We start from the raw sequence: 72,089 nt of genomic DNA, 5'->3' as shown, positions 1-72,089 counted from the left end.
CACAGGAAAGAAAAGCTTAAAATCGGAAGAAATATTGAATAAAAACCAAGAAGAAAAAACGAAATAGAAAGTAAAGTTTAGAGAAAGGAGTTAGAAAATTAGGCATAAAATATGGCTCGAAACACAAAGAAGCCGCCATGTAAAACAAAATGGCCACCGGGAGCTAGATGTCACAAAGGAAGAGGAGGAGAGAGAAGACACCTAGCTTACGTTCCAGCTTGTCTTCAAGTCTTGACATCTTGTTAACAGGAGGATCGATGAGAGCTCAGTGTCTCCTGCTACGTATACTGAAGGTATACCGGAAAGTAAAATTAACTCAGGATACATTCAGTATACGAACAGGAGGCATTGCTATGTTAACCATCTTTTTTGACGATACGGAGGAGCAAGATTCGTTGTGTTCTCGTTGGCAACGACTGTGTAACGTTGCTATCGGCTCACCCCCCTTTAAATGCGTGCCGCAGTCTAGACCCCGGATGTACCGCCCCTGGCGCTTCGATCACGGTCACGTGACGCTGAGGCAAATGCAGGAACTGAGCCTTCTATAAAGCCTTTTGCTACATTTGACGTCACAGATGAATTTATTTCGAATATTTACTGTGGAAATGTAACAATTCCTTCTCCTGTTTTTCAGCTTGCGTTTGGTAAACAATTATTTAACCTTCAACTGCCTTCGTTCATCCTGCAGTTTGGGTGTTTAGTAAAAAGTTAAACTTTTTACGCGATTTTAAAGCCGATTTAAATATTTTTTCGGGTTTATTACCGGTTTATACGCTAGAAATTAACGTTCTGTTTTGTTTTTAAATTCATTCATTCGTTACTTGCGTTATAAAGTAATGTTAAACTTTAATATGTTCAAAGGCTGCTACTGGTTTTTCTAGTTGATCTTGTGGCATTGAAGTATTAAATTCTTCGTGTTTACTGTAAATAATCCAGTTTTTTCCGCTTGTTAATGGCTTGATAACATATTAAGCTACCTTTAAAAACTTATATATCACTAACCTTTTTGCTTACACAAGTTTTTAAGACTAGTTTTTCTAACTCTCCCTAACAGATCTGATTATTCTGTTTTAAAAAAGGACACCTCTTACTCGCATACCATTTCTACAGTAAGGCTACTTTAAAAATTTGAGGTAAAGGCTTACAATTTAGCCTTTAATTATCTAGCAATGTAAAATAGCGCTTACTCATGAAAGCGTGAAAACAAATGACTCAGTTGATAAAGGCTACTCCGTTCTATCCCACAGGCTTAAGGATTAAGAGTAGAGGCTAAAAGGTGATGTTAGACTTGGGTGTGCTTGCGTATCGAATTGCAATGGGTTCCAGGAAGGAGGGGGTGACACGTGAGGTCAGAATTGATAGATTGAATTATGATATCATAATTTTTGTAACAAATTTTTCACCCTCCCGTTAGAAGATAATGCTATCTTTAGACATTCCTCCTCCCCCCCTGCGATAATATTGAATTCGGCCGGTTGTCGTGGTAACAGCAATCGATCTAAGCTAACTAGGAACCACTCCATAAGATACATTGTCTAGAATCGCTTCATCCAGTCCTCATAATAAACCGAGATTTAATGTAAAAATATGTCAAGTCAACTCCAAAGTATCGAAGGAGATTTTTTTTCGAATTAAAATTCTAATTTTCCTGATTAATTTTTGCTCGTATTTTTTTAATTTTTCGGTAGTTTATAATTAGCGTAAGCTTCTATGGAAAGTTTCGTGCTGTAAATAATGGGAGGATGAGTAAAACTTTGCAGTTTTAATCACTGTTTTAACGCTTCTACGTGTTATTGATCTGTTAGGAGTTACACTCTATGATTTTCTTGTTAGTTTGATCAATAAAATAAATTCTTTTTTCTGTCTAGATTTAAGGCTTGTATGTAAGAAATTATTTTCCTTTATCCCTTGTCTATTAAAGGCTTATTTTCGTGAATACATCTCTAAGAATTAACCTGTTTTACCGGTTAAATAAGACTAATATATATACCAGAAAAGGTTAGTATAAGAGCCTTTTCAATGCTATGTAATAGCCTTTTTACGATAAGGCTTTTATATTGCTATAAAATGACTATTACCGGAGCATTATGAACAGTAAGAAGAATTTTTCCTGACTAGATTTAAGGCTGAAGTGTGAGGAATTACTTTCCTTTATTCCTATAACAGGCAGGGCTATTCTCTTAAAGGCTATTTTTGTGTCTAAAGGAAAATAAACCTCTACCATAAGAGATGCTGTAAATATCAACCTATTTTACTTGTTAAAAAGGCAAATAAGTAAGGCTAATATATACAAAACAGGCTCGGATATAAACATTTTCATAGTATATAATAGCCTTAGTATGGTAAGGCTTTTTTTTGTATATTATAAAAAGGCTCTTACCAGAGTCAAAAATAATAGTTTTCTCCTATTTTTACGAGTAAAATATATAGGTCCTATTTCTTTATGTTTTTATTTAAGGCTAGAGTTATAAAAACTATTTTCCTTTATTTGTATGAAATCGCAAAATCTAAAATAGCCTGATATTCAGAGAGTTGCCTGTTTTACTTGTCTTGTTTTTACGTTTAAAAGGGGTTGTGAAGTTTCAACAACTATAGGAAAATTTTCAATCTTTAATTATAAAACGTTATAAGATAAAAAAGGCTACATAGAGGCTTTTTATCTTCAATTAAAAGGATCACGATTAAGGTTTTATAAAATATGAACCTTCGTTACAGTTATAATTAGTGATTTTGTTATTTAGTCTCTTGTTCTTTGGTTCAATGTAATAAAGTTTAAGGCTATATTTAAGGCTAGAGTTTGGAACGAACATATTTCTTAGTTGTCTAGAAATGTAGATATTATTAATTAATCGCTATTTAAGCTACTTTATGCCTTTTTGCTCTCATATTTAAATTGTAAAAATTGATTTAAGGCTCAATAAAAATAATTTTTAGTTGTTTTATGCTGGGGCCTGTTGCCTTTTTGGAGAACTAATCTGCATTTAATAAAATAATAAAGATATTAAGAGCCTTTTAAATTCATTTTACGAGTTTTTTCGGAGCCCTTTCAGCTGAAAAAGGCTAAATACAATTTTTGTTAAGCGTGATTAAAGCCTTTAAGAAATTTCTATGCCTTCCAGTTAACGTATTTTTAAAACTTATTCAGGCTCAAGCCTTGTGTAGCATAGTAAAGTGTAGCATAGTGATAGATTTTTAGATATTAAGGCCTATATATAAAGTTAGAACAGCTTTACAACCGAATAAGCCTGTAAATGTAACAATGATAAAACTTAATAAACCTTCCCGAAGGCTATATTATACAACTTTTACAACTGTATAGACCTATTTTTGGAAAAATTAATTCGGTTGTAATGATCATATCCACATTTAAGGCCACCTTTTTGATAGAAAAGAGTGCCTTAAATGTAGTAAAATTAAGGCTATTTTTTCTTATAAAGCCTTAATTTTTGTTCTATTGCTCGAAAATCCTGTTGATATATTAATAGAGCAGTAAAATTTAGGTCAAATCATGTTCATTGACCTGACCACTTTCGGTTTTTTCTCCCCTCCCTCCATCTCTCGCTCTCTCTTCTTTATTAAAAGCCTGAATGCCTGAATGCCAGCTGTATATGTGTTCGCCTTTGTTACTACATTTAACACATACGAAACTACGCGAAACTGGAGACTATAGACACCTGGAAAAGGCTCGTAAATCACTTGTCTACCATTGTCCCAATTTTTTGGTTCGAATATCTACCATCCACAGGTGATGCCATTTCCGGAAACCATAAAAAAATGGCTCCCTTCTCTATTGATGACGTGAGAAGAACCCTTTATTTAGACACAACCCTACTTAATAGGGATGTTCTAAATCTATAAATGGAACGATTCTCACCCCCATTGTTTTAAACACTAGAGTACGGAGATTGCTTTGTTTGGATTAAACCTGCGTAGATTTAAGACTGCGGTAAGTGTGTTTTTGAGCCTTTTTTGGAATTTTGATTCTCAGTCGAGTGTTTTGCGAGTGCTAGAGGGATGGGCCCATTGATGAATTGTCAAAAAAACTCAGTTTCAATTGGCCGTTCCTGGTGTTTTTCTGTGTTTTTAGACACAGAAAAACACCAGGATTATCATCAAAATTTGTTTTGATGGTAATTTAGGTGTATTTTTTGAATTTTTTTTTACTAAAAAACTGTAAAACTTTTTTTCAATTTCCTAGAATTTACTCTAAAAACGGCCAATTTAAAGCATTTTTTTTTTCCTTGTAAAACACACCTAAAACCCCCAAAATAGCCTGAAATTTTCAAAGAAATAAAAGGATAAAACGAAAATTTCTTTTAAAAAATCATTAAAATAGGTGCAGAATTGATTTTTTTAGAAGAAATTAGGCGCTTAGAATTCAAGATTATTGCCGAATTTAATAGAAATTCGTTAATTTATTCCGGTATGCAGCACACCATCGAAGAATATCGATGCTTCTACTCTTTCTAATGAGTTGTAAGCAATGTTTAAGCATTGTTATCAATGAAAAATGCTTGAAATCTTGTTTACTTTTTAGAATAATAGGGGGGAAGGCATCATAAGTTTGGTCTTTATTCTTCTTAAGTGCAGTGATGGATCATTGGAGCTAGTTTTATAGAGACTGTAAAAGTTTTATTGCATAGTTTAAGGTGTTAAGACGAGTTTATATGGCCTTTAAACAGAACTAGATAGATAAAAGATAAATTTCTTTAGATACTTTTTGGTTTTTTATAAATGAAAACTATCAAAAACACAGAGAAAATAACAAAAAAAATGGCGAAAATTTGACTTCACAATCGATTTTTAAACGCCGCTACAGGCCAAAAATGCTTGAATTTTTCTGTGTTTTCTTGTACATTAGCGTGTTTTATTAGTTTTTTTTATATTATTAATGCTAATTTTTAAAAATATCATCTAAAAATAGCAAAAATTTAAGCTCGATTGTCGATTTTACAGCACTGAAAACGATCGAAAAAAAGCCGAATTTTTTAAGAAAATTGTGTGTTTTTTCGGTTATTTGTGTTTTTAAATTGATTTTTTGATGTTTAATTTATTAATCTTACTAAAATTATAAAGAAATTCTCGAAAATCGACAAGAAAAATCGCTTATTACTCGATGTTATCCGTTGATTTATACGGAAGTTTACTGTTTATAAATGATGTTTATACCTTATTTAACAATTTAATTACTCAATTAACTTGTTTGATAATGAATTTGTAGTGTTTTCAACACTTAAATACCTTAAAATATAACACATTCTATGCGTAGGCCCGTTATAACAATGCAGACATTTATGCAGAACTGTAATTTAACTGTGTATAGTTTCTATCGCACTAATTTAATTAAAGGCATAATTTACGTATTTATACGTCAAATTAGGTTTAATTTTCGTTATAATTAATTAGGTATGACTTATTAATTGGAGATTACTTAAGAAAAGTTCGGTTAGAAGTGAAAATTAAAGGGATTTTCACTGTGGAGTATCGCGAAAAATACCAAAATTCTTCTGAAACTAGGCCCTAATTAAGCTCTATTTAATCTCTAAATTCTAAGCTTACTAAGCGCTAAATTCTAGACTAATTAAGCTTAAATCCTAGGCTAACTAAGCTCTAAATTCCAAGCGAACTAAGCGCTAAATTCTAGATTAATTAAGCTTAAATCCTAGGCTAACTAAGCTCTAAATTTCAAGTTAACTAAGCTCTAAATTCCAAGCCAACTAAGCTCTAAATTCCAAGCCAACTAAGCGCTAAATTCTAGACTAATTAAGCTTAAATCCTAGGCTAACTAAGCTCTAAATTCCAAGTTAACTAAGCTCTAAATTCCAAGCCAACTAAGCCTTAAATTTCAAGCCAACTAAGCTCTAAATTCTAGACTAATTAAGCTTAACTCCTAGGCTAACTAAGCTTTAAATTCCAAGTTAACTAAACTTTAAATTTCAAGCCAACTAAGCTCTAAATTCTAGACTAATTAAGCTTAAATCCTAGGCTAACTAAGCTCTAAAATTCAAGCCAACTAAGCTCTAAATTCTTGGCTAAATAAGCCGATAATACGCTCTAATTTATGAGTTCTAATCAAGTATTTAAGCTATAAACTAAGGTCTAAATTAGTTCCAACAGCTTTGAGCTGTAACTAAATTTTGTTCTAACTAAAACTAAGCTCTAAAACTACTTACATCTAAATATTTAGTGTATAAAATGGTCTCTACGGCTTAAATTAAGAGTTTTTCTCTTTAATTTCCTTGTTTTTAAAGCGAGTCTATGCTGTATTTGATAGCAAAGGTCAAGGGTTAAATGTCTTAATATCCTGTTGTGGTATCGTCTAACTTGTTTCTAAGAAGATGAGACGTTGATGTAAGGCTTTTTTCCTTCTAAAAGTTATTTATAATTTGATTCTAAAGCTTAGGATTAAGAGAAATTAGATTTTTTTTCATAGCTCTAGATGTAAGCCAAGTAGGCTAATGCTAGACTTAACAACTATCTTTAGATTCGTTTTTATGATTTAAATGCTTTAAAAAAAGCGAAGAAAATTAGCCTTATGCCTTCTACACAATATATAAGGCTCATATATAAGTGAAATTATATTCATTTTAATTTAAAATTAGCCTGAAAACGATACGCAAATAACGATTGGATGTTGGTAAACCTGTTAGTGTCTAGCAAGAATAAAGGAGAAAAAAGCTTTTGTAAGCCTTAAAAGATTGTTTTCTTTTTGCATAAATAACCTTATAAAAGATTAAATTTATACATTTTAACACGTTTAAGGCTTAAATTTAACTTAAAAAAGCTAAAAAATGTAACTAAACTTTATTAAAATTAAGTACCTTGTAAGGTAAGTTTAGAGGCTTAACAACGAAATAAAATGATCAAAATCATAAAATTTAACTCTTCTATATTAAAATTAGTTAACAGATGTGTTAAGGCTCAGCTTTATGCTTAAGCCTAAAGGCTAAATCAGTAAATAAATTAATAAAAAAACAGGTTAAACTAGAGCCTAAAAATTGGTGTAATTATCTGGGTTTTCTGGGCGATTTTTGCCGAAATTTGGCGCGGTTAAACGGTCGAATCGATTGGAAAATTCCATCCTTACCTTTGACCTTTGACCCTGGTACTTGTTGATCTAAAGGAGAAGAAATTCGACGAAAGGAAGTTTGTCGGAGCGTAAGCGAACGAGTTAACTAAAAGCCACTAGAGGGCACGGAACGAGGGGCACGTGACCCTCTTTCCTGTGTTTGCCTGCGAGTGACGTCACGAATTGAACAACGTGTTTGTTTTTTTAAGCACCCCCCAAACTATTTAGATAAGTAGAAGTGGTCCATCAATGTAGAAAAAATTCTGCCATAATTCTCGAACGTTTGCCTTAGTTGAAGGCAGCCTTAAATTAACGATAGGCATCTTGTGCCTACTTCTAAATATGCCTAGAGCCTGTAGGCATTACAATTCAGGCACTGGCATGCATCTGTGTAAGGAAAACGGCACTTGAGGTAATATTTTATGTGTTTTTTTCTTGGATAAAATTACATCTTGAAGTGATATTTTGATTGAAAATGGTCCAAAAACTCAAATTTTTGAGTTTTTCTGGATGAAAGAGGATCCAAAAATTTAATATTTGACATTTTTGGGCGTATTTTTAGTGGATTCTTTCTGGATAAAACCTTTTTCTTGGTAAAGCCTGTAACGAGAATGAAGTTTGTTTTTTTAAAGATTTTGCGCTTTATTTATTCTCAAAAATCTCTAAAAAATTTAACTTTTTAGAAGATTTTGATAAATTAGAATTAAAATTTAGTCTATTTACTTTAATATTACTTAATTTATTAGGATTTAATTGGATTTTCTATTGCTTAATCCACTTGTTCAAGTAGGCCAGGAATCTGATTAAGTATCAAAATTTGACTTTTTTAAAACATTAATTCGCTGATTCAAACCCTTCAAAACTGTTAAAATTGTTAAATTTTTTTATTTTACCCCTAAAATTTAATAAAAACTTTTATTTTTCTGTCTGATTCGTGCCTCAAAAGGTGCAAAAGGCCTCTAAACTTTGCTACCTTTACCCTCAAATCTCATTTAAATTCTACTTTTTTTCTATTGATCAACCCTATAAAAGGTGTCAAAATTTTAAAATTTGGCTACTTTCACACCTCCAATAACTAAATTTTCTTACTTATTAAGCTTTTCGGGGTGTCAAAACTTCGAAATTTTATTATAAAAACCCACCAAAACCTTATCAATCTCCCACTTTTCCTATTGATGCACGCCTTTCCACCCATCGAAAACTCTTTGGTATGGTTGTTTATCCCCGAAAATCGAAGCGAAATTAATGTTTTTCTACTCTTAAACCTACCAAAATTGATTTTTTTAAAGTCGTAACATTCTAAAATACCCCAAATTTCTGCTAAAATCGCGACTTTTTTAGACACTTCTGAACAATGAATACAGTGGGAACAGCCTAGATTTTTGCATTAAAAGTACTAAATTTTTGCATAATGCCGAAAATAATTAAGACTTTACAGTCGGGGGATGTAAAAGTAAATGAATTCTTCCATTTTAAGTGTAGGGAAGGACCCAACAACACTGGAAAGAGGGGTGAAGATAGGGAGGAAGGTAAGAGAAGTTCAACACACCTACCCGATTTGTTATTCTCCAATAGGCACGAGGACAGGCATAAGTGTTTTTTCAGCTCATTTCGGGTATCAGCATGAATTACAAAGAAGATTGATAATAGTTTTTAGAACACCCTCAAACACCCTCCCCCCTAAATGGCCTCATACTTCTTTGTTCTTTCTCCACCTCTAAACATGGATTAAGAAGTCAATTTCTGCTTAAAATTCCTAAAATTAAATCTAAACAAGGGTTTAGAAGAGGGTTTAGAGTTTCTAAACATCTCTAACTTAATCTAATTCGATTATTTAGAGGATGGATTTAGCACTAACTTCATGCTACTACAAGTGAGATTCTACCTTACTGTAAGGTTTTTTTTATGTATATATTTAATTAAAATTTATTCTAAATGTAATTTAGACTTAATTAGAGCTAATTTAGGTGATAAAATAAGGATCAAAGGCCTAGTATAGGAGAAACACTTGTTTTAGTAGTAAGATCAGTGGTTTAGAGGTAGAAATAAATGCAAAATTAATCTTAAAACTTGATAAAAGTTATTGTAAGTTGTAAATTAAGCTTTAGACACGTTTTAAATTTAAATTTCAATACATTAACAGGTCCTAATTAGCTCTAAATGATACAAGTTTTGTCTAATTTACAGGTTCTAAAGGCCTAACCTTATCACAAATTTCAGCATATATATTTAGTTTAGTCAATATTTCGTCGTCTGAAAGTATTAAATACACTTAAAATCTATAATTTAAGCCACTATTGTTAGTTCTAAATCTCTAAATTTAACTCTAAATCCTTAAAATAGATTAAGATTTGCATCTATGAATGGGACGTATTAGACTCTAAATATCTAAATTAAATTACATTTTTCGACTGTCAACTTACATAATTTAAATTAATTTAACAACTAAGAAGGCCTTCAGTCTAGTTTGGAGTCTTTAGATCATTCTAATTGGCTTTAAATTTGCAATTTAGATAAGGTATTTTTTTTTTTTTTTTATCGTTTCAAGGTTGTAACCATTAATTTAAACGTTGATTTATTCCTAAAATAAATAAATTAGCCTCGATTTTTTAGTTTTAAATCCAATTATAAATGCCTAAATTCAGTTCTAATTATTTTAAATTTAGAATTATCTCTAATTTTTAGCATTAAATAGAATTAAGTATTCTAATGGTGTATGAGTTTGGTTGCTTATATCTATGTTAATCGATACAAAAACATAAAAATTTATGATAAATTTTAATTCTAAATGCTCTAAATATTGTCTAAAGGATCTAAATTATTAAATATTTTAAAAATTTATATAATTTTTAAGCTCTTCTACGAGACGTACGCATCGATTTTTCATAGAACTATTGTAAAATTATGGTTTTGTATAGCTGCTATTTAAGATTTTATGGCTCATTTTATGATAAATAACTCATAATTTATACCATAAAATCAAATTAAATCATTGGTTTAAGCTTTATATTATCTCATTTAGCTATTTTTATACTATTTTTATGGGTCTAGTTGTAACAAAATTCAATACAACTATGGCCTTGTTATGCAAACTTGTTTACCTTTTTCAGTGCTCCAAACGTCAATCATTTATTCTGTTTTTCTGTAAATAAATTATGTTAAAATCAGTACAAAATGAAACTTTTTGGTGTTATCGAACTGTTTTCTAAAAAATTTAGAAGGCTCATTTAGTTATTTATGAGTCCATTGAACCTCTATCTATCTGTTATGAGTTCCTGTGTTTCCTTGTTTAGTCAATTGTTTATATCTTCAAAAATTGTCGTTAATTTTCGATTTTTTAAAATGATTTTAATGCTTAGAAGGCTGCTTGTGCCTGCCTGTGTTTATTATCTATAAGGATCGTCAGTTAGAAAGGCTCTATTGAGCTTAAAATACTTGCAGTTTGTAAAGTTTTGCATCCAGTTTCGTTGGATTCACACCTTCCTCGACGTGTCATAAATGTGAATTTTATATCTAAAAGGTTCTGTGAGCCTTTATGTGCCTACTCTGTGTAAGGATTTTTAAGTAAAAAGTCTCTGTTCAGCCTGGAATGCTTACAGTCTGTGAAGTCCTGCATCCACTTTCGAAGGCTTCACACTTTATTGGATGTGTCCTAAACGTAAATTATGGATTTTAAAAGCTCTACGAGCCTTTAAGAGCCTACTGTTTCTAAGGATTTTTAATTGAAATGGCTATATTTAGCCTTTAACATGATGATTTATGCAGAGTTTTGAATGTAATTCCAGTTCCTCACACTCTCCTGAACATTTTCAAGGATATTTGTTAGTTCTAGGATCATCTAGATACTAGGATATATTCTAGAATTAAGGATTTTTCTTAAAAATATACCAGAATTTAAGGAAAGTAATATGTCTTGTGGTTTTATTTACGTATTGAGACAACACTTGCCTCAACACTTTGCTGTGGGAAACCTTTTTCTAAAGACATTGGTAATTTTTATTCATTTCTAGATATGATCTAGAAGCTCCTAGATGTGTTTTAGAAACTTTACTTACCTCTTAACATGTTTTAAGACACTTAGTTACTCATAAATTCACTTTAACTGTTACTAAACATAATCTTCTTATTGTTCCTTGTCTAAAATCTTCCTTCTAAACATGTTCTAGATCTTTGTATCTAATCGTGATCTAGAATCTTGATTTAGAAACATTCATATTTTCGTAAGGTTAATATAGAAATTTCTATTGTTACCGAACATTTTCTAGAATGTTTACTTCTTCTTGAATGTAATCTAGGAACTTTACTTATTCCTAAACACGTGTCCAAGCTCCTTGATTGTAATGAACGTAGTCTAAAATTCTTACGTGTTCCTGAACTTGTTCTGGGATGTTTTATTGTTCTTGAGCATGGTCTAGGATGTTTACTTGTTCCTGTACCTGTTCTAGAGTGTTTACCTGTGGTCTGAGAGGTTTACTTGTTCTTGAACATGATCTAGGATCCTTACTTGTTCTTGAGAATGATCTAGAGTATTTACTTGTGGTCTAGGTCGTTTACCTGTTTCTGAGCTGGTCTAGGATTTTTACTTGTTCCTAAATATAATTTAGGATCTTATTCCGAAACATGATCTACCCTCCTTGATCTTGAATCATGATCTAAGGGCTTCAGTCACTGGTAAACATATTCTTAAACGTTTCAGGATTCTGTTTGCTCCTAAATATACCAAGAACATTTTAATTTATTTCAGAACACAATTAAGGCTATCCACTAGCCATAAATCCAAAATTCAGGCTTACGATATTATTATATATATATTTAGGCCACCCGCTGAGTTAAAATTGCAGCTATTTTCCTCCTTGAGGCACCTGAAAAATAGAAGAAAAAGTACTAGATTTTAGAGGTTTTTATATACAAATAGGAAAGTATAAATGTAAATTATACATAAATTAAGGCTATCTGTTTATAGAGAACGTGTGAGGTTTAGAATTTATCACTGTTTAAAAGCGTAAACACGCCCCTAACTTTCTAGAATAATTAACCACTAAGGGGTATGTTTACCAAGGGGTTGACGAAAGGGGAGAGAAAAACACACCGATTTCTTCAACCAATGAGAGATATAGCATCTGTTTTGAAAATATGTTACAGTAGTAGATAATCTACCCCCCTCTAGACAAGCAGGTGCTGCTAGAAGGGGGGTGGACAACGGAATTTTGTTCATTCTATCAGCATCTAAATTGTAGAAAAATGCTTAATTTTCGAGGTTTAGGGGGGGTTTAAACACATAAATTAAAGTTACCTGTTTACAGAAAACGTGCGAAAGATGAAGATTTATCACTGTTTAAACACGTAAACTTTAGAATAATTAACAGATAAGAGGGAACAGTTTAAACACTGGTGAAGAGGGAGAGGGAGACTTTAATTCTTCCAACCAACGAGAGATGTTTTCAAACAGATGCTACGTGTTAACTAGCAGATAATCTAAACCCCCCTTTTCTAGCCTTCTAGACAAGGTTGTAGCCTCTAGAAATTCGGATAAGGTGGGAAAAGAGGGACCAATCATGTCACGCGTACTTGATAAATCTTTCAGTTGGATCAGCTTTAAACTTTTCTCTGGTGTTTCACTTTTTCGGGGGACATTTTACAAGATGAGTGATATACAGCAGATGTTTACCTACGTCCAAAAGAGAAATGATGGTACGTCCTGTGTGTTTGTCAGCTTTTTTAAATACGTAATAATTCACTCTTATCTTTTAATTATTCTGACAGCTTAGTGTCAATTTATAGTAGTGTCTTAATGAATTTACGAGTTATTTAATTCTTCCGGATCTTCTCCTGATGATAATCCCTTCTAATATATTCGATTTTTTAAAGATGGGGTCTTGGTTTTTGTGTTTATTTATGAAACTTCTGTATAGGAGGATTCGATTTTAGTTTCCCAAGATGTCGGTTTAGCTTAGAAATTTTGGATTTAAACATAATTTTAGGCCTTTATGAACCTTTAAACAGGCTCCAAATGAGGCTTAAGGTCTTTATTTTCTCGTAAGTATGGCCTAAACTTTCTAAATTTGGCCTGGAAACTCTGTTTACGCCTCGACGTGTCTTGGAATCTATACTTGCTTCTAAACACCTCCTGTGATCATTAAACGTGTCCTAAAGGGTCTATTGAGCTAATAAACATGGCCTAAGATCTTTATTTACCTCTAAACATGGCGTAAGATCCCGTAAATTTCTAAGACTTTGTTCAATGTCCTATACTTTTATATGTAGATTCTATTTAAGAATTAAACATAATTTAGGACTTTTAGAATTACTTAAACGTGCTCAAGATCTTAATTTACTGTGGCCTAAAGTTTCTATTAACATTTAAATTACGTTTAAAAGCATGTATAGATTCAAGAACATATCTTATGGCCACTAATTACGTTTAAATATGTTCTAGAAGTTACATTGAAGTAAAAAACATGGCCTAATATCTTAATTTGTTCTTAAATGTGTCCTAGAACTTCTATTTTATACTCAGAAATGGGCAAAAGTTCACTAATGTTTATTACTTATTATCTTGATTCGATTCGTGGTCAAATTATGGCCGAGTTATTCGGTCGTGGCCCGTATTAATTATATATAAGCCACGTTTAGTTCATAATTATAGATTTATTACACAGAACAAAGCTAGAATTGACATAATTTAGGCCCAGCTGTCTCTTATCTAAAGCAAAGTCAAGTCTACATCCAGTGACCTTCAACCTCGTATAACTAAAAGAAATATAGACCCACGTCACAAATTTCAGATCCGTTAGGTAAAATACACTAGAAAGAAGGCTAATAAGAAAAATAGGCTCAGGTGTTGTCTACGAAAATTAAGTTACGAGCCTTTAAAGGCCAGTCTCTTTCGGTTGGACGTCCAGTTGGCAGCACCTAACGTGTTAAAGAAACACGTAGCAAGGCGCCATTTTTGTGTGGAAACTTTTCGCTTCTCCCATCCTGTCACGTGCCCTATCGATTGTAGTGTTTCAGTAGAGGGTGGCCAATGAGAGGGAGCCTTGTAATTGGACGGAATGATGCCGGAAAGTCAAGACAAAGCCCTCTTCCTCCATAATAAATTTGACGAGGTGCGCGATATTAAGTTTGAAGTAGATCCAAAAAGTATTGTCTTCTACCCGAACTTGTTAATTAAATCGCTTTGGAATCTTCCTAAATTTAGCTTCTAATTGATGATTCTCAAATTAGAAAAGTTCTTTAGATTATTTCGATCGTAGTTCTAATTTAGTTTCGATCTAATTAAATTTAAACTACAGCCTCCTAACGAAATTAATGGAGACTTTAGAAACCGTCCCCTCCTCTACTCTTATAAAAATGCCAGAAAAATGGCTAATTTTAACGAAAATATGCCGTGTTTACGCCGTTCTGCGAGTCTTAATTTCAGCCTGCAGGCTAAATTATTGCTAAAGTTCGTTCTTAACCTTGATTCCACTTATCTATTCAGTCTACACGCTAACTTAGCCTTAATTCCACTTCTGTAGTTAACCTACAGGTTAAATTAGCGGTTTAATTAGCACTTCACTGAATGTAAAGGCTAAATACATGCAACCTACTTAATTGTAAGGCTTAAATGTCTATATTTTTACTTTGTAGCCTTAATTTAATGATAGATTATATCGGTGTTTTTAATTTAAAGTCTATACTCCTTTGTTAAATTTAACGCCTAACTTAGTCAACCCACTCTAATACTGAAGCCTTAATTTACCCTGGTCCTTCCTTAAGGCTATATCTTGTCCTATTTTTAAGGTAAAGCCTAAATTTTGTTCAATTTTTTAAACACTTGAAGGTTTTATTAATGTAGTCAATATAAGAAGTTAGAAGGCGACTGTAGAAGTGAAATCAGGCTGAAGGCAAATTAAATTATGCCTTTATATTGATTAAAAATTCACATTTAAAAGCGAAACTACATCTAAAGCCTGAATTTAACATAATATTTTATGAAAACATTTCAGTGTGTCCAACGTATTTATCATCTTAAAGGCTAAATTTAAAAATTTTATTATATTAATTTTAAAGGATTAAATGAGCCTTATATTTAATATAATAGTTAAGTTTTGTATTAAATATAAGGCTATTTAATATAAGGCTCAGTTGGCGTTTAAAGAACGATAAAACTGCTTACATATGACATAAAGTAGACCCTATATTATTAAATTTTTAAGGCTTTTAAGGCTATTTTTAGTTAAAATATCTGCACAAGAAGAAACCTAGAACTCAAATCATCGAGTTACAGGATGATATAGAGTAATAAACGACTAAATTAATACATCCGATCATGTAAAAATGCCGATAGAATCTTCTAGTTGGGGCCTTGTAATATTATTTATTATATGAAATTCCCCGCATTTTCTTTACAATTTTTCTCGTTTATAGTGAGAAAGTATAATAAATTATTTATATATTAAATTTTTATATTGCCTATTTAAGTCATTTTTAATTAAGTTAGGCATTAATTCTAATTAAGCTTGGCTAATTTAAGCTTGTAGACAGGATCTATATCAGGATCTAGACACTTTAATAACAGGCTTTGAGTGATTTATATTGGTCTTAACGTGTCCCCCTTCGATCATTTTCACGAAAATAATAGAATTGAGCTGTTCTTAACCTAAATTTAGATCGTGTCTAGCGAAGATAACATCGCAGGCTCTGTAAAAAGGCTCTGATTTCAGCCCTTAACAACTCTGGTTAACATTGTAATTTTCATGTTTTTATCAAGTTAATTAAGGCTGCAGATGTTATTTTTTTATTAAAAAATAAATAAAAGATCAATTAAATTTAAGGTTTATAGCCTTAAATGTAATCGATCAAATCTTCTGGGAAGGCTCACCGACGCTTTAATGTTATAAAGCCTTTAAAAGGAGGATTTAGCTATTTATAAGAAAAGGCTACATTAATATATTTTCTGCCTAGATTTAGCCTGTTATTACTTCACTTTTATCTTGTTTTGTGTTTGCTACGCTTTAAAAATGGCTTTCATCAGGCTCAAATGAGGCTAAAGAGCTTAAATTTCCTCTGAATCTTCTGATAAGTAAATAATTCTCTCTAAAACTTCTATGGACTTAAATGTTCCTATTAACTTTTTACGTAGTGAAACCTTTCCTCTGAAACCTCTAAACATTTCAAGACATCCCCTGTAAAACCACCAAAAAAGGTTCCCTCGAAAACCTCTGTGTAGCAATAGACAAAAATGAACTTTTCTGTAACATTTTCATGGTCAGAGAGCATTAAAATTGCCAAAAAATTTTTGGAATTTATCATATTTAAAACCAATTAACTGACAATTAAAGCGTGACGTAACTCGACCCCCTCCCCCTGCTTAACATTCAACCAATGATTTCGACGATTAGATTAGAGACGTAACTTAACTCTACCCATTACGTTTAGTAAGTTGCTCGCAAGATTTGTGGTGTAGATAACACTGGAAACATCCCTGTTAATTACGTTTAATAGTTACGATCCCCCCCATATAATCGCATTATACGCCAAGTACTTAAAACGTTAAAAGGGGGTGGAGTTTAAATAAAATTAAAATCGGAAAAAAACGAAAGGAATTAGTGGATAGAAGGGTGACGTTTAATGCCTATCGCGTAACAAACTAGTCGTTGAGACATTTAAGACACTCCTAAAATCTCCCAGCATCTTTATTCACGTGAGAGATATGTAAAGCTTTATTGCTTGTTTATTGCATTATCAATTGACTTTATAGCTGTTAGTAACTAACCACTTGACTGAGTGGCAACACTGACGTCCGGTGATTCTAAACACGTATCTTCCGAAGCTCAAGATGGCCGCCGGGTCACGTGACCCGGCCCGGCTGGTATTCGTTTCCTACGCCCCACCCCTCCTGACACTAGATTTATTGTCCCTGCTCAGAGGATGACGTTGAGATATGGCGTGGGAACTGACAAACCTCCTATTTTTTTCCTCTCTCTCCCTCTTCTTCTTATCCGTCTACCCCTCCACCTCCCTATTTGTTCCCTAGTCTTGGGGGGGGAGATGAGGAGTAGATTACATTCTTCTTATTATTATTATTATTATTCTTTTTACCTTTAATTACGATCTTCTTAACACCTTTCTTAATTTATTTATAATTCAAAACGGCCCGCCCTTCGCATTGTTGCCAATTATGTCGTAACACTGGGGAGGCCTTCTATTTAGTGTCGAGATACGACTTTATTTTTAACACTTATATTGATTTGTATAGGTTTATGTGAGGCCTTATGCCTTAGTGTAAACCCTTCCTCTTTAAAATAATTAGTGGCTTTCTTCTAAAACCTCTGTTAACTTTCCTCTGAAAATTCTACAAACTAAACACTTTCCTTACAAACGTTCCAGTTTGTAAACAAAAAATTCCTCTGAAACCTCTGAAGATTAGACGTTTGTCTCTGTAAACTTTAAGGCATGCCCTCCCGAAAATACCTAAAATATTTTAAATTCCACTAAAAATATAATAATACAAAGAGGTTAATTCCTCAACTAGTGAAACGGACGGAATAAATCTATTGGTCGAATTTTGAACCATTCAAATTGTAGTAAACAAAAAAGTGATTGGTCGCTTTATAGGTGTTCATAAACCCCGCCTTTTACCAGGAAACAATCATAAATGGTTGTTTGGATATAATGGGCCATTAAAGAAGGATTCATAGCCACAATAAATAGATCAATAGCATTTCCTCAGATGTTGTAACACGGACATATTATAAATAAATGGCCTATAACAGTAGCTTTCGTGTCATTCTAGTATTATCTTGATGACGTTGAATGGACTATTCTCACGTTCCTTCTTATCTGTTTGGCTCGTCCAGTGTTAATCAACCATTAACCTTTGTCAAGATTTTTCTACAATAACTTAAAGAGGTGTGTCTTGTGTCTTAATTTTCTATTGTAAAGGGTGGAGTTAGTATTCTGTTACAGGTTATGAATAAAAGTGGTGGGAGGGGTTTAAATTGAGTTTATTGTTTGTATTTTTAACTGTAAAATTTGTTAAATTGGCTTAGTGTTTAGGGTTTATCATGAGGGAAGGGTGACCTAAAGGTTGTATAATCTTATTTATAACGTTGAATTTCTTTAAATCTTGTTTCGTTAAGTCTAAATTTAATTATTACACACCTTTTACGACTGTCATTCCTCTATTCCAACCGTGTTTATAGAACTTTTCTATACATTTTATAAAATAAATAGTCTCTATTTTTTCTAAAAATTCCTTTAAGTTAATAATTTCTTCTATAATTTTTCCCCTAAAGTGTCAGTGGAATTAAACACTCCTCTAAAATCTATGTAAACTAAAAACTTTATTCTAAAATCTATATAGGATCAAAAATCCCCTGAAAACCTCTATACAATAAAAATTCTTCTATAATATTTATTATACATAAACACTTTTATTGTGCACAATTTTTTTTTCTAAATTATCTAAAATTAAAAAAAATTCCTCTGAAACCTCTGTAGAATAAAACATTTTTCTAAAAATGTCTGTAAAGGTAAAATTTTCCTCTAAAACCTCTGTTAAATTTCCTGTAATCTTTCTGTTATCTTAAAAAAATTTCCCCTAAAAACTACTGTGAATTTTAAAAAATTCATCTGAAACCCCTATAAAAATATTCCCACAGACCCTTCTATAAACTAAAATTACCCTTTTAAAGTGTTTAAAAATAGAACATTTATGTGTATTATACGACACTTAAAAATATTCTAGTAGTTTATATATTTTATAAATATATTCAATATTTTAAAACGAAATTTTGAATTAATTTAATTTAGTTTTGTTTTGAAATTTAAAAAAAAATTAATTAATTAATAATATTTAAATTTGAAAAATTTCATGTTTAAATAAGCTTAATTTTTATAGGTTAAAAGATTTTCCATTCTTCCCGCCTCCTCTTCATTCACCTGTTCAAAGCCACACCCTACCGCCAATGACGTACTTGCATAATACGTTTACGTCATCGTTGCTCCGCCTACAGAGCCATGCTGGATATGTAATGAGTCACGTGTCTTTACGTCATTTATGTTGAGGAAAAGTACACTTATGTTTTATTTTTTTCAATTGTTACGTCACAGTCTATTATAATTTATTTGCATTAATTAGAATATTTTTTTAATTAATTAATTTATTTATTTAGAACTTTTAAATTATTTTTTTACTTAATTTCATTTAATTATTTATAATGTTTCTGTGTATAAGATATTATTTTTAGGGATTTTGTTTTTGTTTAAAATGTCAAATTTTTTAAGTTTTGTCACGTGGAGGGATAGCACGTGGTTCATGCATTTAAATATAGAACAACAATGAACTCCCCCACTTTGAGGGTTTTGAGCATCAAATAATATACATTTGCACTCAACTTACTTCCAACTTTACCCCTATCCCCTATATTTGATAGGGGTAAAGCCCAATTTTAACGTAAGGAACTATTTAGATTCACCCCTACTTACTACAATTCCCCATCGACTCCACTGTTTATAATACAAGCCCTCAGTTATTTCCAAATAATCGCCCACTCCCTAATCAATAATCGCGATTGTTAGTCGAATTTGGGGCGCAAAACTCAAATATTCCCCACAAAACTAAAAAAAAAAAAAAAATGTAGCCCCACCTGTACACAATCTAATCCTCTATCACCTCCCCCAATTTATTTGGCACAATATTAATTTTAGTCAATCTTCGGGTTTATTTTCTCATCAAATTCCACAGCAAATCGCTGATCGATCAGCAGTTTGGCATGAAATTTTCTCAGTAGATTGATCAGTGCCTTGTTCAATGAAAATTTGATCAGGAAATCGATTTAAGACGAAGATTTGATCAAAACCGTCACTTAAACACGAAAAATTTGCATGAAAATCGATCAGTACATCTCCCATGGATATGCAAATGGACGGGTGAGGACCAAGATGCCGATCAGCATCCGTAATTCCCATACACGAAACAAAGAATTAAGGGTGAGAAAGCTTACTTTGCGCTCCTCATCCAAGTCGGTAAATTAAGGAGGGCGCAGAGATGCGTGGCAGGGAGGGCAGAGTGACCAAGCTAGACTATGAACATAGCTGCGGATAGATGGCAGGACAACACTGTTCATTAAAAACAAGGATTCGATAGTTACATAGATAGATAGGCACATTGAGAACACGTTTAAAAAAATGCGAACAGTAATCTATTGGATGGTAGGAGGTTTGCCATTGGACGATGGCATTTGGGTCTTGCGCGATTGGTCGTCCATGTTTACGTCGTAACGGAGCGCCGTAGTCACATCGTGGCCATTAGCAGAAGGAGCCATATACGAGCCGTAAAGGTGGTCTTTTAGTGGTATTACAGTGGTAAATATGAGACGGAGATGAGCGGCAATTTTATGGATGGACTGCTAGGGAACAAGTACTCAGCTGACACTACCTCACCAAGTGCTCTGACGAGTTACGGGCAGCATCGAATGTATCCGTATGTCAGCCTGTCGCCACAGTCTGCTGTATCCGTTACGGGCAACGTCTACTACACTTCGAATGCCGATTTTGCAAAGTCGTGCCGCTACAACACAGCCCAGAACAATGGAATGGATGGATCGGGTGGTGCAGGTTACTCTTTCAACTTGCAGAACTGTGCCGCCGTTGCCGCAGCAGCAGCAGCAGCCGCTGTTTCGTCCCCTGCCACTTCCCCCGCTGTTGTGGCACCCTCGCAGTTCTTCCCTCATCCCAATCCGGCTGATATCGGTTCGTGTTCCCAGCTTGGTGTCAGGCAAGTGGAGCAGATCCCGGACGTGCCACGTTATCCCTGGATGTCTATTGCCGGTAAGGGCTTTATTGTCCACACTCTCTCTCTCTTTCTACGTTAAGTGTTGACTTAATGGGATTTGGGAGTCGTACAAGGTCGTAGGGAGGGCCAAAAACCAACATGGCCGTCCTGTCCTGACTGACGTGTAAGGTTACGCGCGTGGTCTTCGTGTGTGTGACGTACACGCTCGTGATTGTCCCTGTGAGTATTTCGAGCTCGCTGTTCAGAGTGTATGTCTGCTCTTACAGGCACACAAAAAACTACTCTCAGGCTCATCTTCGTTCTGATAGGTCTAAGTCTGTTTAATTCTTCCAAAATTGTTTTACGTGGCCCCTTTAGTGGGGTCTCTCTTTTAAAAATAAAGGTACAAATTCTCTTTATATTTGGTTGTAAATCTTGCTGCTGACTTCACACTACGTTGTGTTTTCCTCATACGTGAAGAATTGCGTGTGTAAATCACACACCGGGGTGATAAATCGGTGTTTTAGCGTATTAATTTCGCGTAACTATTTAAAAATTCGCTACAATTCGGCTAAATCGCTCAGACAGAATGGAAAAAATCCCTCCCGAGTCTAAAAAAAACACAAAAATCTCCTGTAATTTCCTATTTTCCTACAGATTTCGTTCAATTTATCCATTGTCACGTCCCCAACTTTGCCCCAACTTTGCTCTGTAGAATCGGGCGATTAATCACCCCAAAAATACCCCAAAATATAAAAAAATAATCATCAAAAAACGCTGTTATAATAGAAAGTTATGAAGTTCCCTCCTCTTAGACATTAAAGAAATGAATGAGGAGGGATGATTAAACCTTTAATCCAATCTGAAGGTCAAGACTTTTATCTCTGATTCCGTTTTGTTGTATGAGATTACCCTTCAAATTATTTTATGAGTCTCTTTAACAGTAAGTGATACACGAAAAGAAACACTTCTAGGTAAATTTATAGCGTGGAACCCATAGGAAGAAGCTTAAATTATGTATAATAACCCAACATTGGGCTATTAAACGAGAGAGTTAATAACCCATTTTTGACCGCAAAATTCTTCATTTATTCGCTATTTTTTTGTGATTTAAAGGCTTTAAAATTGTATTTAAAAAAAAACGTTTAATTAATTGATTTTTCAACGTTTTTCTCGTTAATTTCGCCCATGATTTGTTGTTATGGTTCCCTTGCAACGTGTGCTGTTACACTAATAAAATCCGAAGCGTGCCATTGTTATTGAGTTAATCTTTATTAAAATAACGTTTAAGGACGGTGTAAAAACGTTAAAAAAACGTTGATTTTGGTGCTGATTTTCGCCTCATTGTCGTAACAATTACGAAGTGTGTTACTGTTTTAATTTATTAGTAAATTACCAGCAAGTAAGGTGATCCAGAAACGTTTTTGAATGGTGTAAAAACGTTGAAATATGTTAAATTTTCTTAATTATTTTAACGTTAAGAGTCATTAAATTGTTATTATAATGTTCATCGTAACAATTACGTGTTATTGTAGTAACGTTTTATCAAGTCAATAGTGACGTTACGCTTGCAGAATGTGCCAAAAAAACGTTTAATTAACAGTTTTGAAAGGCCAAAAGAAGAAAAAAAACGTTATATTCTCGATAAGAGTCAGTAAAAAAAGAGAAATTTCTTGTAGTGTTATCAGTAAGTGTTTCTATTCTTTTTTAGATGTTTATCTTGAGAAACGTGATGTTATCGTAACAAGATCGGAGTGTGTTACTATAGTAACCTTCTATCAAACTATTAATCATAAAAGTCTCTAACCAACGTTTCTAATTGAGTTAAATTACCTTTTTTTCTTTAAATTTACCCCCAAACGAGAGCTTTAAAATCCAAAAAGACCGTAAATAGGAGCTAAAAACCACCCAAAAATATTAAAATTTTGAAAAAATACCCGTAAATAAAGGCTCCAAAACCCCAAAAAGCATCTTCACCCGAGGTTTTCTTGAAAAATCTCTCTTAATTTTCTTTACTTTCACCCGATTACTTTCTATAATAACTCACTCTTTAAAAAGTATGCTGTTAAGGTAAACTAGTAAGGAATCTTTGCTACTGTGGAAGTAAATGGAAGCTATGCTACTGTGATAGTAGTTTATTAAACTAGTAGTAAGTTTATTTATAAAGTAGCTTATACATAAAATAGCTTTGGTGCATCCTTTCACAGAAAAATATCTTACAAAATTGAAGAGGAAGAGAAAAGAGAAAGGGGAGTAAAATCGCCTTTTCCAATTTACTAAAGTGCTTTCCATTCACTCGGTTATAGTTTAATCTAACCAATATTTTTACTTATAACCTGAGAAAATACATAAAATTCTTCTTCTAAATTCTTCTAAAAACACGAGAAACAGAAGAAAAATCTGGTTGATATTTCAACCGTAAAATCCGTCAACCACGTGTAACGACTGGCGAGTTAATTGATTAACGGTTGAAATCGGGTGTTTTTGGATGCGATTTTAACACCAAAATCGACGATTAATCGGGGTATTTTTAGTGTCAGACGGGTGTTTATAGTGTTTTTTAAAACAATACATCGAAAAAATCTCATATTTTTGGCACGGAAATTTGCTAATTTGCTCCTTTATTTTCTGGATGCTGCTCCTTGTTTTTGTTGTGAATCTGACGTTAGGGACGTCGTTGTAGCCTTAAATTAATTTTCCCTTAAAAAGTTACCTTAATTTTCCTATATTTTCCCTACTAAATTAAGTTTATATTGAAAATTAACCCTATTTTAAGCATTTTTATAGGTTTTTTTTTCTCTTATAATAAAGACTAAAAATACCTTTGTTAATTAATACATAAGCTTGTATGTGGCATTAAATAAGGCTCTTTATTATAAAAAGGCACCTTGTTATAATAAGAATTGTTCCTTTGAGCCTCGTGAATAACGCTCAAAGGCTTAATAAATGTAAAAATAAAAGGTTAATAAACAAAAAAGTTGTTGAGAATTATTTATTGTGCCTGATTTTAAATGAAGCCTACAGGCACAAAGCCTAAGCATACTAGAGCCTATTTAGCTAGTATAAATTGCCGTACTGAATTTTTGCCTAAAATAGCTACATTTAGCTCTAATTAAGCCTGTAGTATAGTAATACATTAAGGCTTCGTTGAACTCCGTGTTACTTTGATATCGTAGAGTTGGTTTATTAAACAAGCCTTAAGGCTAGATTTGAAATCAAGCACGATCGAATCAGGCTTTAAGTTATAGATTCATAAACTATCGTTAATAGAATTAAATCGAGGCCACGAAAATTAGATCCATTTTGTGTTGTGGATCAAATAAATCAATCTGTTTGTCTATCCGTAACACGCAAGACGAATTAGCTCAGCACATTTTAGGGGAGTAGGGGTTAAGATTAAGGCACACATTTGCAAGCCTAGAATCAATTCAAGTAGATGGACTTGTGTGTTTTTACATTGAGGCATGCTCTTATGTTTATTTTTATAATGTAAACTTGTGCTCTTGTGAAACAGGTTCGAGTAAACATAAACATCTTTGTTACTAGAAACCATGCTCTGTACGTGTGGAAACGTGCCTTTTAAGTGTAAACATGCTCATATAGGGGGAATCATGCCGTGTAAGTAAAGCATGCTGGTATAGTTGCAAGCGGGAACATGCTGACGTATGTGGAAGCATGTCTTGTAAATGGAAACATGCTCGTGTAAATTATGGCACTACTTGTAAGTTAAAGCATGCTCATTTAGGTGGGTGGGAGCCTTCTGATATAGGTGGGAGCCTGTTCATGTAAGTGGGAGCCTGCGCATGTAAGTGGAAGCCTGCTCATGTAGGTGGGAGCCTTCTGATATAAGTGGAAGCCTGCTCGTGTAAGTGGAAGCCTGCTCATGTAGGTGGGAGCCTTCTGATATAGGTGGGAGCCTTCTGATATAAGTGGAAGCCTGCTCATGTAAGTGGAAGCCTGCTCGTGTAGGTGGGAGCCTGCTCGTGTAGGTGGGAGCCTTCTGATATAGGTGGGAGCCTTCTGATATAAGTGGGAGCCTGCTCATGTAGGTGGGAGCCTGCTCATGTAGGTGTGAGCCTTTTCATGTAGTTGGGAGCCTGCTAATGTAGATTAGGTTAGGTTAGGTTAGGTTAGCCTGTTTACATAGGTGGAAACATGTCTTGTAAGTGGCATGTATATGGAAATTAAAGCATGCCTGGCTCGTGAGGGGGGAAACTTACGCTCCAGTAACTGAAAATGTTCTCTTCGGTAGAAATGAAAACAAGAAACAGGCTTTTGCAGTCGTAAGTAAAAACAATTTCTCTTTCAATAGTTGGAACGTCAGAGAAACGAAGGAAATTTCTAATAACGCACAAACCAATGACAATTAGCGAAAAATAAATAAAGTAATCTTTTATATGTTGACATAGAAGATTGAAGCTTTTACTAAACTTGATTTACATGACTTAAGTATGTACTTAGTTATAATAACTTCGTTTCGAGTAAACAATTTTGCCTCTTAAATGACTTTTCTTATTGACTCAGTTTGAAATCTTCCCTAATAAGTTATTGATTAAAATTTGAGGTCCTCCAACGTCACATCGATTATTTTATTAAAGGAAAATTTAATCAAGTTTCTCTTTGATTTATCTCACCCCTCCCCTCCCTTCATTGATTGATGTTCGTGAATCAAGTGGGGGGGAGTCAGGTTTTTTGAGTTTTTAGAAAATAAAAGCGTGTTTCCTCCAATTAATTGTATTTTTTGTAAATTTTAGAAGGGTTTTTGATGACTCTGAAGTGTTTTTAGATGATATTTTTCGGAAAATTTTTGGATTTTAATGATGTTTTTTAACCCCTGATAGTCGAGTTTTGTTAGTTTTATTGTAAGTTTACAAAGGTTTTGAATGATTCTAGGGTGTTTTCGATGCATTTTTAAGGTTCTAAATTTAGAGAAAATGTAAGGGGTACGTTTATTGGTCTAAAGGTGTTTTCAGATGATGTATTTTTTGAAAATTATCGTGTTTTAATGAGTGTTTCCACCCCTTAATTGTAGTTTTATTTGTTTTTTTTGGAATTTGAGAGGGATTTTTAGATAATTCTGAGGTGTTTTCGATGTATTTTTTAAGGCAAAAACGTTCTAAATTTAGAGAAAATTCAAACAGTATGTTCTAAAGAAATATGTTCTAAAGTATGTATCTAAGAAATTATAAAAGTACTAAGTACTAAGTGTAATTTTGCACTTCTAAGTGTAAAATTATCAATAAAATAAGGACCTAAAGTAAGAAATTTCGAAGTAAATATGGGATCAAGTGTACAATTTCCAAAAATAGAGAAGTAAATTAAGAAATTTCGAGGGAACTAAGAGACTAAATATGAAATTTAGATAGAAAAGACAAAGAAAATAAGAAAGAAATCGGTAAATTTCGAGCAAAATTAAGGAACTAAAATCTAAGAAAAACAAAGGTAAACAATACGAAGGTGTAAAATGAAAAAATTTAGTACAAATTGAATATTATTTTAACAAATAGATCTTGTTTGTTTTTGTTAAATTAACGTTTACTTTTCAATGTTTATTGTTTTATCTACAGCTTCAGACACGGAAATTTAGTTGTGGGGCCAAACAGATTTGAACTTTGTTACATAAACACCGTCCAGACCCTACGAATCTTGATAAAATACCAGGACTTTCTCCTTAAAAATCATTATTTTCTTTACTGCTAGGCGAACAGATATTATTCAGTTGCATAATAACATTTTTTTTTTCTTTTTTACACCGCGTAAAGCGTTACAGACAGACGTACGGTTTCATAACCGAATTGTTTTATAGATTTTGATGCAAGTTAAACAAACAATGCTATAATTTTATATCCATTACATAATGTTAATCTATTGCGGATATTATTTCTTGTTGTTTGATAGGAAATTCTTGGATTAAAATTAGTGTATTATTTAATAATTTGTAGTTTTGGATGAATTCCTGCAAGTTTAAGTTAAGATTTGGGCTTTTTTTCGGGGTTTTCAGATGATTCTTATTGCTCGAGTAGGTCTTTTTATCAATTAATTTAAATATGTTCATTGTTTGATGGTGTTTTTTCAAGCTGCAAGTAGGTATTTTCACTGTTTCAGAGTGTATTTTAAAGGTGCAAGTAGGTATTTTCACTGTTTCAGAGTGTATTTTAAAGGTGCAAGTAGGTATTTTCACTGTTTCAGAGTGTATTTTAAAGGTGCAAGTAGGTATTTTCACTGTTTCAGAGTGTATTTTAAAGGCGCAAGTAGGTATTTTCACTGTTTCAGAGTGTATTTTAAAGGTGCAAGTAGGCATTTTCACTGTTTGAGAATGTATTTTGAAACTGCAAGTGGGTATTTTCACTGTTTCAGAGTGTATTTTAAAGGTGCAAGTAGGTATTTTCACTGTTTCAGAGTGTATTTTAAAGGTGCAAGTAGGTATTTTCACTGTTTCAGAGTGTATTTTAAAGGTGCAAGTAGGTATTTTCACTGTTTCAGAGTGTATTTTAAAGGTGCAAGTAGGTATTTTTAAGGAATGAATCTAAATATTTTGATTATTGAGACTTTTTTAAACTGAAAGTAAGTATTTTCATTGTTTAAGGCGTGTTTGAAACTAAAAGTAAGCATTCAAAAAAGTAACTTTTTGGATATGAATTTAGATTTTTTTTATGGTTTAAGGTGTTATTTAAAGTTGTAAATAGGTACTTTTATAAATTAAATTTAATATTTTTCAATAACTTAGTGGAAATTTTGTTAATTTAAGGTAATTTAAAGCACGTTTAGATCGAAACAAAGGAGTTGTAGTGTAGTAACGTGAAAACAGTAGGCCTAAATTAACAAAGAAAATAGAAGAATTAAGAGAAAATTAATTAAAATTGGCCAGAAATTTGCGGATAAATTAACTCCTAATAACAGACTAATATTCTGGAGTAAGAAAATCAAGGATTTTACTTCAAATTTACCGTAGAAAATGGCAAAAAAGTAGAATAAAAATCATAAAAAATTAACAAGTGGAGAAAATTTAATTAACTATTAAAAAATACAAACAAAAGTGGCGGAAAATATCATTTAAATACATTATCACGACCCTATTCTGCTCTATGACTGGTTATGGAAGTGATGACAATCAATAATTGCGTACATTTACGTATTGATAAGTGATGTGTGACGTGTTACGAGCCTTATGACGTTAGAAATTATAGAAAAAAAAAAAAATATATATATATATATAAGGCATAATAACTTACGTATTCCTCCATTAAATATCCGTTGGGATATAGGGCCACCAGCTTTTACAGCAGCATACTAAAAATCTGTTAGAGTCCCCAAACTGTCATTGTCGAAAGTGGGGGTAGGGGAGATAAAGACCGCCTATTCTTTAGGTGGCCTTCGCCTAACCCGCCTTTTCACTCCCTAACTTTAGTGATTTGTGGAAGCTTTACTATAAGCGCGTGTGCCTATTATATACGAGCCTATAGGTATCATCCTGCTGAAATTAATACCCTAGAAGAATAGGGAAAGAACCGACGATTCTGCTGTTAATTAATACTCCAACGACGAGGTAAGAACCCTTCGATTTTATCGTGCTGCCGAAATTAAATGTAGAATAGGATAAGACCCCTTATGTATAGATTCGGGTGGGGGCGAAAGTCATTTAACGGCTCTAAACACTAGAATATTTATTGTGCTTCACTTATTGTGCTAAGAATAAGGATTGTCTATGATTTTGGAAGATGACCCTTCTATTTATCATCGATTTTCTCTTAGTTTTCTTTACTTTCTTTATTAATTCAGGCCTCAAGGTATAACACACCTTTTTTTGGAGGGTCACCTCTTATAATTCTTTGATTTATAAACGGATTTATAAAAACTGATAAGTTTTACCTTGTCCTATCTTTTTTTTTAAGGTATTAATTTCAGAAATACGACCCTATACTTTATTGAGGGAGGGTGACACAAGTTCTTGTAAGGTATTAAACACACCACCCTCCAACATTCTGTTAAAATTAATACCCTAGAAGACAAAGGTAAGAACCTACGACTTATAGGATCATCCTCAAAAAAAAAGAAGTGCAGTGTAATTAGTGCAGACACACAAAAAAAGAAGAGAGAGAGAGACCTCCTTTCATCTAACTACATAAACAAAAGGGGGTGGACTTCGCTCGTGTTCTATGAGTTAAATTTAATTAAACTGTGTTAGATGATACCCCCTTTTTTTATACTTTGTAAACTTATTGCATTGGTTTGGAAGGTAGAAAATAAGTCTTCAACCCCAGGGAACCCACTTCGTGTTTCAGTTTAATGCAACTAAACGATTATTTTGATATTTATGTTCAAACTGATGCTGTTAGACACCGACTGCGTGCTTGATAATTATCTTAACCCCTTGTGCAACACGCAAACTGCCACAAAAATAATGTGGATAGAAGCAAAGTCCATTCTTGACAATAACAATCTCTTCTCTCTCTCTCTCTCTGCTCCTAGTTATTTTACTTGTGACGAAAAAATTACCTCTTTCTAAACTGGTGTAATATTCTACAGATTTATTTGACACTTCCTTTGTGTAGTTTCTTTCTGTTCTTTATTTTTTTTTAAAAAAACACCCTGTAACTTCGAAAGGATGGCGTAAAAAATAATTTTTTAGAAATTATCCTATTGATTTTTATGGATAACTCGCATGCTCTTGCTGTTCTTTTTTTCTCTGTCTTCATCCTCTTACACACTAATCTAAGGTGTAGAGGTAGGCTAGAAATGTGAGGATAGTTAATTTAGCCTTATTTAAATGTAGAAAAACAGTCAAATATTGAGCCTTTTTCGAGCCTACTGCGCTCATTTCTAATCTAAGGTGTAGAGGTAGGCTAGAAATGGGAGGATAGTTAATTTAGCCTTATTTAAATGTATAAAAACAGTCAAATATTGAGCCTTTTTCGAGCCTACTGCGCTCATTTCTAATCTAAGGTGTAGAGGTAGGATAGAAATGGGAGGATAGTTAATTTAGCCTTATTTAAATGTATAAAAACAGTCAAATATTGAGCCTTTTTCGAGCCTACTGCGCTAATTTCTAATCTAAGGTGTAGAGGTAGGCTAGAAAGGGGAGGATAGTTAATTTAGCCTTATTTAAATGTATAAAAACAGTCAAATATTGAGCCTTTTTCGAGCCTCCTGCGCTAATTTCAATGTAGAAAAAAATAGGTTAGGTTAGGTTAGGTTTATTGAATTGTTTAGCCTTTCTCAAGCCTCGTGCCTTAATGTTAAGAAAGATAGATGGTTTCGCCTCACTTAAATATCTAAAAACAAGAATATTCAGTCTTTTAAGAACATCATACGTTAATTTAAGTGTTAGGTATGGAAAAAAGAGCTTAGATCCTTAATTAGATATTTAAAAATATTAATTTTCTTAGGTAAATACTGTATAACTGTATGGTGAGAATCTTTAGAACTTGGTATTCTCTGTTTAAGGCCCAATAAAGTCACAAGTCTGCTTCACTAATGATAAATAACAAGGTTAGTTTAGCCTTATTAAAATGTATATAAACACAGAAATTGTTTAGATATTGAACTTTTTTTAAGCCTCCCTTCTGCCTATTGCGTTAATTTAAGCGTGTAAACAGATAAATAAAAATGAGTAGATTTACTTTAGCCTTCTAAGGCTTTAATAAGGCTTGCAAGGTCTAAATTAAAGTTGAAAATGGAGTAAATGGCCTCTATTTTAATTAGGATCAAAGCTGTTATAGGTGGATTAATAGAATAGTCTTTTGTATACCCAACATTTCGTTTAGTTTAATTAAGATCTAAGCACATAAAAAGCCTTCTTAGAACTAGTTTATTCTATATTTTAAGGCTTTAAATGTTTAATTACTTGAAACCTTTGTAACGAGTTGTGTAGGCCTGGTATAATTTTCCCTTCTGTTTGTGGAAAGGCTTTAACAAATTTTTATGTGTAGCCTTTAAGGCATAGTAGAATTTACTAATTATATAATCAGCTGTAGCCTTTGAATTAAGCTAAGGGGCTAAACGTAAAATTTCTAAAAATGTGGGCCTAATTGCAATAATTTCCAACAGAATAAGGGTCTAATTTTAAGGACATTAGCTGCGTAATTTTAGTCAAATTTCAGTAGAACAATAAAAAATTTAGCAGAATAATCACAAAATGAAGTAATGACCCTACTTAGGAGCGACGTAGATTTATATTTTATATATTTTTTAGAGGTTTAGATAAGTTCTAAACCCATTCTAACTTCATCTAAAGCATTCATTTTTCTAAACTCCTCCAATCTAAATGAGGTATCTGGTGATTTTTTTATGCTAATAAACCCTTCAGGCTCCATTGTTGTTGCCTTATCACTTCGTTTTTTACCCCCCCCCCTTAAATTTATGACAAATTCTGATTGGGTTTTCAAACCTGAAGTATAGATAAGTAAGCGAATAAATGGCCTTCTATCATTTCTGTAATTCTCTGTATGTGTGTGTGTGCATGTGTGTTTGCTGAACAAGCAATGTAGAAAAGTCTCCTTTTCTTGCTCGTAAGTCTTTGTGGAAGTGAAAGTTAATTCCGATAGTTGACGGGTAGCTTAATGAATATTCATATCTTATCGCAGTCAAGCATTGATCTGTCACCAGATGGATTTAAGGAGCGAACACGTTATCACGTGAAACCCCCCTACTACATGCCATGATAAAGCGGGATATTGGGCATATATCACTAACAATAAAGCTTTAAAGTCTAAGAAAATTTCCATTTTTTTTTTATTTTTATTTTTCTTCCTCTCCTGTTGTTGCGAGGGGTGGTCATTTCTCAAACGTTCTCTTTGGTACTTGCGTATCTAAACTACCTTCACACCTATCGATTTCTGTTATATCTGGTTTGTATGTGCTATATACTTAATGTTTGGCTCCCCTAACTTGTGTTTTATCTAAAATTCTTTGTTAATTCGGGTGTTTTTAGATGATATTTTGAGTCTTTTCAAGTGTGAGTTGTCTGTAGATGGGTCTTCATAGAAGTAAAAGGTGTTGACTTATATACTTGAGACTCCGTTTAGCTCTAAAAAAATTTTAAAGGGTGAGTTTCCTATTATTTTCTATATTAAATGCGCTGCATGGAGGAAGTACAAGTGTACAAAGTTCTAGAGATTAATTCGAAAAAAAGCTCTATTTTTCAATTATATGACTAATTTACTATTTTTTCTACTTTTATTATGAATTAATTTACTTATATTTAGTTTTTATTTAGTGCTTTTGCTTCCGAAAGTAACCGAGTATCGAGCTTCTAAGTTTATATAGATTAATTTGTAAAAAATTATTTTGCAGTTTTAGAAAATAATTTTTTTTTTTAAATAAAATTGCAGTGTATTTTTTAGAAAATAAAAAAAAATATATGTTAGATAATTTGTAAGAAATTAGCATCTGTTCTTTCGGAAATTCTTAAAAAACTTAAAAAGAAATACTTAAATACTTTGTAAAAATAATAGAAATCTTTTAGAAAATAGTCTATAAAGCAATCTTCTTTATTCTAAGTTAGATTTTAGAAAAGGAAACGTAATTATTTTATTAAAAATTTCCAGAAAAAAACCTCACAAATTTAAAAAAAAATATAGTATAGGCCTACATCGTTTTACAAAATTATTTCCAAAACAACTTTAAAATTTTCTAAATAATTACATAAATTGTTTAAAAATAATTTCCGAAAAATTCCCTTTATGCTAAAAAAAATATTCAAATTGTCCGAAAAGAAGTTCCGAAAATTCCCTTTAAGCTAAACAATTACACGAATTGTTGGAAAATAATTCCCGAAAATTCCCTTCAAGCTAAACAATTACACGAATTGTTGTAAAATAATTCCCGAAAAATTCCCTTTATGCTAAAAAATACCCAAATTGTTCAAAAAAGTTCCGAAAAATTCCCTTTATGCTAAAAAATACCCAAATTGTTCAAAAAAGTTCCGAAAAATTCCCTTTATGCTAAAAAAAATATTCAAATTGTCCGAAAAGAAGTTCCGAAAATTCCCTTTAAGCTAAACAATTACACGAATTGTTGGAAAATAATTCCCGAAAAATTCCCTTTATGCTAAAAAAAATATTCAAATTGTCCGAAAAGAAGTTCCGAAAATTCCCTTTAAGCTAATCAATTACACGAATTGTTGGAAAATAATTCCCGAAAATTCCCTTCAAGCTAAACAATTACACGAATTGTTGTAAAATAATTCCCGAAAATTCCCTTCAAGCTAAACAATTACACGAATTGTTGTAAAATAATTCCCGAAAAATTCCCTTTATGCTAAAAAATACCCAAATTGTTCAAAAAAGTTCCGAAAAATTCCCTTTATGCTAAAAAATACCCAAATTGTTCAAAAAAGTTCCGAAAAATTCCCTTTATGCTAAAAAATACCCAAATTGTTCAAAAAAGTTCCGAAAAATTCCCTTTATGCTAAAAAATACCCAAATTGTTCAAAAAAGTTCCGAAAAATTCCCTTTATGCTAAAAAATACCCAAATTGTTCAAAAAAGTTCCGAAAAATTCCCTTTATGCTAAAAAATACCCAAATTGTTCAAAAAAGTTCCGAAAAATTCCCTTTATGCTAAAAAATACCCAAATTGTTCAAAAAAGTTCCGAAAAATTCCCTTTATGCTAAAAAATACCCAAATTGTTCAAAAATGTTCCGAAAAATTCCCTTTATGCTAAAAAATACCCAAATTGTTCAAAAAAGTTCCGAAAAATTCCCTTTATGCTAAAAAATACCCAAATTGTTCAAAAAAGTTCCGAAAAATTCCCTTTATGCTAAAAAAAATATTCAAATTGTCCGAAAAGAATTTCAAAAAGACTGAAAAGTTTTCATAAAAAATGACACAAATTTCAAAATAAAAATAAACAAATTCATCAAATAAATTTCATGTAACTTTCTAAAAATCCATCTACAGGCATTTTTTTTTTTTTAGATGAAGACTTAATAAATTTAAATACTTTCACCTTTAGTAAATGCTGTAGAAATCCCATTAATTTACTATCCGCAGCCATTAAGAAATTGTATTATTTCCTTCTAAAAGAAGCAGAAAGTGGTAATATTGTGGTGGAATTAAATCAATAAATATGATGTTTTTGGAATAATGTATAAGAATAGGAGGATTTAAAGAGGGGTATAAGAGTGATTTTATGACAGATAAAATTCCAGCAAAGGCATTCAAACTGCTTGTTGGATTGTTGTTAAAAAACACCTCGTAAATTATATCAGAATGCTTCCTTCTTCTTCTTCTTCTTGCCAGGGGGGGGGTTGAATTTTACTTACTCACCGATGACGTCACGGTTATTTGAAAAGAAATTTAGAGCTATGAAACACAAGTTGATCTGGTGAATTTCTTTATTTATTTTTTTAAAACACCCTTCTTTAAATTCCATGTTTAACTTCCGGCAACAAGGGTGATGTCTTTTTTCATTTTTTTTTCTAAATTTCTTTCACGTGGCTTGGTCCTGAAAATAGAAATATGTTGTTAGAATGTTATATTATTGTTTAATAATAAAATATAAATAATTTTTTATAGGCCTTGATGCTTTAAATATGCTTTATATAGAGCTTACTTCTATCCTGTTATAAAGGCCTTTATATAAGGATAGAAGTAAAATTTTCTATGTTCTCAAAGCCTTTGTATAAACCTGCAAATCTGAAAGCCTTTTATACCAGCCTGAATTTCTGTAGTTCAGAAATACAATAGGCGATATAGACTGTATATTGTCTATTGTATAACTGGCAGGCCTGTACTAGATACTGTACAACTCAGGCCTATTTTCTAAAATATTATATAACTCGTATGCAGTGTAAAATACAGGCCTATATTCTATACACTGTTTATAGAAATTTTAAGTAGGCCTTCTATTCTCTACATAAGGCCTACCTAAAAATATAACGTAAAGCTACAGACTTTATGTAGTTACAATCTGTAGCCTATAGCTTATATTTAAAAGCTCTATCTACTGTATACACGTCTATATTTAGAGTACGTATTTATGTCTATTCGTCTGTCTACCTGTCTACTATTCATAGAATTCTGTTAAAAATAGATGAGTTTTTAAGAATTTATCCTAAGGTAAAGACATCAGAGGCCTATAGTAAAGTGTTAGAAAAAGCTTCGAATGAATTGAGGCAATATCGTTTTAGGTCCCCTATAAGCTCATAAACCTTTAATTACAGGTATTTCTTAGTACAGTGGGTTAGAATAGAGTTATAACGGTGTGAGACTCCCCCCATTATGTTAATTTCAAGAAATCACACAGGGTAGTTGACATTGAAGAGGGTATAAAATGTCTATACCGTATGCCTATAGAATCCACATCCTATACAATATACCTATCAAATTTACAGCCCTTCTATATGTATACCTGTTGAATCTACATCCTGTACCCTATATCCTATACTATATATCTACAGAATGATATGTCTGTGTAACGTATGAGTAAGTAAAAAATATAATTTTTATCGTAAAAATTTCTTTTATAGGACCTAATGGTTGCCCACGACGAAGAGGTAGACAAACCTACACACGTTTTCAGACACTAGAGCTAGAAAAGGAGTTCCACTTCAACCACTACTTGACTAGAAGGAGAAGGATCGAGATAGCACACGCCCTATGCTTGACAGAACGACAAATCAAGATCTGGTTTCAGAACAGACGTATGAAATTGAAGAAAGAGATACGTGCTGTGAAAGAAATTAACGAACAAGCAAGAATAGATAATCGTGGAATTAAAGAATCGAAAAATCAAGACAAGATAACAGACAAAGACGACTCGTGTCAAGTGAAACCAGCCGTCCAACAATTACCAAAAACAGAATTGTTGTCACAGAAAGGCGATCAGAGCCTTACTAGTTCACCGAGTTCTTCAGATTCTCAAACACCCCAGCTGTAAGCCTTCAGGCTACGATCCAAACGATCTAAAAAAAAACACGGGGGATTTACAAGGGTTATAACAAATTTAAAAAATAATAAAAAAAACACTAAAATTTGTCTAGCAATACGTGGGTCTTTCAGTAGTGAAGAATGGGCAATGTCGTATTCCTCAATGGTTCGAGAAGATTTTGGGTTGATTCGTTTTCGTTTTATTGTGATCTTGGCCTTTGTAATTTGTAAAAAAAGGCCAGAAAAATTAGCCTATATTTAAGCTAGTAGCTTAAAAAAATACAAAGAAAAAAAAACGTGTAATCTAGGTCCTAGAAGTAACTCTATACCTCTATATAAATATATTATATATATATATACATACATATATATAATGTATATGCACATAACCAACCATCATACGTCTTTAAGGATAAATTCCTGTATCCTTTTCTTGTATCCACGTCACTTTGTGACGCAGTTTTATCCAGTCGTCAGGATTCCAAAGATTTTTTTATTCCTGGAAAGTGGAAAAATATGTCAAAAATAAGAGCATTTAAATGGTAACATTGTTTAAGTGTATCCATATAGGAGCAGTGGGGGGAGACAGTTGCAGTTGCCCTCCTGCTGCAACTCTGTTGCTATTATACGTATAAAAATGGGGAAATAGTTACCATTCCTCGTCGACAAAGCCTAGGTGTATCATAATTTTGTTAAACTATATATATATATAAACACATAAAAATTCTAAGAAAAAAAAAAAGTAAATAAAATAAAATTTATATATATATATGGTAAGCTTTGTAGTTTTTTAATGATGTGTTGTCTAGATTTTTGGCATCTGTTACCTGTTTTTTATTGTTGTTATATTGTTGTTTGTGTGGATAATTTTTCCTTGACTTACGGGCAAACCGACGAACGTTCTCTCTGTAACATTTTTTTTTTTTGCACTTCGTCAATAGAATGATCCCATATTTTTTAAGTTATTGGAATTCTTGTGATAATTTTTTTTTCTCGGTTTTTTTTCTAATGTTGCTGTTGATGGAACGTTTGATACGTAGATTGGCTCCTTTATGGAAGCTCTCTGAGCCTTTAGAAGGCTCTCAATACATTATAAAAGCCTGTAGAAGGCTTTGATATTGAGACTCTTCTGTAGGTCATTGATATATATATATATACGTTAAGCATCATTCTATTGATGGATATTTTGATCATGATCACTCTGTGAATGATAATTATGTAGATAGAATCTAAGAAATTGTTTCGATTTTGTATTTTTTCTTGTTCTTAACAAAAGAAAAAGCTTTTATACGTATTGATGCTGATGATGAGGATGAGGATGAGGATGAGAGTGGAGGAGGAGGAGAAGGAGACATCCCATGATGAAGATAAATTGATAAAAGTGTCATAAGCATTCCCACCGTTATATAAAAGTTGTAGAGAGGAAAATTAATGTTGTATTATCTGTCTATTGTGGAAAAAATCTTAAAAAATGATAGGAAAAGAAGTACAAATGAACTGGTAGAATCTATTTACAGTTTGTTATTTATAGAGAATCTGGTTTGAATTTTCGAATCGTCCCATTGTACTGTACTCCATACTTATGTGTACAATAAAATATGTATTATGTCGAATTTTTTGGCTCATTTATTTTGTCTCTAAACATGAATTTTTTAGATATAAAAAGCGATTTTTTTTTAATATACCCAACATCCGGGAGGGAATTAGATAATTCTTCCTCCTGGATTTTGATCGATTAAACAAACTATAATTTAGTTCAAATTGCTTATAAAGAATAATTTAACGGCTTAAAAATAAAATTTCAGGTTTAAAATTATCTTAAAATGCTTTTAAAATTGTTTTAAATTGCCTTTTTTTATTAATAGAATTTGCTACATTAACTAGACAAGTGTACTCATTATAGGAATAATTCTTTACTAGAAGTTAATTTATATAAATTGTTTAACTTATATTATAATTTAAATATTAAAATTAAGAAATTATTTTAAAAAATTTAAAAAATTAAACTGAAAATAAGAAGAGAATATCATTATAACGTGGAGTAGAACACACGTGCTTTGCAGTGAAGCTACATTTACAGCGTGTGAATATATAAATACCTTTATAAAAAACGAAAGGATCAATATAATAATTAAATTTCGTAATTATTTAGATAAAATGTAAAAACGTTTTATAAAAATTAACGCAAATTAAGCATTAACAACGTTATATAATTCCTAGTACGCAAAGATCACATAAGAGCTCCTAACGTTAAACCAAACAATATTATGCACTCAGACGTGTCTATGTAAAGTTATCCATGTTAATATGTAGGAAACATGATACATCAATATTAAGATCACGAAATGATGCTTTTACAGTTCTTTAACGTGTCAACAAACGATATTTTAACAGTATATAGGAGTTAACGTGTAGAGAAGTGGGATAAAATCGAAATTATTACGCATCTCTATCATTGGAGAAGAGGATAAACATGTTAAAAGATCTTAATTGTATGAATCAACTAAATAAACAAGCGTAACAGAAAGTAAGCAAGATGAAAGACGTTACGTTTAAGCATCTTATCCAACTCAACAATAGACATTTATTCGAATAATTGGTTCTAAAAATACATCACGCTGATTCATTGTATGATATACTTATATTTATATCAATCAAGAAAATGATGTTTGACGATTTACTTAATGTTTTACTTGCATACTAATTGCTGCTGGACATTAAGTCGCCATTAATATTGATACTTAGTCTGTAGTGCTCTTATCTAGCTTATTGTGAAGTAAAAGGTGACGACAGTTCTGCTTCTACGATGACATTTACGACGTTTCTTTCCTTACTGCCACTGCTGCACGTTTATCTTAAGGCTTTATAAATAATTTTCTGTATAAACTTGATATACCCCCTACAAATATCACGCATAAACTTGCCCCCACAGATCCATAAAATCGATTTTTGTTAAGTGTATCCCTGTAGGGGATACCGTATGCATTTAACGTAATTAAAAGTATTTTTCGAACGTTCAATCAGGAAAATAAGGTTATTAATTCACTTTAAGTACTTTATTTCGGGTCTAGGCCGTAAAAAAATGGTTCCTAAACCTATTTTAGGAGCATACCTGAAAGCTTAAAAAAATCTTCTATTTAAGAGCCTACTTAGTGAATTTTAAAGTCCTATGTTCATAACTTAAAATGTCTTATGTAAAGCCTTTCTTGAGCTCTTATTTAAGAGCCTACTTCCTAGCTTAAAAGCCTATTTTCTGATTAAAGTTTCTTATTAAGACCCACTTTACACTTTATCAGATATTCGTAACTTCAAAATTCTGTATTAAGGACCAGTTCCTTATTTTATTGACCTTAGTACATTTCCTAATTTTTTGTCATAAGCCTTAAAATATAGTCTTCTATCTAGTTTAAATAATGTACAATTTTAAGGCTCAGGATTAGAAAGTATATGAAAAACCTAGGCCTTAAAAATAAAATTAACCTGTATAGTATGCAGATGACTCGTGTAGAAAGTACAAATGCTTAAAAATTGCCTGATTATAAGGCTTTTTTTTATTAAAAAAAGCCTTGTAATCACGCTACAATAAGAAATAGTTATTTTAAGTTTAATGTGTAGTATCTGCCAAGAGCCTTACTATATGTTAAGAGCCTGTTTTTTATTTAAATAAAACCTGATTTTAAAGCTCTAAATTAAAGTAGTACATCAAAAGCCAGGCATTAAACCTAGAATTAAGCAGTTTAGAGCGGAGTAGAAACAATAAATGACCGACAACATAAGAGAAAAAACCAGCAGCAACCTTCTGAGCATGAGCCTTTTCAGCAGACCGTTTCCAGCTTTAAAAGCCTACATATAAGAATCAGTTTTTAGATTTTAAGAGCCTGCTATATTATATAATATCTGCCAAAAGCCTTTATTATATTACGAGCCTGTTTTTAATTTAAATTAAACAAAGTTTCGAGAAGCCAGGCCTTAGCTTACTAAAAACCAAGGATTAATCTGATCGTAATTTACAGTTCAGTTAACTGCTATAGAGGCTATGAAAGCCTGATTATATAAGGAGCAGAAAATCAGCAGCAAACCCCCTGAGCAGCATTCTACTCGTTGGTTTCATCAAGTTCTTTATCGATCCAAGCCACAGACATTATTCTGATAGAAGAGCAGACAACCAACTTTCCTTAAACAAGATTAGACTTTAACTGAATCAATGGTCGATCGTTAATCGCTTCTCAGATCGATCACAATTAATTAACTTTTTCTTGGTAATAAATTTACTTCTTCTTTGATCTAAAACTTTGGTTTTCTACTTAATTAGACTTATCGCTCTACAAGGCTAAACTCTAATTGGTTACAGCAAATTGGATAATGCTAGAAAGTAGTATACAGGAAATAGCACAGATTTTTTGGAAAATTATTAATTAATTTCCTACTTTGTAGGGAAATTTAACCCTGCTAAAGCTCTAAAATCTCAAAAAAATGTAAAAACTCTTACATTTTTATACATTTTAAACCAACATTTAAATCTCTCTCTAACTCTAAAAAGGCTTTAAAAATTTCAAACTAATTCTAAAGTCTCATTTCAGGCTAAATTTTAACGGTTTAGAATGAGATAAATGTATACACAAGCCTTAAAATTACGGCAAATTATCGTAAATTGAGCCTATAACTTTATATGAAGAGCAAACAGAACTTAAAATATTTGTTTTATATACTTCAGTTTAGCCCATAAAACTACATTTTTGTAGCCTTTAAATAATTAAAAGGCTCAAAAATAGTTTATTTTAAAACCGTATGTGAAAATTATAACTTATTTTTATTGAAATAAACTTAAAATTTCTCAAATTTTATGAATAATTAAGGAAATTTAAGTCTTTTTTGGAAGAGTGTAACAAGCGAAACTAACCTGGAAAATATTTCTCACATCTTAGTTTAGCCTTTATAACTAAATAACACCACATTAAAATATCTCAGGATCAAGACGAATAAAAAGTAATTTTTCTTGAAATAAGCCTTAAAATTTGGCACAATTCGTGGGAAATTGTGCCTTTATAATAAGAAATGTAAGAAGAAAAAATAATCTAAAAATCTGTTTTGTACCTCAGTTTTAGCTTTTATGACTAAATTAAAATAATTGTAAGGCTCTGAAGTGAGTAAAAAACATGATTTCTATTCAAATAAGCCTTAAAAATTGCCGTAATTCTTAAAGAACTGCGAGAAAGTGTGCCTATTTTTGATCAATATAACAAGCAAAAGTAGCTGAATATATTGTTTTACACCTCAATTTAGCCTAATTACAACGCCTTAAAATCACTTTAAACTGGTGATAAAGGTGATATTTCTTGAAATTAGCCTTAAAATTTCGTGACGAATTGTGCCTTATTCTAGGACAATGTATCGAGCAAACATAACCATTTTAAAGAGAGTTTTTGAAGGAATTTTTGGATTTTTTTTAAAGCAATTTTATTATCACTAAACGGAAATTTTGATTGTGTAAAGTACAAAATCAATTTTTATTTTTTCATTGTTTAAAAGGTACATTAAGGATTTTTATGTGCTTATTTTTTGCTATTTCCACAAAAATTTGCTAGTGTTTATCAGTAGAAAAATAAATAGCTTTTATCTTGTTGTAGTTCATATACATTTTTTTCCTTTCCTAACAGCCTGTTATCTGCGGCAATTTGTGAAGATATCTAAGCAATAATTGCATTTCTTTATTGCATAGTTTCTGTGATAATGAGAATAATTTTTTAATCAGTTCTCCTGTCAATTGAAGTTGATGTTTGCAACTAACTTCAATAACAATTTTTTTTTTTTTCAGGCGAGTTTATTAACTTTATTTTCTAAAAAATTTATGTGAAAAACAAGCTCTTTAAGTCTAATTAAGCCTTATTTTTTGTGTAAATGTTCCGTTAAAATTATAAAAGCGTTCGATACCTTATAAATTTATTGATATTTCTTTCGAGAATTCGAAGGCTTAAACGTTCCATAAACCTGAAAAATAAGGAAAAAATTGTTTTAGAAGTGCAAAAGATTATATTGTGCATTAAAATTAATTAAGTATTTTAATTTATTTTCTTAAAATTTCGTAAATTTCGCGTATTTTTAAGTCAGTTCCCATTTTTTCTACCTTTCTCGAATGCTGCTGGAAAGGCTCAAAACAAATGGAATTTTAAGCCTTCAGGCTTTAAAATTTTATATTTTTATTCAAATTTGAAAGAATTTATATTATAAAATTTAATTTTTTTAATGATAAAGCCCAAAATTTATGAATAATCTTTAAAGAAATCTTCACTTATCCAATAGATCAAATTGAAGATTTCTTTTAATGTTTTATGTAATTTAAATCAATTAAACTGACTTAAAAAAATTAACAATAAAATTAATATTTAATTAAAATTATTTCGATAATTTGATAATAAATTAAATTAATACAACAATTATTAAAATTAAAAATTTTAATCACGTCTTAATTGAGATGATTCTAAGAAGCTGACAAACTCCTCCAGGATGCGGCTCCAATTTAATTCAGTTTAAAATAAATTATAAAAAAAAATAATAATTGCATATTTAAAATTTTTTTGACCAATTAAAACCCGTTTCGAGTGTTTTTTTAGAAGCAGGTAATTAGTAGAGAAATGTGGTAACAGGTTATGTTCACCTGTATCTAGTGCAATGTCACCTACCTTGACTTTATAGCTGTATAATACAGTATAATTTGTCGTATAGGATTTTACGATCTGAATACAAAGGTCGTAAATGTTAACGTTATCTAAAAGTAGCTCTATATCCCGTCTGTATGTCTGTACAGGTAGGAATGCATTAAAGTTGTAATCATTCAAAATAATAACCCCCCTTTTAATAATTCATTTTGGTGACGTTTCCGAGTAAAATTGTGATTTATTGTTAGAATTTTAACCTTTTCTTTAGAAAAAAAGGCGATTTTTTCCTGCGATAAAGTCATAAACTCAACAAGAGCCTTAAGATAAGGAGTGTGGTCAACTAGGATTTTATAAAATAAGAATAGGATTTTAACATGTAAATTAATCGATGAAACTTGAATTTTTATACGAAAAATTGTATTTGATATATTAAAAAGCCTTAATTTTAGCCTTCGAGTTTATTATTTGTTCGGTTATTAAGGCGCAACAATTAATTTCTCTCATCGCAACCCGCTAGCCTTAAACTCGCTGAGACTTTTTATGCGGTGTTTCAAGGCTCAATAAAACTCTTCATGGTTAAAATCGATTTTATAGCCTTAAAACAAAAGCATAAATACACAAATTCTGAATTAAAACACTGTAAATAAATATTACTTTGTATGGAACAGTTTGGCATCAGGCTTTTAAGCTAGCCTTAATTGTAGTCTTTGAATTTATTATTTACGTATGAAGCTTAGTGTGTTAATTTAACCGCTCTTAGCCTTAATTTAATAATAAGGCGCATTAATTTATAATGATTTTACTACGCGTGCTATTAGGCCAGTAAAGCCTTTAATTTTTTTTTCAATTTTTAAATAAAGAAAACTCCACAAAAATTAGAAAAACGATTGTAAAAAAAAAAAATAGAATTTACTTCCAAAAAATCTAGATTAGTCCGAAAAAAATTTGTTGGATTTTTTTGTTTTTCTTTTGATGCTTCAGAACTTTAGTTTTAAGTGTGTTCAACTTAGGAGGTGCTTCAATTGCCATTTATCACTAATTTTATTGTTAAGTAATTCACCGACTTTGAAGAAAACTGGAGAGAAAGAATTCTCAGATGTAGGTCCGAGTTTTGTTCTGGACAATTTCTGTCATCGTAAATAACATAAATTAGAACAGAGTTGGGATTGGTCGAACACTTCTACACCAAAAATAGTACCTTCTGCTATTATTTTTAGGACCTATAGGCTTTAATTGATACATATAACCGACTAAAGAGCTTCCTTGTTTCGGGTTAAATTAGTTAAAGCTTTCGATAATACTTCGATTTAAATGTATTAAGAATGAAATTGTAAATTAAATCTACTCGAAAATATCTTTAAGTTTCCAACTTTAAATTTAAAAAAAAAAAAAACAATATATATATATATATTCAAAAATATTTAAAAGTTTGAAAAAAATAAATAAATAAATTCTAGAATATTGCTGAAAGCGAAGGTAATTCTGTAAAAGTGAAATTAACAATTAAAAAAATACCACCTGGTTTTTAGTAGTCATTTTCAATTGTTACGAATAAAAAAAGAGAAAGTAATCAGTTTCGTCGATGAAAGTGATTGGTTAAAAATATCACGTGGAATTTAAAATGAAATCGACAACAAAAACATGAAATCGATTACTAAAAATCCACGTGTCTCAACATGATTTATTTTAGTAAAAAAAAAAAGGAAAATTTTCAAAAGTGAAATTGATTAAATTCCTACTGAAATTGATTAATAAAAACCACGTGGAAATTCACGTGGTTTTTATTAATCAATTTCAACAAATAATAATAATAATAATTCTAGAAGAGTGAAATTAACAACAAAAATATGGAATTGATTATTTAAAAAAAATAATCCACGTGGTTTTTTTCAGTAATTGATTTCATTTTATAAAATGAAACAGATTAATTTTGTAACAGAAATTGACAGAAAAAATATGTCTTTAAGAGTGAAATTGATAAATGAAAAAAACCACGTGGCGTTTAACAAAGAAAAATACCGTAGAAACACAATTAATTAAGTAAGATTATTTTAAAAAGTCGTACAAATCAACGCGTTAAACTGAGGTTAGAATTGAGGAAACTAAAGCTATTTTGCTCTCTATTTGAGACAAAATTAGGCCGAAATCGAGAAAAATCCATCAGATAAAACAGTCGAAAAGCAAAATACAAGCGACTCGCTTCTGCTTAATATGAGGTAATGACTTCTACGAGAACAGGTTCTACACCGACATGCTAATTAATATCGTCTAGTCTCTTCTCTACTCGGTCATAAAATAAAGCAGCGTGCAAAGAGGGCCCTGGGGCCGGTTAACCGGCCTTCTTAAAAATAATCTTCAGCGTGTAAGGGCGTGAAAATTTCTTATGCACGATCACTGTTGGAATGCCTACTAATTTAAATATTCTACTAATTTCTTGTAGACTTTCTTTCTTTGCTATTCTACTTCAGATGAAGTCATAACCATTTCATATATCTAATCTAAATAGGGCCTTTGCCAGGATAATGAGGTAGTTTTACACGCCTATATTTGTATTTTTTTAGAGCCGTTAAATGATTTTTTTCTTTCTTACATTTAATTACCAGCTTTTATAATTTAACTTAAACATAGTTTGTAAATATTAGGCTCTTGGCAATTATGCCTAAGTGGGAATGTTTGTAGGCAAGAAGTAGAAAATTAGCAATTTAATTAACTTAATAATTTCAATTATTTTTCTATATTTTGCACTTAGTGAAAATTAAAATTTAATTAGTGATTTTATTAACGTAGCCTGAGAAACTAGTACAGAATAGCTTGAAGTTGGTGTAATTAATAAGAAAGTTTTTTTAAGCCTCAATTTTACTACGTATTAAGTAAACTTAAGGCTGAAAGGCTATTCAAACCTGCTGGATTTAATAGAAAAAAGTGTAAAATTAAGGCTTCAAATGTTTTCTATTAATTTCAGCAGGTTTTACTTTTTAAAAATTGCAATTAAGGATTGTAGCATGACCTACTTAAGGCTCAATTTTAGAAAATTTTCTACCCAAAGAACTTATTTTATTATTTTTTTGGCTAGGTTAAAGGTTATGAAAGAATGTTTTGTGCGGGTCTAATGATAGCTCGGAGTGTTTTCTACCCCCCAATAATTGTTTTTTTTTTCTATAAATTACGACACTAGAAACTACAAACTCTCAAATCTGGGTCTAACGAACAATGTATCTTTTATGTACAAAAAAATAAAATCTAGGCTTTGCACCTATTGACAGACCAATTATAAATTTTCTTGGAGTAAAAAAAAATGAACAAATTAATTAACCTGAAGGCTTAGAAACACTTTATACACCCGCAGGCTTGTGTGTTTTTGTGATAGGAAACACTTTCATTAGTTAACGTCACCTGAGATTTTTTTTCTGTTGTTAGTTGAAGCATCGCAGAGATGCACCTTTGCATAACGTTCAATTGCACAATTGACATTGAGGTTTAAGGCTGTGAGGGTATGAGAAAATCTTAAGTTGGACTGCTTATCAAAGCGTGAAGGACTTATGCTCATGGTTGAATAATATTTATAATACTCCTATCTCGATATTGGTCAGTTATAATGGAGCAATTAGGGTAGGACGATACTCTATAATGATGTAATATTATAAATTCAGCGCGGCTTTAAGGGATAAACAAGAAAACCTGTAGTCATAAATCTCAGTCCAGACAAACAAACGTTACTTTGTTTTCTTTCATACTTTACTTTTTTACTTGAATAATATTTTATAAGCACGCAGAATATTTCTATAGAGACTCATATTTTGTAAATTCTCATTAAAAATATTCATTAATATCTTTCTTAATAGGAATCGACGAAGGAACTCATGAGCCTTGTGTGAAGCCAACTTATATGTTAATTTTCTCACATTATGAGGCATAATAACTTAAATGTTTAAATAAAGTTTTAAAATTAAATCAATAATAATGTTAAATAAATCATATAAACTGATCAATGCCTCATAAATTATTAATTTTAGGCAGTTTTAAGCCTGTGTTTACGTAGCGCACAGATCTATTTTAAACCGTTTAAAATTGCTGAATATTTAAATTTAAACTCGAATTTAGGGTTTAATTTTAATACCTACATGGACCTATTAACTAAAAATTCAAATTAGGTGCACGTGAATTTCGAATGAGTCACAGAATTTGCATTTATTACAACTAACTTTAAGGCATTGGCGAATTTCTCAACCATTGATGAGATTTGTAACATTTCTCTATTTGTAGAAGGCCTCACCGAAAAGAATTTTCTGGTTTTTATGACATCAATGCTGACAGTTGGTAGTCTAGGGGATTCTGTGGGACCGGAACTTGACTCGACCATTCTATGTGCGGAGGGGAGAGAGTTACTACTGAATGAAGTTAACAAGAGACTGCGCTATAACAATGTTCAATAATCGAGATAAACGTAATTTTCCACGAAATTATGTGGTTTTATACACAGAATTTACCATCATAACAATGACTAAATATCCCGATTAATATCTTAAAGATAAACTTCATAGCCTACAGGCTACGGACGATTTTATTAATTGTTTTAATTAAGGCTAGAGCTAGGCGGCTTAATTTTAACGCAATTATCAGCCTTTCTAGTGTCGTAATGATGCATAAAATAAACAGAAGTTAGCAATTTTTAAATATATTTTAGAGATTTATTAACTCATAAATTTATTACAAATATAAACAATAAAATATTGTTAAATAATTTATAATATTTTAAACAATAGAAATCACCTGTAGACGATTTTTTCGTTTATCTCCACAACGCGACTTTAACATTAATCACAATGCCAGATTGTTTCGTGTTATCCAACTTTAAACCTGTTTAAATATTATTCAACTACACACAATACGCCTGCAGGCACAATTAAATATTCTTCATTTCGCTCAACAGATGGCATAACGTGTCGTAATTAACCTGCGATCAGGGGGTGGCATGATACATAGGATTGCTAATATTGTACGGGCTGTAGAATTAAACCAGTTGTTCTAACGTCTGGTGTTATGCCTTTAATTTATCAGGCTTTCGTGTTCATGCTTTTCCAACCTCCCAATAAGTATTCTATTCTAGCTCTTCCACCCATTGATTAGTCTAAAACACTATCCTCCTAGTCCCTTTTAGAAGAAATTTGTGTTCCTTTCGAACACACTCCATTTTACCAGTCATGAGTGTACTCACTTAAGTACAGTTCATTTTTCCATTCTCTGAATGTACCACGTAGCCTCTAAGTGTACTGGGCACAAATTAGTACATTTCTCTACCCCCTGAGTGTACATAAAAGAAAATTAGTTCCTACAAGAATACTATGAGGAGTATTGAAGTTCTTATTCAAGTACACAAGTAAAAAGCTATGATTCATCTGGAGGGGCAGAATTTTACTCGAATGTGAAATTTTAATAAGTATGGAAACATAATTAAATTGTTGCCGTAGTAGTAGTATGGAGCCCTTAACACCATTAAGGGCTGGTAATGCTTAGAATGTTGCAGTATTTTAGTATTTCATAATCTGCTGGTAGTTAAAACATGGACATGGTCTTATTATTAAGGATTTAATTAACTTGAACAGACAAAAAATAATAGTAAAAACTTATTAAGAGGAGTGTAAGTTATTGTGTGGTTATAAATGCAAGTGTGACAAGTATGACTCAAAGTAATTTAGGGTAGAGATATAAAAATCAAGAATTGGATAAAGATATCTCCAGTTTCAGATGGAAAATCCGATTGTATCCACCTGTAGAAAAGTCCCCTTTCACTATTTATAGTCAATTCCCTTTCGAAGTGTAGCATTATTCTCCTACCCATCCAATTTTCCATCCCTTATCCAGCCTTTACGGTTTAGTCATTTGCCTTTAAAATCAGACAGGTTGGAAGAATCTACTTTGGTTTAAAATTAAAGACTTTCATTATTGTTGTTGCAGTTCGATTTCTTCAGTCAAACTCTCACCCCCCTTCTAGAAACATTGCGCATGTCCCTGTAAGCAAACAACCAATAGCCCATGGCTGTGATAGTGGGGCCTGTCGTATGCAAATGAAGCAATTCGGTTTTCCCCCTGGGGAAAGTGGGGTGGACGAGCGAGATTGGTTTCCTACCGGTGAGTGACTGCCCCCAGGAGGAGAAGGGAAGGAATGGAAGCATCTTCTACCGAAACAATCCACGTAATGGATTGAGCATTTGAATTGTGCCACTTGGTCATCTTACCTCTTACACTCTATACGCATGGAAGAGTATGGAGTACTTTCCTTGTTACAAAACAGTAAATCACATCCCTCGCACGATCGAATCTGTTTAAGCAATCTATCCGACTTTAATTAATAAGTAGTAAAAGTGCCCTCGAGCATGACTACTTTCTAGATACACTTCTTCAAACGAGAAAATTCTACTGGAGCCAACTAACGAAAAATTCCCTGATAGTTCTAATTTTCGGAAGATTCCCTATTAGTACTTAACAAAAATTTTCTAAAAGTGCTAATAATAAGAAAATTTTCTCTTACTATCTAACAAAATTTTTCTAGTAATGCCAACTAACAAGACAAAATTTCCCTACTGATTCTAATCACCAAAAATCCCTATTAGTACTGAACAAAAATTTCCTACTATTGCCGAGTAACGAAAACAAATTCCCTATTAGTATTAACTAACAAACAAAAATTTCCCTACTATTGCCAATTTTCAGAAATTTCCCTAGTAATGCTAATTTTCAGAAAATTTCCTAGTTGTGCTAATTTTCAGAAATTTCTCTAGTAGTGCTAATTTTCAGAAATTTCCCTAGTAGTGCTAATTTTCAGAAATTTCTCAATAGTGCTAATTTTCAGAAATTTCCCTAGTAGTGCTAATTTTTAGAAATTTCCCTAGTAGTCCTAATTTTCAGAAATTTCTCTAATAGTGCTAATTTTCAGAAATTTCCATAGTAGTGTCTAACAAAAATTCCCTAATAGTGCCAACTTATAACAAAAATTCCCTACTATTGCCTATCGGCATAGAAGTTTTATAAATGGAAACCATAAGCGATGTTTCGATTGATGTAGGGGAGAAGCTTTGAATGGTTCTTTCGCATTTACTGATTACTTCTTCAAAAAAAGGGCCAAAGACGTGCACTTGTATCGATTGTCTCCTCAAGTATAACATGTAGGATGATACTTTTTATCCTAATGCAATTCGACAATAATTCTTGCTAGCATTGTGTACATAGAATATCAAAACTCGTTCAAAAAAATATACCCAATCCAATTTGCCCATCAATTTTGGATAACCTCAGACGCTTAAACTTTGCTTTTTCTTTTCCTTCATTTCTTTTTATGAAAATCGATTACGTTAACTCACCTTCCTGTTTGTTTACACTTAATTTGGCCTCAAGCTGTGGAAATTTTCTACATTTTAAGGCCTGTTAGGGCCCTATTCGCCTTAGCAGATGTTAATCGTAACTGTTCACTTACCGTCAAAGTTAGGCGTTTTGTGACGTTTACGAACCAAACACCTTAAAAGGAAAGATTTTTAAATTATATTTTTAAGTTCTAATTATAGATTTGACTCAAGAAGGGTGGTAAAGGCCGGCACCTCTCTGCCCAATCGTCAGTGGCGACATCTAGCGACAGGATTTCTTTCTAACACGGCTTAAAATTTCCCTAAATATTCCCCGCGTTATCCCTACTGATAATTATTATAATTTAAAAATTCAATAAAACAAACCACACAGGAAGAAATTACACACTTTATTTTCCAAAAAAAAATTAGTAAAATATAATTTACGTAGGTGTTAATTAGGGAAAATTGTCTTGTGAAGTATTGTATAATTTAAATTAATTTTTTTGTATTTTTTTTTTTGGGAATTTTTTAAGAGGGGTAAACGGGGTGAGAGGGGTTTTTTCTAAAGCATATTTTTCGTGTTGGCTATGACAAATGAATTCCTATAAGTTATATATTGTAAAGACAGAATGGGAATGAAAGAGGGTGACATTTCCAGGTGTATTCCCACAGGTATAGTGTGCACACCTGTACTGAAAAAATTACTCTTTGTCCCTATATAATCCGATTAAAATGAAATATATGTTGCATATCCTTGTTATTATTTGTGAAAAATAAGTTTCCTGCCCTTTAAAAAACTTTTAGAAAGTGGCATTATTTTATAAGGATAATTATGCCTATCCTTATAAAATCATAATTATGTCGAAATTTGCATTAAAGAAAGAAGGCTCTATTGGGCCTTGAAACGGGCAGTTGAGCTTAAAAATGATACTTAAAGGCCTCTGAAGGCCTTTAAGATTATTTTGAAAAAAAGGCCAAGGAAACCTTTAAGTAATCGGAGTGTTTACAGGCCCTATAGGACCTTTAGGTAATTGTATATATTATTATAAAAAGCATATTGCTATTAAAAATGTATAATTTGTATGAGAAATTATAGCGAAAACAAAATTTTAATAAAAGGAAAATGGCCCTAGAAGGCTTTTAAACTTTATTTTTTAAGCCTGTTTGCCTTGTACTGCTAACTTGTTACTTATTCAGTAATTTAATAAAAACAGAAAAAAATATTTAATAAAGTTTTATTAAATAATAAAATAATAATAAAAATTTAAATTAATAAATTTTATAAATTATTATTTAAAAGAAATTTCCTTTTTTACGCTTTAAAACTTTTTAAAAATAGATCTAACCAATAACAGCATTAGAAAATTCGAACTAACCAATAAGAACGTCAATTTCGATAACGGAAAATGTTGTATTTATTGTTGATTGGTTTAAAGTTTGTAATTTACAAATTATTCTATTGGTTAGTATTATATCGTTGGTTTAAAAGTAACCAATCGCATTTACATTATTTTTAATAGGGAATATTATTTCGTTTCGTTTGTTATTTTGTTACTATAGTAGTATTTATGTTACCTTAAAGGCTGTCAGATTTCATAAACGTAAACTTGTTGGGAAATAAGGTAGAAAGGAACCTGTAAGAAGCAGATAAATGTTGCCAGACGGCAAAACTGATCAGTATTCTTCTCATAGTAGTGTCTCAGCATTCCCTAAAGCCTCATACAATCGCTTTGATGGCATTCTCAGTTGATGGCTTTTCTTCCAACTCGATTAAATTTATATAATCTATCATTCGTTAGATATTTTTACATTTTTTAACTTAGATAATAATAAATGTTACTATGGTAACGTGCCCTTATTTTTTAAGGGCTTTTATGGGTATTTCGTTGCTTAATTTGAGCTGTAGTAGCATAAAAAATTAAATTATATTTAGTTTTTTTGCATTTTTAAGGCCTTCTATCGACGTGATTTTGTGGATTAGGGCGTTAATTTAATTTTCAAGGCGGGTATAGGTGTTTTAATAATTAATTTGAAGTGCAGGGTTATTACAAAATGAGATTATGTTCGAATATTTCGCATTCTCAGGCCTTTTATCAGCCTAATTTGGGCTGTTTCGAATTTTTTAAAATACATTTATACGTTTTCGGTGGTTGTTTTAAGGCAGGAAAACAAAAATTAATATAATATTTAAGAAGATTTTTGCATTTTTAAGGACCTCTATAAGCATAATTTAGTGTCCTAATTTTTGGGGGGCTATTTTTTTTAGCAATTTACTCTGTTTTATAGCATTGTACACTGTTTTGCTGTGATCAGAAGGCTCGTTTTTATATTTTAGACTTTCTGTAGCCTTAATTATTCCATATTATGGAGTAAATATGGCTTAAATATTATTGTTTTGCATCTTATGAGTTGTAGACTGTATATTAGCCATTAGGTAAATGATTAATTTTTAAAAATTAGAAGACTCTTTATAAATCTTTAAAGCCTTCTGCGAATGAAATGTTAGTATTTGGAAGCTTGAAAAGGCAAGAAAGCCTTTAAAGTTTTCATTAAACAGCATAGGAGTAGACTAGTGATCGATATTATCTACTACAATATTACAAAATAATTAATCCTTACACGTATAACAAAGGACTTCGGAGGCATAACAGAGCCTAAATTATTTTAAAAATCTAACAAAAATTTCAGCCTTTAAGGGATAGGATCCTTCAAAGCACTTTATAGAAGGTGGAGTTTACGGGGAGGAGACAGCTGAGACAGTCCCCCTCACTGGAAGCCAAATATATTCTACACTTCCAAGTATTAAAACAATGAAAATTTTCTTATTATGTCTCATTAGTAGGCCTTAGTAAGTTTAACTTTAACCTCAAGGCCCTACCCAAAATGAATTCAGTAGCCGTTAACTTTCTATATCCCTACAGAATCTATACATATTATATCCGGATAGTCCGTGACGTCAGGGGGACAAAAGCCGTTGGTACGGGGGAAGGGGAGTGGATAGATTTACGACTTTTGGTCCTAGTCATGGCATCAGATCCGGAATTCGGTATGACGTCACTTTTCTCCGGTGAAAACAATGAAACTCCGGTTCTCCGGAGTCCGGTGGTTGAAGGGAAAGGTGATTTATGTTCTTTAGCTAAACATAGAGTTAGGCATAGTATGTTTTTTCCTTCAACTATATCGGCAACTCCTATTGTGCATAAACAGTGTGTGGCTAAAACTGGACACAAAGAGACTAGGGGTGCTTCTTTCTATAGGAATTTACGGTGGTCCATCGTAACATTCATAGAAAAATTGTACTGTTGACGCAAGGAACCATGCCCTTAGATAAGTTGATGAGTGCCTCACTTTATGAATAACCAATCACGTTTAAATATTCAACAACCAATCCTGAACCTCCTAAGTAAATCGATAATTGCTTGCTTCAATTGTTTCGAAAATTACAAGAGCATTCAACTGCACTTTTTTTCATAAATCTGATTAATGAACGAGAGGAACTTTACAATTGCATGAATAATTTCGTTCAGAACCTTCTGTAGAAGCCTCCTAGATCATGTTAAACGATCTTTCTACGTTAATTTCCATTAGAATAATGCTTACAATACCACTCATACAGGACTTTCTTGTATGTTAAAGAGGATAACCCCCCTCAGCTCGTGAAAGGTGTATTAAGCAAATATTTACTAAACTCACCCCCTTGTACAGTACAAGAGTGTTGTAGAGTGGAAAACTTATGCTAAAACCTATTTAGGTGACGTTTAAGGCTCCTTGTAAGGATTGGTTTTATCACTAGACTTCATTAGGAGCATCTAGATTAATTTAGATCAAAGTAAAAGTCTAAGGTGTAATTACTTGAGCCTTTGTCTAGTTGTTCTGTTTAATTAAATCTTCTTTTCTAGACAGTTAATGTTGGAATAGGAGCTGAATGATGATCTTACAACCAGGTGCTATCTTTACACGAAGCGATCGATGATGCAGCGCATTATACACCCTCGCAGAGGGGTGGAAACATTGCCTTTGTCTTCTAAAATCAACTTTTCTACTCTTTGTCTTAATTTAGTTAATCGTGTATGAAAAATAATTGATAGTATACCTTTATAAACTACGCTTCTATAGCCACTCTAAGCCATAAATGCCTCTTTCCTGTTGGTTGTTAAACTGTAGTAGAGGCGTGACTCCACTAAGTCTCCATTGGTTTAGGCTGGTGTAAACCATAACTAAGGTTAAACTATTCTGAATCTTTAATCTTCTATTAATTCACACTCTATATAAGAGGATATATACCAAAAATACCTCTGTATAATGGCAAACAGAACAAAAGAAAAGTAGTTTTTGCCTTTTATTTATGCAAATTAAGCTAGTATACAATATTATTACAATGATTATGTTAATTACTTGTGAATTTAATAACTAAGCTTAAATAAATCAGTGCATGTGAGACTAGTGAGTTGGAAAACTCCAGATATCACGCATAGTAACTCTACATTTATGCAAATTTATGAATTTTTTATTCTGCATGGCAGAAAGCCATGAAATGTGCAGCAAAATAAAATAATATTTTATTGCATTTTACACGTTTCTGCACCCTAAACTAATTAGTAGAGAAAAAACCACTTAAATATAATTGTAACAAGCATAAACAGTCACTTAAATGTATGAAAATTTTGGGAGTTTTGTTAGAAAAAATTGTGGACCTATCAGAAAATTTTACATTAAGCAAATTTAACAATTTGGTAATCCATTCTGAGCAAATTTAGAGGCAGAATCTCCAAATTTTCATAAATATAACCTATCATGTCGGTCGAGTCAGTAGTTAAAATTTATTGGATCTTCTGTTCTCTAAAACCTCCAAATTCGCATAAGCAGAAGCTATATTTGTGTTGGTAATCTATAAAAACTACTAGTGAATCCTCCAAAAATTTTTAAAAAATCCTAATATTTACGCAAATTTGGGGGATTTTTAACCTCCAGATTCATGGAGACACTGTAAGTGCACTTATAACATAAATACGAATTATAACTAAATTAAGTAATGCCTATCGTAAATACCTAACAGAATTATGCCTAAATGCCTTCATTGTTACTTAAATTTTAGTAAAGAAACTCGTCTATATATGTAGGCTAATGATCTCTAAATACCTGAGTAAGAAGAAGAAGAAAATATATGTAATTATGGCATTAATGCCTGAGGCATTACGGTTTTACTTTTTCTGACTCTCCCAATTTTTATTTATGACATCGTTCAACGCTTACATATTGTATATGGCAAGTTTGGATAATGAATGGTTTAGATAAAAGCCTATAATGAGTCAAAGGTAGGCAGGTATATAGGCTTTTGAGGTCACTACCAAAACTCTGATCGTAAAACCGTCACGTGTTGTCTGACACTCTCCCTTTGCTCTTACCGAAAGTTAGAAAGGAATAGAAAGTAACCTAAGGCCCTACTTAAGTTGATTATTTGTTTAAATTTAGGGCCTGTCCGCTATCGTAATTAACTCGTAGATTAAAAGTACACCTGTAATAAATCGCCTTGTAACTTATTAAATATTAAGCACCTTGATAAATTAAAGGTTCCGTTATGTAGGGAAAGGTGTAAGTTATGCCCTCTTAACCATGCAATAATAATTAGAAATTCTTCTTTAATTTTATTAATTAAATTTTTTAATAGTTACCCCCCCCTGTATAGGCTGAGTTAAATCTCTGAGAGAAACTCTACCCTGAAGTGGAGCCAGAATATTGTGATTTTATAATGGAGAATTTTAATCGTTTATATTTATGTCTAGGCACGAAAAAGGGATCATAATTATGCCCTAATGACAGACAAGTGAAAGAAGTTAGCACGAGACACGCGATGTTCTAAATATGCACCTTAGTAAACTGAGAAAAATCTACTTTTTTACTAACACGACTGCATTATAATTCGTGTAATGGCCCTCTAACTATGATAATTGTGTAATTGAAATACGAAATGAGGCCTTTTAGTTAAAAATAATTATAATTTGTTGAATTTATTAGCGCAGTCTGTCGCGTGTTCCATTCATTTTGGATCAACTGTGAGCGTTTAAATGAAGATATTTCCGAATTTTTTACGTTATTAACTGTATATGACTGTATAACAGTAAATTACTGAGAGAATTTATTGAAGCTCTATCCAAAAGCCGTAAAATTAATAATTTTTTGTTTTATACGTTAGAACCACATTTGAAAAACTTTTTTTAAAAAACATACGTTAGAACAGTAGAAAATGGAATAAACATTGTGTAAAGTTATAAGATTTTAACATTTTGCAAGAATAAATTATAATTAAACACCATTTATACCCAAATTTCTAACACATTTCGTAGCAACTGAAGCGCAACTTGAAATTAACGCTGACAAAATCGCTTATATAAAATTTAAACGACTAAATATATAATAAATAATTAAAAAACTAAATTCTAGAACAAATTCTAAGCCAAAATCAATAATAAAACAATAAAAAACAAGAAAAATAAGTAGTAAAAACTAAGAATTTCTAAATGTTAAGATGGCGTAACCTTAGGGGAATACATCTAATTTAAATCATAGTATATTTAAATGTAAACATCCCGTGAGTCCAATCGAATTTTAGATGCATTCGAGGATAAATTCCGTATCTATCCCCGAGCATGTATTACTGTAGATGGGCTATGACGTCAGGAAATACCCCATCTCCAAAGTACCAAACTTCCATCTACAGGATTGCGCTTAAGGGATTCGCTACGTTAATTTACTCTACAACATCACTTTGTGAGAATTGCATCTCTGATTAAACAAAATTTATTCCACAAATTCTACAACTAAACTTGATTGCTTTGTAAAGAATAAAATTTCAGATCATCTTTACGTTTGTTTACTTTATAAAGGACTCATACATTTAGCCCTCTAAGGGTTAGAAGACACGAATTTAGCCCTTCTAACTTTTGAGGATAATGTGTAAAAATATGTTAAATCTTGTAAACAATGTAGAAAATTCCTTTTTCCTGTTGTAAATAGGTTATAACTTGATCTTTTTTTGTAATTTGATGTCTTGGAAAGCCAGATTTTGGACCTGGATAATAAAATTGAAGTTGATATGATCTAAAAAATCACATTTGAAAACCTTACTTTTACTTGATTCTAAAAAATTGGGTCTGATTTGTGAATTTATTTTAGTTCTGCTTCTAAAAAATACTATATCTAGTGAACGTTTCTATCTGTTTATAAAATTTGCATATAATAATGTATTCCGTTCTAAAAACTCACATCTAATAAACTTCTCTTTATTCTGGTTCCAAAAATTTATATGTAGTTTGTATCTTTGTATATGTTCTTCTAAAAAAACTGCATCTAGTAAACTATCTTCGTTCTCTAATTCTAAAAATCTACATTTAGTAAACCCCCTATCTCTGCAGTTCAAAAAACCTCATCTAGTACACCACTCTTCCTTCAGTTCTAGTTAGTTTCCCTCTCTCTCCCTAGTTCCAAAAACCTATATCTAGTAAACCTCCTCTCTGTACAGTTCTAGAAAACTTCATTTAGTAAGTCCCCCCTCTCTCTCTAGTTCTAGAAAACTTCATCTAGTAAGTTCCCCTCCTCTCTCTAGTTCCAAAAACCTATATCTAGTAAATCCCCCCTCTCTGTACTAGTTCTAGAAAACTTCATCTAGTAAGTTCCCCTCCTCTCTCTAGTTCCAAAAACCTATATCTAGTAAACCCCCCTCTCTGTACAGTTCTAGAAAACTTCATCTAGTAAGTCCCCCCTCTCTCTCTAGTTCCAAAAACCTATATCTAGTAAACCCCCCTCTCTGTACAGTTCTAGAAAACTTCATCTAGTAAGTCCCCCCTCTCTCTAGTTCCAAAAACCTATATCTAGTAAACCTCCCTCTCTGTACAGTTCTAGAAAACTTCATCTAGTAAGTCCCCCCTCTCTCTAGTTCCAAAAACCTATATCTAGTAAACCCCCCTCTCTTTGTAGTTCTAAAAAAACTGCATCTAGCAGACCGTTCTCCCTCTCTCCAGTTCTAAAAAACTGCATCTAGTAAGCCTCCTCTCTCTTTCTGCAGTTCTAAAAACAGCGTATAGTAAACTTCTCCATACCCTAATTCTAAAAACATTCATCTAAAAACAAACATCAATTATAATTTGGAAGCTTTTTTCTATTGTAATTCTAAAAAATTACTCTGTTCTGGTTCTAAATAACTACATTTCATTTCTAAACTGTTTCTAAACTGCCTTTAAGAACCTAGCCTTAAATTAGAGGCTTCTAAGTGGAAATTTAGATCTAAATTTATCTTATCCATTTTTATATTCTACAATTTCCTTTTTGCTGGGATCCAAAAATTACAATTAAATTCAAAAAGTTTAGGATTTAACACAGAAATTTTTAAAATTAACTCATAAATCGCTATCATGGATTTAAAAAACTCCTATAAAATTACATTTAAGAGTGTTGTAATGTGCGAAAAAGCCCTAAATTCTCGCAGTTTTAATGTAAGGTTAAGGTCTAGAGATATGTTACAGCAACGAACAGACATACAGAAGTATTCTTAGAAGTATAATTTAAAACAAAAACCGTAAATTAAAGCGTACGCTGCTGTAGATACAAGCTTAAAAACTCATGTTTAAAGGAATCTTTCCGGCTTTTAAGTGTCAGAAATCGCCCTAAAGTGTCAAGAAACCCAATTATAAATAATTATATGGTTAAGACGTAATTTTTGATTTAAAAAAATAGGTTAAATCTATAATATTCTATTGTTTTAATGGGGATAGAAAGCAGTAGAATGCACTTAAGATGCATTAAAAATTACATCATTTCGTGTTGAAGGAATTAATCACGCAAAAATACAAAATCGTGTGGGATTCTGTGTTCAAAAACACACCCAACATCATGTAGAGATGTTATCACACATTTTTAATGTTATGAGCATTGTCATTAAAGTATGTTTGTTGATCTAACCCCCCAGAGATAAACATCTCTGTCATAGGCCACTGTATATGTGCCACGTACACGCACCTCGAACGTGTTTCGACTGCTTATAAGGCATATAAAATCTATATATATGCTTTTTTTTATAACTTAATCTCGTTTGATTTATGAGACTCTAATTAGTTAGGGCCTCATAAAGTGACCATAAAGCGCTCCCAAATGCGAAGTCTTTATCGAGGTCTCCAGCCGAAGGAGGCCTTAAATTTAATACACACTTAAATTACGCCAGTGTTATATGGTCAAAATGATCCTAAACTACGCTTGTAAGTCAATTTTTGCATCGAAACGGGGCCTGGATTTTTTGGAAAATTTATTTTGAAAGCCTTCGCCCAGAAGAGGCCTTAATTTTAATAGAAACACGTAAATTAGGCCTCTTTGCCAGTGTTTTAAGCTCAGGAATGGTTCTAGCCTACGCTTTAAGGCTAGTTTTGAGCATATTAAATCAAGCTCGAATTTTTGAAAATTTAATTTTATAGTGTTCAGGCAGAAGATGCTTTAAATTTAATGGATACGGCCTTAATTAAGACTTTTCTGCGTGAGTTTTAAGCTGAGTATGGTTCAAAACTAGGCGTTAAGGCCTGTTTGGGGCTTAGCAAACAAGGCCTGAATTTTTAGGGAATTTATTTCTAGAGGCCTTTACAATAAAGCACGTAATAAATGTAACCTCAGTACAACGATTTCTTGGTATTTTAGGGCTGTTATACGTATAAAACTTTATGGAAAATGCAAAAAATAATTTTTTAGAATGTACGAATTTGTATAAAATAATTTTTTAAATAGAAAATTCAAAAAAAGCAGAAATTATATAGAATAATTGATAATATTTTTTTAAAAATACGGTAAAGAATTCTCTAAAAACGCAAACAAAATCGCTTTAAAACGAATTTTACTGTTAAATAATTCTAGAATATAATTAAAATTGCCGGAAAAATAATTAAATTCAGTTTTTTTAAAGTGTATTTAATTGATTTCTTTTGAAATTCCTCATTAAATTTTAAAGACAAGTCCATACTTTTTAACACTACACTTCACAGGCCAGTTGCTAATTTCTTTTCGAAATTTTTCTAAAAATTTAGTTAAAAATACATAAAAGTTATTATAAATTGAAATTTTAATTGTTTATTTACCTATTTACAATCAAAATTTCTATTAAGAATTGACTAAATGAAGCGAATTTTGAATTTTTTACACCCTATCTTAACGCATCTCATAAGACCACAAGGCCTATTTCGCGTTATAGAATATTCACTTTTATTCTTAAATTTGTACAAATATACGAATATTTTGCGCGAAAATTGTTAATTTTAATTAAATATTCTTAATATATTCACTAAATTTTGCCTAAATTATCAATTTTTTGAAAATATTTTTGCTTTCTGCTGAAGGCCTTTGTGTAAAGCTCGTAGGTACGACTTTTAAATGGATTTTCGTATCATTAAAAATAAATTTAATTAATATATTTAGAAGATTTCTAGATAAAATCTAGAATGTTCTAAGCTTAAAATTTAGTTTACAAGCTCTAAAAATATTCATTTTTGCATCATCTAAGCTGTAAGGAGCATTGAAGTTGGATATAAGGAAATTAGATAGAAGGCCTTGAAAAATATCACTTTTCGAAAGAAATTACTAATTATTTTAATTAAAACACTTTCTAGAATTAATAAGACCATAAGTTTCTATCTATTCTGCTTTAAAAACTGCAAAAAAGTACGTTTTTTAAGTGTTTAACTTGTAAAGAGCAGTAAGATTGGAGGAGTAAAAACAGATAAGAGGCCTTAAAAAAATGGCGTTTTTCAGAAAAAAATCTTTAATTTTTTAAATTAAAATTCTCTCTACAATTAATAAAAATGCTATTTATGTCTAGGTTTTGTTCTATATAAAAGAATTTTCTATATTTTTCGAGTAAATCGCTGATGAAGTCGAGTTAGCATGCAAACTTTAACTCGAAATATATGCAAAGTAAAAGGATGTAATATTGTAACACGAGTACTGAAAGGAGAAGAAGCAAGCGAGATAATGTAAACTACAAAAAATTTGATCTTTGACACGAAACAAAGCGACATAATGACAAGAGTAAAGGGTGCCATCCGCCATCTTGGAAAAGACACCTTCAGCAACAGCGCGACTCGACTACAACTAATAAATATTTAGTAACGAATATAATTTAATCCTACCTATCTCGCGTTTCTTGATTTCTTCATCCCCTCCCTTGACATGTGGGCGTCGTCATGACGGATACCTAAACAAGATGGCTGCCAAAAGCAATTTCATAAAGTGGATATCTCTTAAGTTACCGTATATGAAATTTCGTAAGGAGTTTTGAGAAGCGGAGTAACTAAAAAAATTAAAGATAAATTTGGGATTTTTTGTTGTTGTAGTGTTCTTTGAATGTTTTTCTTAACGTTACGTTTAATGTCTGTTAAAAAAAATAGGAAGATCGCTCCTAGGAGGCGCCAGATGGCAAGCATCTGTGGTTTTCTCTTCACCCCATTGGACAAACTGGAGTGATGGTGTTTACTGGAATTACTCGACTACCAATGACAAATCAGGGTGGGTCTATGTTTACCGGCAATAAACAACAAGTTTATCTCCTGATGGAATGAGGTGTACAAACTTTATATTTAATGAACGAATGGATCTAAGTGAAGTTGATCGTGCATCCAAAACCGGGAGCCACTTTGCTTTCATTCATCCCTTGCATCAATCCGTGCATCAACAACGTCTTCCGCATCTATGATATTCAGGTATTGCATATTTTCATACGTATCTATGTATATATAGTTATGACGGTGTTAAAATTCGATTTCTCTGAAGTCCTGAAGGGTTGCAATGAGCTCCGTAGCGTTAATAAGTGGGATAGCACGGGATGTATCGACCCTTATAGAGTATTCTGATCACATATATAGGGGATTTTCAAGGGGGAGGGGCATTGGGCTGATCCCTCTATACTTCTTTCTTGCTATGTGCGGTGCAGCATGGGAGACACATTACTGCCATTCGGAGCAGAAGGAAAATTCCAAGTTGGTGCCAATGGTACCTGTTACCCTTCGACTACATTCACTTACTACAATGTTTTCGAGTGTAGAATAAATTGTCTCGAGTACAAATGATGCATTTATCTTGAAGCAAATTTCACTTCAGGAAGCCAATATGGCGGAATAACGGTTTGCTCCTCCTAGCATGGTTTCTCATTTCCAGCTCTGAAAATACAACAAAGATAACATATTGTTAGCATTAGTAAAGATTTAGACACTGATTTATGTCGTCTGTAGTGTTTACATTTAGTTTTTTAAAACTTAACATGGCGTAAATTGATATCTATCGTTGCATTTAGTGTGATTTAGCGAGATGCGTTAACTATACAATTAAAAATTGACATGTTTTAGGTTAAATATAATTAAAATTGTCTAAATTTTGGCAGTTAAAGTTATTGTATATATTCATAAACGTTAAATTTGTAAATAGGCCTAAATCCGACTTTGTTTTAGAGCATTTCAAACAAGAAAAATCGAAAATTTAATAAAACTACAGCTAAAATTACTCAAAGAGAATTAATTTTAATTAAAATAATTGCGCTCAATGGTCGATAAAGTGTATTAATTTAATTTGGTCAGATGGATGTAATTCTATTTACATGTAAGCATGAATCTTACGCTTCAACCCTCATAACAGTTCAAAAATGTTAAATTTTACTGCAATTTATCCTTAAAATATGATCTAATTATGTTTAAAATTATAAAAAATTTAAGGGTTTAAGTTTATATATTAATTAAATAGCATAAAATTTAATTAACAGCCAGTTAATGCTCCATTTTTCGATACTGTCACTTCGTCTTCAATTCCTAGAAAACAAAATAAAAAGCACTTCAGAAATGTTTATTTTAATTTTTAAGACAATATAATTTATTCTTATTTAAGTTTAATTGCATATGAATTATAAAATATAATTATTTTCCTCCATTAAATATCATTAACAGTTGATATTCAAAGACCTTATCCATTGATAATATTTTTAGATATCAATTGTCAATGACTTTAATTGAGGAAAATGTTGATATAATTATATTTAAGTTAATTATCTTTAAATTTAACTTTATATACTTTAATTTAATTGTTTAAAGGTGTATTTTAGTGTTTATATCCGGTATTCGTTAACTAAACAATCTAGGCCTTAGATAAATGATAACTTGACACCAAAATTTTATGATGAATTATATTTATTTAAGAAACTTTTATCTATTTTTCCTTTATTAAGCATTTTTTAATTAATAAAACATAAATAAATACATTTTTAAATGTCCTCTCATTCAAGAATACCTCAGCAGTTGCCCTCATTTCGTTAAGTTACCAAATATCAGCTAATTATATAGGCTTTTGAGATGTTTGAACTTCTAAATATATTAAGAAGATATAATTTTATAAATATTATAAAGTATTTTTCCATAAATAGAAGGTCTCAATTTAATTTATTGAAAAATATGATACATTTCAAATTTTCAATGTACTGTACAGTACTTATTGGAGAGAATATATAATTTAATTCTGGAAGAATTGGTTAAAAATTTAGAAAATAGAGTGCTTTAGAAATTAAGCAATTTTAAAATACATTTTTCTTAGTTTTTATAATGTTTATAAGCTGTAAATAATGTTCTAAAATTGGCCTAAGTGTGTTTATTTAACTGATAATTGTTTCAGTTTAAAATATAAAAACAAATATTGATATATATTTATTTACTTTTCATTACGTGCTTAAAATTATAAAGTTTCTGTTTCAGTTTAGAAAATGCTTCAATTTCATTTCGAAACAAAAAGAGTTCTGTTCTAATATTTCAATTTCTGAAACAAGAAAAAAGTTTCGATTTTTATTTAAAAAATTTTTCAATTTCCTCTGAAATAGACAAATTTCTGCTTGAAAAAAAGTCAATTTCTTTTTCATAAAAATCAGCTGTTTCAATTTCATGTTTCAATTGTATTTTTACTTGAAATAGACACATTTCTGATTATTAAAATTGAAACATTTCACTTTCATTCAAATTCAGTTTCAATTTCAGAAATATACAAAAATACAATTCTATTGTTATTTATATTGTTTAATTTCATTAGAAATTGACATATTTATGATTAAAAATAAAATATGTTTCGCTTTCACTTTGAAACAGAAATATTTCTGTTTCAGATATTTTAATTACAATGTTGTTTATTTTATAAAATGTTTCAGTTTTGTTATTTCGTAACAATAGAATGTTTCTATTTCATTAAAAATATTTCTGTTTCATTAGAAACTGAACTTTTTCAATTACAAAAGAAACAAAAAATGTTTCCTTTTCATTAAAACAAAATAAATTTTCTTCTTTAATTCAGAAAATCGTTAATTTGAACGAAAGATTTCTACAAATTAAAATTTTACAATTAATTTTATAGCATTTATTCACAAAAATATAACTATTTAAATAATAGAATAGTTAAAAAATAAATTTATAATGTCTTAAACATAAAATAGACCTATGTTAATAAATTCTAAACAATTCTTTCGAATAAAAATGTTCTAAAATAAAATACTGAACTAAAATTTAAAGTGTAAACAATTATAAATACTTAAAATCTCGTATTATATGAAAAAAATTTAATTTAATAATTGAAAATAATATATTTTAGACCCTCTATTAAGCGAAGAATTGCCTAAAATTAGAATATTTTCAGTTCAATCTTAGGCTTTATTAAAAAATAATAATAATAATAATAACAAGAATTAGACTAAAAATAGTTAAATTTTAGGCCAAATTTGGTGTATAAGAAACGAAAAATATAAAATTTATTTACATAAGAAAACAACAGACCATGAGAAGGAAGTAATTTTCTTCTGTTCTATTATAATAAGTTATGATTTATAATTATGTTTATGTAACTTGAAGGATGTAGTAGACCTATAAAAAATATATAATAAAGCAGAATATTTTTTTTTATGATTTATTCATTTTCTAGAATATTTATCTTGTAAGACCTACATTTAAAATTAGAGTTTTAGTTATAACTAATGGTTTAATTAATTTAAATAAGTAGCAGTTTTTCATGTATTTTTATTGTGGTTTCTTTAAAAAACTATTTTAAATAGTAAATTAAATTTAATTTATAAAAATTAAAAAAGAATTTTTTATTTATTATTATTATTTTAAATTAATTAAATTAAAATGGCAAATGTTTCGATTTCATTTGAATAAATGATGGATTTCATACGAAAACGACTCCATTTTGAGTGAAAAAATGTTAATTTTATTTAGAAAAATTTTCAATTTCATTTTGTAAATAAAATTGACATTTTTTAAATTGTTCAAAATAAAATTGACATTTTTTAAATTGTTCAAAAATAAAATTGACATTTTTAAACTGTTAAAAATAAAATTGACATTTTTAAACTTGTTCAAAATAAAATTGACATTTTTAAACTGTTAAAAATAAAATTGACATTTTTTAAATCTGTTACAAAATAAAATTGACATTTTTAAATTGTTCAAAATAAAATTGACATTTTTAAACTGTTAAAAATAAAATTGACATTTTTAAACTGTTAAAAATAAAATTGACATTTTTTAAACTGTTAAAAATAAAATTGACATTTTTAAACTGTTAAAAATAAAATTGACATTTTTAAATTGTTAAAAATAAAATTGACATTTTTAAACTGTTCAAAATAAAATTGACATTTTTAAACTGTTAAAAATAAAATTGACATTTTTAAACTGTTAAAAATAAAATTGACATTTTTAAATTGTTAAAAATAAAATTGACATTTTTAAACTGTTCAAAATAAAATTTTAGAAAATTACATTATTTGTACTGTTGTAATAAAATTTACGTTTTCTGTTTTTGAAAAACAGTAAAAATAAAATTGACATTTTTATTTAAGAAAGTCAATGAATTTTCAAACTGTATATTGTTTTATTTTTATTTATATACTTAATTTTTTTAATACTTTTTCCATATCTTAAATAAAAAAATAAAAAATGAATTGTTGTGAACTTCTATTTTACGTAAATTTATAGTGATATATATATTTAAAATAAATTTATTTAAATGGAAAAAAAATTCATTTTTGAGTTGTAAAAAATCATGCTTGGAGTTTCATTTACTTTCGTTTTAATAGAACTTTTAGTTCAAAATTTCCGATTAGAGCCTATTACTTTACAACCTTTAATGGCTACAACGTTAACCATCCCCTTATAACCATAAATAAATTCGAAAAAGAAAATTGAATTTTTAACCAGTTTTACTTGCTAAATTTAATCTAAATTACTTTTAAAATGAATAATCTTAATTTACAAATAAAATATGTAAAAGTCATGTAGATAATGTAACAGTCAATCGATTCTAGAAAACAATTAAATACAATTTTCTGATTGGTCGTTGCCGTTATCTAAATTTCTCATATTCTTCGTTAATTGGATAGATTTAATCACGTGTATAATTCAAATAATTTTGAATTCTTTTAAGCTACATTACATGAAGAAATGCTACTTAAATGTTTGAAAATTAGATTATAATTTAGAAATTAGGAATATCTATTAGATTTTATAGGCTTTTAAGGCTTACACGAACCTTCTGAGTTTTTTTAAGTTATCATAAGGATAGGATATAACTTAATTTTCTTAAAATGTTATAAAATTCATATAAAGTCGACCTCCTAACATAAACCATCTCTAAACAGTGGTTTCCAGGAGCATTTTTAAGCATATGCATACAAAATAACCTTTAAATGACGGCCATTTTTTAATGTTTCCGTCAGTGGCCGTTATTCACAGGTTTTACTTTACTTAATAATTTTTTAAACATTAAAATTCGTTGTTTAATGAGAATTTTAAACTTCAGGCCTTGATTTTACTCTTTATTAAGTGTAAGACTTTAAGGCCTTGTTAGGCCTTATTAAAATTCTAAAAAATTCTTTTAATAATTTTTAAAATATTGTATAAATTTCAAATTAAAAAATAATTGCACGTATTTATTTTATAGTCTAATAAATTTAATTTATTTAAAATGCTAATTAGGCATAAATTATTTCTTCTCATTAACATAAATCACAGAGACAAGCTGCTGTATATTCTGTATAAATACTAAAGTAATGTACTGTACTGTACTTTTATAATTTTATTATAATTTATTATTGCAATTGTTTAATGCCTATAGGCATTATTTAGGTAATATTAATGAAAAATATCCAATAAAAATTGTCGTTAAGGCCATTAACTTGGCGTAAACGTAACACAAGCTAAATATATGCAACGTCACACGCGATGTAATCATTCTGCCTTAGGCATTAGGCATATCTGGTATCAAACTAAGCATAATTAATGTTTAAGTTGTTGCTTGCTGTGATAAATCGTCGTCGATTAGTTTCTATTCAGGCATAACTTATAGCCTGTAGGCATAAGTTTGTTGTAAGTTTCTCTATTATTATCCTTACACTATCGAGTATTATCGTCACTGTAGCCTACAGGCATTACTTTTTAATGATTTTTCTTAAATAAAATAGCCTTATAGCCTTATAACTCATAATCTGACTTATTTTGTTTTAGATTCAGCCATGTTAGCCTTCCATGTATCGGTTTTCTCGCTTTATTCTATCCTTATGTTTAATTATTTTCTAGGATAACTTATTTTATTGTTTCATATGTAGCCTTATTATTGCTTTTATTCGATATTTTGTGTGTATTTTTTTTTTTATATAAATTTATAATAACCTCATGAATGAGCCTTATTCTAGTTGGCTGATACCGCCTTTGTGAATTTTTCCAGATAAATGTTAGTGTTAGTTTCGTAAATTACCCTTATTTTAGCTGATTAGCCTTTATACGCTGATATGCTGTAAAAATATTAGGTAAGCCTTACACGTATCAGAGTATAGCCTTATTTTAGCTAGTAGACACTATTCCGTTGTAAAATTTTACATATAATTTCTACAATAACTTTAATAATGAGCCTTAAAGCACCAGTAACAGATAAATCTCAATTTAAACGTTTTATCTTAGCCTTTTTCTATGTTATATTTGCTACTTTCTTGTAAATTCTATGAGACCTGTCTATTTACAGCTTTGTTTTAGCTTGCAGGCTCTGTTACTATTTGAGCATTATTAATTTCCTTCCCAAATCTTACAAATATCTACATTATATCTACAGTTAAGCAAGCAGATTGTTGAGCCTTAAAGCATTTAAAGGCCCATTTAAGCAGTCGACCTTTGAGGAAGTTGTATAGAGGTCAGGAAGAAGAAAAAAAAGGCATCATTAAATTATATTTATGCCTAGTAATTTTCTTGTATTATAGATAACACCGAGGAAGAAAGAATGAGTAAATTGCTCCTTATGTTGGTCAACAAGCCTTTTCAATAGAGGAAAATGAGCCTATTAATAGATAGACCCTATTATTGTGATTTTTAACTATAATAATGTCAAGTTTAAAGAGTTCTCTTCCTTATAAACATTATAAAACACTTCCAAATTCCACTTAAAAATGCATCCTTAATTTGATTTCAACCTATTTATAGAGCTTTAACCTCTATTTATTTGGTTTTGCCTAAATTTTCAACCTCTTATGTACTACTAAAGGTCTAAACTTTGTGTCAGTTTAGTGAGAAATTAAAAAAACTGTGCCTTAAATTAGCAAGTTTTATGAAAATTAAGGCTCTACATAACTAGAAATTGCCAAATTGTCCGAAGACAGTGTTGACAGTGGTTAGAGAGCATTCAATAGGAAGTACTGTTTAAGACTTATATGGCTAAATTAAACTAATAGACCATAGAAAACGTGTTTAATATCCAGTTTAGTCTGCAACACCTTATAAATCTGGTTGCCTTAATTTAATCCCCTTTAAATAAGAATTCATTATATAAAAATTTACCCCCTTGCAGACTTGTTCTAAGCTATGAAGCCTTAACTTAGCCTGTCAATTTATCTATCTCAAAATTAACATACAATCATGAGGGTGTTATTATCTGTGTTCTACACCAGTGTATACTAATAATGGAGGGTAAAGTGGGAATTAATTTAAAATTAAGGCTCTAATTTAGGCTGTATCACTGCATCCAAATGCCCCTTCTTTTAGCATGCTGGTACTCGTGATACCTCAAGAAGTGCTCTTTTGAGAGTGCTCTAGAATCTGGGAACCACAAAAAAGGTAATATGATACTCTCAGATAGATTGAGCTCTCTAAAAAGCTGAAAAATCTCTCAAAAAGCTTTCAAAAAAGCTCAAAAGGCTGAAAAAGCCTTGAAAAAAGAGACTGGAAACACTAGTATTCTGTATATATTCCACTGTAATCCTCAAAATTAGCTGGTTATTAACTATTTTATTTAAAAATTTAGACCCCCGTAAGTTGGGATTTAACTTGTAGATTTAATTCAGCGATTACAAAGGCGAGTAAAACGAAAGTGAAAGGTTGCAAGTAGCATTGTTTACCGTACACAAACAATAAATGTGCGTATTAAGAGCTATTGTGATATTTAGCAGTATTTTTGTCGTCAGGTAGGGCTATTCGCTGGAGACATCTAGCGTCACAATAACGACATGGGAGAACGGAAAGGAGTTGCGTGTTTAAACGTACTCATCCCTCTCGAAAGCCAAACTTTTGTACATTCTCTTCTATATCCTTGTTGACTTCATATTGTACTGAACAATGCCTACTACATATGCATTTTGTCCTTGCTCATGCTGCCGACCCCTCGATACACGTCACCTGCAAAGAAAGAAAGAAAGAAAAAAGACAAAAAAATTACCTTCATTGTTGAAAAATGCAAAATGCAATTCAGTTTTTTTTACCACAATTTTAATGAGTTTTCTAATGCAATCCCCTGCATTTTCTTAAGTGATTTTCTGTGTTAACTCGTCATTCTAATCACGTATTTTTTTTTAGGCAACACACCTACACTCCATCACTATTCTTGTGATGTTTTAGAAACATTCCCGCCTTCCTTAATTATTCTAATGACTTTTTAAGGGCTATTTCCTTCATTTTTAACTAAATTAACGATAACTTCGCACTGTTTTGTTATTTTGATGATAAATTTCAAGGAAATTCCTGTATTGTTTTACTATTCTAGTGACATTTTCAGGCAAAATCCTTCACGTTTTCATTATTTTAATGCTAATATTTAGTCAAATTCTTATTATTCTAATAAAATTTCTTGGCAAACTAATGTTTTCTTATTCTGACAACTTTTACAGCCACAACTCTTGTAAATCTGTTCATCCCCTTTCTATTCTAATAAAGTTTTTTCTTAAAAAAGTTAACATTTACTTAATAATTTTAAAGGAAATTCTCCAATTGTATACCTTAAAACTTCAAACTCTTTCATTCTAAGCTTTAAATCTTTCACTTTTCAGTAGCACTAAAACGTTTCTTCCCTCCAAGAAATGTGTTCTGCACTATAAACTTTCACAGTTTAAATCTTTTCTAGAATTGTTCACGTTTTTCCAACTCTAAATCTGTTTTCAACTTCAAAACCTTTTAGCTCAAACGTTTTCAGGTTGTAGATTTTAATTTTTCTCCCCTTCTTTTCGGTGGATATTTTTAGAACTTTTACCGTTTTTTTTTCTCTTTTCTTGAAGTAAAACACTTAGGCTAACTGAATCTATTTCAATAATACCTCGAGTAGCCTATAAATTAATGCTTGAATCGTGTTTTGCTAGGGAAATTAGAATTTGAAGCTTGAAATTAATATTTATATAAAGGTTTCGTGTTATAAAGTAGTGTTATACAGTTGTTTAGTGTCATAAAGTAGTGTTTATATAGTGTTTTTTTGTTGGAAATTAGTGTTTGAAAAATGTTTTAGTATATAAATCTATAATTAGTATTTTAAGTAAGGCTCTATTGTTAGTAACTTAACCTGAAATTAGTGTTAACAATTGCTACTTAAACGAGATTTTAGAGCTAAAAGTTAATAACTAAAGCTAAAAAAATCAATTATAGAAGAACAATAATTATTCTAGTAGTGTCAGAAGTCAATGTAAAATTTCCTTTTTTTAAAACAATAGAAAAATACGCTACAAACACTTAAAATTCGATCATTTTTGTACGTTAAAACGGTATGAAAAAAACGGGCGCATTAACACTAATTAAGCACGTGACAAATGTGAAAAGCGAGGATGTTAGACGAATCAAATCGTATTATTTACACGTATTATACATTTAAGACGGCGTATAGTCGGACATAACTATCATAAGTAAGACCATAACGGATGCGGATGGCCATTTTGTCTGTTAACATAGGCGTTAAAGGTATATAGCCAGTCACAAACTGCTCATTATACTGCACTCGGCTCAACAACCCGTAGTGTAATTGTGTTTGCTTAGCTATTGAAAAATAGTTATATTTTGGGCATTGAACTCCATTTAGTTTTGTGTGTTGCGTGAGCGTGCAATGACTACATCGCGTGTATCCATACCCACGTCACTTGATGCATGTCGCCAGCTATCGTGAGCTAGTCAGATTGCATCATGCTTGTGTACTCATCGCGTGTTCACTACTCCCCATTGGTCCTCCCTTGCCTCAGACGGGCCGGTCCATCGATTGTCATTCCGAGGGGGTGGTCTGAAGGCTACGGCTCGTATAATTGGTCGGATAATTTTAACCTATCGCGTGTGCTTTTTTTTTCTATGTGTGTTTGTTCCTGCTTAATTTTAATGAGGGGATGTGTTTATGGGTGTTGTTTAAATGTCCTATAATGTAGAAGATGTGTAAGAATTAATTACGTTGATGGGTGCTTTTGAGTGTCGGCAATAAATGACAATGATCAAATCTGTTTCGTATTTGTTATCAGTGTGTAGTGTGTTAAAGTTAGTGTTTGATGCTGGGATTTAGTGTTGGGAATTAATACTTATAAACTGATGTTTAGTGTCAGAAAGTGTTAGGCTAGTGTTTAGTAGGAATTAATACTCGAAAAGATAGTGTTTGCTGTTAGAAATTAGTATTTAAAACTACTTTTTAGTGTTACAAATGAATTCCGAAAAGCTGGTTTTTATGATTATTGTTCGTAAACTGGTTATTAGTATCAGAAATTCATGTTTGAAGCTCGTTCTAGTGTTTAAAAGTCAGTAGTTGAAGCTGTGTGTGGTGTTTATTTTAGTTTTATAAATTAGTAGTTAGCATTTGAAGCCTGTAATTAGTATTAGAAATTAATGTCTAAAAGCTGTATTCAGTGTTTGAAATAAATTAATATTTACTATATTATTTTGTCTACATTTACACACAAAAATATCAAGCGTAGGTTTGACTACACACATTAAATACCTACAACTTCCACTTGACGTATGTAGAAGGCGAAACAATACATTAACTGAATAATTGAAGAATTACGACTTATAAATATCTCAATTATTTAATTATATTATATTTGACTATTTAAATTAGGGAAATTTCGGAATAA

General features: G+C 31.1%; 1 protein-coding gene and 1 long non-coding RNA gene across 2 annotated transcripts; one reads left to right on the top strand and one right to left on the bottom strand.

Annotated features, from left to right (window-relative positions):
• The first annotated feature begins 19,978 nt into the window (after positions 1–19,978).
• On the top strand, positions 19,979–37,310 carry LOC136979723 (homeobox protein abdominal-A homolog). The gene is made up of 2 exons (XM_067275749.1): positions 19,979–20,884; positions 35,298–37,310. Exons 1-2 carry the CDS (start codon positions 20,437–20,439, stop codon positions 35,705–35,707), a joined length of 858 nt encoding a protein of 285 aa, XP_067131850.1. The 5' UTR covers positions 19,979–20,436; the 3' UTR covers positions 35,708–37,310.
• On the bottom strand, positions 34,146–60,946 carry LOC136979725 (uncharacterized). Its single transcript, XR_010881433.1, has 3 exons — positions 60,853–60,946; positions 41,629–41,685; positions 34,146–34,273 (listed from the first exon to the last, which is right to left on the bottom strand). It is a non-coding gene; the product is annotated as an uncharacterized lncRNA (long non-coding RNA).
• Between the last annotated feature and the right edge of the window lie 11,143 nt (positions 60,947–72,089).

This window comes from Centruroides vittatus, unplaced genomic scaffold (genome assembly GCF_030686945.1).
Source record: "Centruroides vittatus isolate TY-2023 unplaced genomic scaffold, ASM3068694v2 contig_631, whole genome shotgun sequence".
In the NCBI taxonomy this organism is placed as follows: domain Eukaryota; kingdom Metazoa; phylum Arthropoda; class Arachnida; order Scorpiones; family Buthidae; genus Centruroides; species Centruroides vittatus.
Note: the sequence above shows the minus strand (reverse complement) of the source record. Positions and strands in the feature narration are given on the sequence as shown.

What these genes read in the sequence shown, in the direction of transcription:
- LOC136979723 (XM_067275749.1), top strand. Translation starts at nt 20,437, where the DNA reads ATGAGCGGCAATTTTATGGATGGACTGCTAGGGAACAAGTACTCAGCT. An exon ending in TCCCTGGATGTCTATTGCCG is followed by an intron (nt 20,885 to 35,297) that starts GTAAGGGCTTTA and finishes TTTCTTTTATAG; the next exon opens with GACCTAATGGTTGCCCACGA.